Here is a 72,089-nt window from a genome sequence, read left to right as displayed (position 1 = left end):
CCCATTATGGCGATTGTGTAATCTTGGGTGGGCCCCTTAACTAGTTTTTTATGTATGAGCAAGACTGGAGGTTTTCTTTACCTGGTTCTTTCCTATCGGTGCTCTTTGAATCAGGTTGTAAAAAAATTATAAAAAAATAATAATGGTTTGCCACTTTTATCAGAATATATATATATATATATATATATATATAATTAACATTTAATATTAAGTTAATGAATGATCAAAAGACATAAAATGAAAAGGTGTGACTCCCTCAAACATGAGATATAAAAGGGAGCGAGAACCTCATTTGAAAGGGGGATAATTGGGGAATGAGAGGTGTAGATCTTATTTAAATAAGAAGTGCAGATCTAATATTATTACAAGGATCCCTCTTTATGTTATATGCAGTTAATTCTATATATAGTGATTTATATGACCATTCCTTAATGAAATTTGTAGCACCTTCTGAGTTTATTTTTTCAGGTTTTTTACTATAGTAGAGGCTAAGGTATTTTCTCTTAACCCCTACACTAAGAACCGAGATCCATGACTACGATATTTTAAGGTATTTTATTAGGGGACATTACAAAATCATACTTATAATAAAGTAACCTTTTATTTAAAGCATTCATTTTCAAGCAAGCAACTCAAAGTTTTCAGTAATTATTTAATTGAAGTGACAATCTCGGGAATCATTTTCCCTCTAACGCACATAAACCTTGGAAACATTCAATTCCAATCAGGCATACTTGACAACAATGGGATTAATACCCATCAAAAGTCTCTTCTCAATCTTCAAAACACCCTTACAAGACAACAACTTAATAGATGCCAACCATAGTTTGAGGAAGACAAACCTGACAAACGCTACCCTTACCTTGTAATGAAGCCAATCGCTCTACTTGGACTCTTGATATCATTGTTACAAAATTATCCTCCAATTTATAGAAAGATCCAACAGTTCAAATGAAAGTTATGGTAAGTCTTCCAAAACTGCTACATGATACAAGAAAGACAATATTAAGATAAACTATACAAGATACACATTATGAAGAAAAATAGTCAAAATTCTTGATAACATCAAATGAAATATAGTGTTTGATTAGATTTTACTTTCTTTTAAAGTTCTATATAATACCCAGATTTTTATTAACCCATAACAAAATACGCAACTAACAAATAAAATATGTAATTTGTAGCTAGCCTTGGACCTAGAAAAGTTGCTTCCTTACAAAGGGCTATTTTGAGGGTTGGAAGGGTTTACAATCATAGAGAATTGTTGACCCCTCTATAAGCTATCAAGTGACTTGTCTTTATAAATGTTGATGGTTTTGTAAAGGCTAGAGAGACCGGGCAAGAAGCTTTTGGGAACCATGTTATGGATCCATTAGATGATACTAGAATTCATCCAGAGTCATATGAACTAGCCAAGAAAATAGTTGAGGATGTATACTATGAAGATGTAGGATAGGATATAGATGATATGGATGAGGAAACATAAGAAATGGAAATTGAACATGTCAAAAAATATCCCCATGTGTTAAAGGCCCTTGATATTGATGAATATGCTAGAAGTGTGGAACAACGGACATCCAATAAAAAATAGGAAACTCTTGCTGACATAAAGATTGAATTGGTACATGGATTTAAGGATTGGAAAACACCATATAAAGAGCCATCCCAAGATGAGTAATTTTATCTGCTAACTAGAGAAAATAAGAGACCCTTTCAGTAGGGAAAATTGTACAAGCAACTACCCGTGTAGTCCTAAATAATCATATAAAAGTTGCTTCCATACAAAGGGCTATTTTGAGAGATGGAAGGGTTTACAGTCGCACAGAATTGTTGACCCCTCTAGAAGCTATGAATCGACTTGTCTTTATAAATGTTGTTGGTTTTTTAAGGGTTAGAGGGATCAGGCAAGTAGCTTTTGGGAACCATTTTATGGATCCATTGGATGATACTAGAATTCATCCAGAGTCATATGAACTAGCCAAGAAAATGGTTGAGAGGATGTATATTGTGATGATGCAGGACATGATATAGATGATATGGATGAGGTAACACAAGAAATGGTAGTTGAACATGTCAAAAAATATCCCCATGTGTTAAAGGCCCTTGATATTGATGAATATGCTAGAAGTGTGGAACAACGGACATCCAATAAAAAGCGGGAAACTCTTGCTGACATAAAGATTGAATTGGTACATGGATCTAACGATTGGAGAACGCCATATAAAGAGCCATCCCAGGATGAGGAATTTAATCTGATAATTGGAGAAAATGAACAGACCATTTCAGTGGGGAAAATTGTACAAGTAACTTCCTGTAGAATCCTAAATAATCATAGAAAATATGCTTCCATACAAAGGGTTATTTTGAGGGCTGGAAGGGTTTACAGTCGCAGAGAATTGCTAACCCCTCTAGAATCTATGAAGTGACTTGTCTTTATAACTGGAAGCCACATAATGGAGAGGTTAAGGAGGTTGAGGATCCATATTTTTCCAAAGAGGATACCATTAAACAAAATGAACAAGTTGTTAACGCCCTACTATTTGGCAACAGAATTAAAGTTGATTTGAACTAAGAATTTGTTCACAATTTGACTACTAGTTGTTAACGCCTTACTATTTGGCAAGGGAATTCGAGCTAATAATTTGGTCGAAATTTTCTTAACAAAATAACTTAGGACTTATGTAGAGAGGAACTGAGGCCCCAGTAGGGGCAGCTCCAAATCACCTGACTTTTTTGTCCCTACACAAGGAGGAGAAGGCTGGGGAAGAAGCTATGGAGGCTACCCACCTATATGACCTAGCTCCCCACTTATTTGCCCTTTGCCTAGGCTCCCCCCTTCTTATTGTTCTTGTTCTTGCTATAGGAATATAGATGATCTAGACAGTTCACCATCTGGGCAAGGGATATGCCCATCTATTCTTACTATAGGAATACAGATAGAATACAATCTCATGCAATCGGTTCTTTCTATAGGAATAAAGACATAATGCAATCTCATGCCCCTACTATTATAAAGGGAGGCATTAGGAACCTCTTTTTATGGAATTTTTTCAGACAAATGCAAAAACCAAAAGTAAACTTATAAGATCTAGCCAACCCAAAAAGAAAAGGCCATAGAATTATAGGGCCATTTTATTCAAATTGAAATTAAATTCCAATTCATTCAAACTGAAAGAAAAGGCCCTACTATTCTATGGGGCCATTTACCAGGAATTAAAGCTGGTTACAACTGAAAATAAAATGAACAAGAGAATGCAAGAAAAGCAAAGGAACTTGCAAAAAAATCTTGATGGCATGAATGAAAGGACCAACCTCTTGTACAGTTGTTTTCGAGCATCTATCTACAATAATTGTGTCCACTTCCTCCCAATTTTCGCACCCTGAGCCCGCGTATAATGATGGTATGTAATTACTTTTTTTTTAATACCTCATGTTCGTCAGAATTCCGAAGTCAAATATGAAATCTAAAATATCAGCAAAAGTCAACCCGATGGTAACACAAAAGTAGAAGCATGTGATCGGGATGGAATACACTAATAAAGTCAATTAGTAGAATGGACACTAGAAAAAATGGAGAAATATTGTATTGTCAGTAGCCGATGATGCTATCGGTAAGACTTATCCCGCTGGACACTGGCAAAAGTAAAACGCATCGGCAAAGGTTATGGCGATAAAGGGTCAAAGATTATACTGAGGAGACATAATGTATCAGGAGGAGCTACGTCGAGGGAAAAGACATCAAGGAAATTATGCCCATCACTTGAACACATTTTAACATATCTCGATGCCCAATGAGGGTAGCAGGATAACTTGCAGCGATCAGTAGGAAGAGAGGTCATCGGCTAATGTTATCTCCATGAGTAAGAATAAATCAAGAGGCTATGAAAATCATTGGACCAACATATGTTTATCAACAAGTAAAATCCGCGTTCATCGGGATGCCGATGTGAAATTTCAACACATCTGAATTCTGAGGAACACAGGGTATACTTTTTTTTAAAAAAACTAATCCGACAAAGCAAAAGAAATCCCATATCCAGTCGGAGATGTTCATCAGTTTTTCATCTGAATTCTAACGTGAAATTTTAACATGTCAGAATTCCGACGAACATGAGGTAATTTTTTTAAAAAATAAATAAATTAATCCGACAAAACAAAAGAAATCCCATAGCTCATCGGAAAACCGCTCCAAATGTACTAGTGTTTCCTTATGACACCACACAAAATTCCCAAAACAACTCCAAGGCAAGAGTACCAAAGCCAATTTACAAAGGGAGTTCAAAACAACTGAGAAAACACTTGGTCATACAAGTCCTTGCGTATAGGTTTAACCAACTAGCAAAATACAGTCTACTCACGAGACATGAACAAAAAGAAAAGACAACACAAAATGTCTAATTTCCACATATAATAAAAGACTTGCAATATAACTTAAATACAAAGACAATCAGAAATGAAACAACGCCATCGTTTATTACAGAATAAATATTTATTTTCTCTCCTTATAATTCACAATTGACCAAGTTTTCAAAATTTCCAAGTTTATATATATACATATAAAAATCATATATAATATAAATCTAATATTTTTTTCCATCAAACTGAAATTAAAAACAATATCATATTTTTTAAAACACATCCAATGGGAAGGGTGTGTGGGGACCACGCGGTGGTCCACCCCACAACCCGTGGCTCCTCATGGAATGTGGGGGAGGGTCACATTGTGGCTGCCCACGGCATGTAGGGAAGCCACAACCAAGGTTGTGGCTCCCCATTTAACAGCATAACCCCTCAATAAAACTATAAATTAAAATTTTATTTCCCTCTTCTCTATGATGTAAACACAAAGAGGTAAAAAAAATTTACCAGACAAAAACTCAAAAATTAATAAACAGCAAACCACCAAATTTTTTGGCAAATAAGTTCTTCCTAAAGGCTAGTCCCATGGAAATAAAGTTTTTGGAAATTTAACAATTCTCAACCCAAATTTAATCAATAATTCATTTCCTAAGACTCAATAGGAGAAATTTAAAAATAAACCCAACAAGAAATTTCCATTTACACAAACAAAATTTCAAACCCTTTCCTTCTGTTGGAATGGTTTTTTCCTTCCTTGGGTAGCGTGTAAGACCTATGAAAAATCTTAGGGTTTAGGGTTTAAGGGGATGGGTTTCTCCTTGTCCCAAAGATTTTATTTTTTCTTGGGTGCTATTCTAATTTTAACTTGACTGGCTACTGGTGGTTCCCAGTTCTTAAGTTGCTATGTCGAGGGGTCTGTGTCGTTCTTTTATCGACCCTGAGTGTTAGAGCCTTTTGTCGGGCCGGTTTCCCTTGAAAATGATGTGTCTTGGTTATGGCCTTCTATTAATGTCTAAGTATTCACTAGGTCCTAAGGACTAGCCCCATGCCACGTTCTTAAACCCTCAATGTTTCCCCGCAGTCGGTGCTCTGGGATAAAACTTCAAAGAGGCTAGACACAGAAAGTTGTCCCGCGGCATCATGGGGGTCATCAAAAAATTGTCCAGGATAACTGTTACCAAAATTTTGCACATGCCAAATTTGGTGCCCTAATGAAGCCTTGCATTCATTCATATTGAAAAGGCCAAATCATGAGCAAAAAATCAGAAATACATGTTTTTTGTCTAGCTTGTTTTCTTCATGTGTAGATACAGGAAAAGCAATACAGCATGTGGGTTAAAATGGGCTCCTGAAGAGGTTGAGCTCAGCGTGCTGATTTAAGAATGTTGAATTCACTTTCTGCCTGATGAAGAAGTGGCAAAGAAAGGCTCAGAGGTTTTCATGACTAACACTCAGGTGCAGGCCACATACAACAGCAGGGGTTGTGAAAAGCACTTATCCCACATTGGTAGTGCGGAGGAACTCTTCACTGTTTAATTGTAAAGTCGCACACATATCAAGCGTCAAAAGCTTGAAAGCTTTTGGAAAGAGGCAGCTCCTAGCCTGGTGGACCTTGTGCTTGCACACATCTCAAGGTGACCCAAATTTTGCATCAGACCGAAAAGACTAAGGGTAAAGATCAAGCAGATTCATTGCATCCAACGGTCAGCCAAAAAGATATAATGGTTGTCGCCAAGGTGCAAGGAAAAGTTGCTAGCCGGGTTATCACCGCAACTTGGCGACAAGGTGAGCCTAGGTCCATCAAACATCGGGAAGACACATATTGATGTTGTCCCAAAAAGTGCAAGAGAAAGTGTGCAACAATGCGGGAAGCCATCGGACATCGGAGTAGCAGATTTGATGTTATCCCGAAGGCCCGATGGAAGGAGCGATAGAAAGTGTGAAACAATGCAGAAGTCATCGGACATCGAAGTAGCAGGTTTGATGATATCCTAATGACCCGATGGAAAGTGCGAAGCAGTGTAGGGAAACTGTGAATCAATGCAGGAGAAAGTGCGAAAGAGATCAAGGAAGTCATCGGGTATCGGAAGCCCCATGTTGATGTTACGTCGATGACCCGATAGAAAGTGCAACAAGTTGGTGTAGTCATCGAGTATCGATAACCCTGTTTGGATGTTACCCTGATGTTATGATGGAACCTATCAAACAGTTGACTCAAGCGAGGATAACACTCGAGCAGGTTGATCAAATCAAGCAGGTTCCCGACAGATCAAACGGTGGTTGACATACCGTAGTGGAAAATTGCTCGATGGATAATCATACAGATTTGGCGACAAACGGTGAGGCCCACTATAAATTAAACAAAAATTTAATGCAAGCGGCCATGGTTAATACAGGAAATCCAGTGGCTAGCAATAAAAAATTGCATGGTGGCCTCAGAACTGGTTGTTTGAAAGGTGAAAAGCCCGCCAAGCAAGGAGATGATTTCTTCATGAAAAATTAATGCAGATGCTTATTGATTGTCTGAATATGCAAGTGTTACATACCATTGGAAAGCTCGCAAAATAGGGAGATCATTTCCACAACCATTTTAATAGAAATTTTCAACACGGAGAGCAGTTGACAGGAAATGCATAAGATTTTCTCAGTAGGATTTCTTTTTAATATAGTCACAGTTCAGTTCATCATGCAACTTTCACATGGGGATAGCTATTTTTTGCATTTGGACATGCAGATTTTTAAACAGAAGGATCAGTGGCAGTCCTTTTGAGCAGTAAAGATTATTATTTACAGTATTGTGCATGAGTTTTTATGCCATTTTTGGGCAAATTCACCCAAGGCTTTTTCTCATGCAGATCTTGCAGTCATTTTTAGGGTTTTGAAGGGGATTCATCATGATTTCTGTATATTCCTTCTCTCCTTCTTTTTTCCCTCTGGTTCTTTTTTTTTTGCATACACATTTTTGCAAAAAAGCATTATAGCTCAGCAGTATTTGAGGTTTTTGTAACAACAGCATTCCTTTATTTTTAGTAATATAACATCAGATTTCCTTTTTGGTACTTCTTGTATTATTTATTGAATGAATGATTTGATTATTTCCTGTGATTTTTATCCTCTAATTTATCTCATTCAATCAATTTGTGGTGCAAAGAGATACGTGTTAGTTGCAGGTTCTAGTTTGTGTTAGTTGATTTTAATTGCTGGAAGTTGTGAAAACTTGTTGTTTTCCTTCATGCATGCATTAAATTCATCCCTTTCTAGGAAATTTTTATGCATCTACATGTTCAATTGAGTTGTGAAGCAATCAGGGTTATTTGTTGAAGGTTTTGTGAGTTAAGCAGGTTGCAGATCTCAGATAAGATATTTGATGCATCGCCTTCATTAGAATAGATTTTCATTACATGTAAGCTTTCTATCCCTTTCTATCCCTTTTTATTATCAATAGTATTTACAAGAGATTCACCTTCATTTTGAGCAATCCATAGGCTCGAAGGTGTTTCCATGTTTCACAGAATTGCTTGGTTTCGCACTTCGCATCACAGGTGTAATCCTCGGTGACAAAAATTTTGGCACACCTGGTGGGACGCGTTTGAGTTGTTACAGCTCAAACAAACTCCATTTTTGTTGTTATTTTTCTATTCACAACAGTATTTCAGCCTATTGAGGTTATTTTTATAAGTACCTGGCGACTCTATTTTCTAGTTCTATGTGCAGAACAGGTCTTAATAGCATATGAAAAAGTATCAAACCAGATAGAGCGAGGATTTGGTTGAGCATATTGAGATACCACCATCACAGAGAAGGTCAAAGACAATGAAAAAGACAGAAAGAGCAACAAATTCAGCAGTTGAGTTTCCAGAAAGTTCGTCAGTTGAAGTTTTTCTTGAAACTCCAGATCTTAATCTTCTGTCTAATTCTTCTCCTCTACCTAATTATTCTCAACCCAATTTTGCTACCCGCATAAATCCTCTTTTTGTAACTGTTCCAATTTGGCCATCTATTACCCAAAATCCACCAGTAAATCCTCTAGTATTTCCAATGGTCGTACCAAGAGCACATGCTTTTGTACCCTTCAATGGAGGCAGCCCTTTGAATTTGACCCAACATGATCCTATACCAGGAGGAGCTCTAAAAATTCTTCCTAGTTTCACTGGCGAAGACCACGTTACACCCATTGAGCACATAAGAGATATAGCATCTCTAAGTGCAGTTCACCATATAACCCAAGAGAATGTGGCACTCAGGCTACTGGCAGCATCATTCAAAGGAAAAGCACTACAATGGTTCAAGGGTTTGCAAATTAATTCAGTAATTGATTGGGATGATTTGGGTGATAAGCTAACAAAGCAATTTGCAGATAAATCGGATCACCTATCATTGGTTGAGCAGATGACTGATTTCAATTACCATTTTGAGCGAACCTGGAATAGAATTCCTACAATGGTAAAACCCTCTCCTAAACATGAATTTTTATATTATTTGAGAACTTTAAATAGCTATATTGTTGTTATGATTCAATCTATGGGTGGGGTTACATTACCAATAGCTTATGATATATCTATTAAAGCAGAAAATAGCCTTATACAAGCTAGTAAAATTGCCCCCTAGGCCTCCTATGCCTATTTTTCTTGATATACAGCCATTGATGCCTTTACAAGTACCCCCTATAGCTGCAATACCTGTTGTTCCAGCACTAGGTTTTCAAAATTATGTTCGAAATAGTGTTGTAGCAGACTCGTCAAAGCAACTACAGACGTTACAAGAGATGTTTATAAAGAATTTTGAAGCAACTCAACAAATCTAGCAGACTATGCAAAATGTTGGCAATGAATTGGTGAACCTCAAGAAAAAGCAAAACCAAAATCAAAGGAATCAAGCTCCTTATCAACCCAGTAGGCCTAACTACCAAGTTGATGCTCAGAATCAAAGGAGGAACTACAACAATAGGCAAAACAAAATAGTGTTGTAGCAGACTCGTCAAAGCAACTACAACATTACAAGAGATGTTTATAAATAATGTTGAAGCAACTCAACAAATCCAGCAGACTATGCAAAATTTTGGCAATGAATTGGTGAACCTCAAGAAAAATCAGAACCAAAATCAAAGGTATCAAGCCCCATATCAAGCTCCTTATCAACCCAATAGGCCTAACTGTGAGATTTTGCCAAGATCAAGAGGCAATGGAAAGCACAAATAAGAGAGACAAAATAGATGACAGAAATAAACTATATTCTATCTAGATGATACTGATCAACTGGATCATCAATTGTTACATACAATGAATATGAGCCTCCTTGTGTAGGCAAGGCTATATGGATATGTGAGCACACAAACATGACATGTGGCTCAATAAGAAACAAGGGTAGGTAGGAGAAACAATATAATATTCCATATGAGGTGGATCACCCACTGAATGTGGAGTGTAACAACAAGATCACACCATAAAAGGTGGAAATTCTCCTACACACACTATCCCAATGTGGCACAAACACCCAAGTTTCTCATACCCAAACTACTATGAAATGCATTTCCTAAGTAAACTTAAGTAAGGTGTATAATATCCAAGATGAATAATTATTTACACCAACACCCCCCCTTAAGTGCAACTTAGGGGAATGCACTTAAGTCTACAATGCAACTAAGCAATACAAGATGGGTCCCGGCTATGAGGCCATGTTAGGTACCCATGGACAAATGCAAATGCAATGAAATCTCTCATAAAGCAGGGAAAGAGAGAAAAACCCAATGGGAAAAAACCCTCCTCCAAAAGAGAGATGAAAACTAGATACCAAGAACTCTCATAGAAGTATGTGAAGGATAGAACCCCATGTGAGGAAAAAGTCCCCCCCAAATGAGAGAAGAAGAAGAGAGACTAGGAAGCCCCCCCTCAATGTGGAATCTGCACCAATGATAGAAGCTCAAAGATGAATGAAGAAATTGCTCCATGAACGTCGAACAACATTCCTCCCCTTAGGAAGAAACAAAACCAAAGGTGTATCCAAAAAGTCTCCCCAATCATGAAGGGAAGATGAAGCAAAAATACTCATGATGAAAGGAATCTTTAAAAATTGCTCAAGTGTCTCCATGTCGATGCTGAAAGGTACCCCCTCCAAAGGTGGTAAACTGTGCCACACTGCTGAAAAAGGCACTCCAATATCTAGTGGAGATGAGTGTAGAACAATGTCCAAAGATTCATATGTCTCCTCAAAAGATAAAGAGACCTCCTCCAAGTGTTGTACAAGTATCCATAATCATGTCAACCTCTAAAGATTGATCATGTAGATAATGCACAAGAGAGTCAAAGTGATCCCTCGCAACAATCGAAGAAGGATCATCTTCATCAAAGAGAAGATGAATGTCATCAATGGTGTCTCCCAAATCTGTAATGCAGGACTCCACAAACAAACCTGCAATTTATGTCAAGTAGGCATCCCAATCAACTAAAGTTGGAAGACATGAAATATCCTGCTGCACTGAATCATAAGAAGGCAAAATTGTCGCACTAGCTACATCATCAGGTGCAATAGGTCATGTGAGATCAATAGAAGGAGATGAAATGCAAGGCTCAAGAATGGGGTCACTTGTGAGAATCCCCAAGTTCAAATGCCCAAAGTTCTTCTCAAAATTTGAATCATCAACATAGGAAGAATCAACCTCATCAATAGGACCAAAATCTGAAAAAGAGTACAACCGAGATGAATGATCAACTACCCCAATCGCAATGATAGCTCCACTCTCCAAGTCTCTAATGATAACTGAATCAGGTGTAAACTCCACAGTTTTCCTAGTTTCCCCATGTGTGATTTGGTAGATGGAAAGAAGATTATTTGTCAAGTGGGGTACACACAACACATCATTGAAGGAGTTATCCCCAATGGAAATAGATCCTTTCCTAATCAAATCCATGTATGTATGATTGTCCATCAAAATCTGCGGCACGTGGCAAGGCTCAAATGTAGAAAACATAGACTGCGAAGATGCCATATGATGAGAAGCCCCTAAATCTAGAAGCCATCTCCTTGAATCGGGACTTGTAGTAGCACAAAGAGCTTGTCCCTTTCCTTTATCTATCCCAAAAGAGTGATCCTTTCCTTTATCCTTGGAAGAAGAAGCTGATGTAGACATTCTAGAAGGTAGGTTGATTCTATTATTCTCAAGAAGATTCTTCTACTCATCAATATCCTTCTTATAATAATGATGTTCATCATGTCCTAACTTCTTGCAATATCTACAAAAAAAAAAATTCCTTATAAGATTTCCTCTTAGGTGAGAATGGTGTATCACCTTGTTGTGGAGAGGAAGATTGTACTCCATCTTGTTGTGGTTTTGACTTAGGTTGCTTTTGATTCTTGCATTTTCCTTGATTACTTTGATTCCTTTTATTAGCCACCAACGCTTGTGACTTTGAAGATTTGAGAATCCCCATCATGGTCAACTTAGATTGCTCAAGTATCAACATCTCCGTGAATGAATCAAATGAGGGAGAAGTGTATGAGGAACCTTGAGCTAACCTATGGGTGTGAAAGCTAGATACAAAGGCTGCATACTCTGAAGGAAGCTTGTCCAACAAGCTATAAACCAATTGAGCATCATTTTTGTCAATTCCACAATCATTTAGCTTTCCTCTTAACTCAGTTGCTTTTGTGACATAATCTTGGATTGTATCAAAATCCTTGGGATCCAAAGTTGTGAGGTCACTATCAAGCTTGTAGCCCTTAATCTCATCAACTTGACCATACAATTTCTCAAAACTATCCCAAGCCTCTTTAATTGTGGTACACTTATCAATGTGAAAAATGAGGTCATCTGATACATACTTTCTAAGAGTTCCAAGTGCCATAGCATTCTTAGTAAGCCATTCAATTTGAGCATTAGGATCAGCCTTAGGATCAAGTGGTGTTATAATAGTTTCATTTACATAATGAATGAGTCCTTTTTTCCATTAGTTTACTCCATGCCTTAATCTTCCATGATGCATAATTATGAGGAGTTAAAAGTGGAAATTTAGGAGAACCCATAGCACCAAAAATGAAAAAACACAAGATAGAGAGAGGCACAATCACACAAGACACCCCCCCAAAATGGTGATTTTGGCACTTTATACTTAGTGCATATACAATGGGCCACTTGAAAAACAAGGAAAAGTGGACTTCTGATTTCAATTTACGAATTCTCAAAATGAGATCTAAGAGACTTCAACAAATAATGCTAGTGATCTAAACTGAGATCCAAGCAAAATACAAGTACCAAATAGGCCAAAAAGTGACCAAATTCTAAAAGTACAATTTCTACTAACAATCACTGCAAACAAATGGCTGATTTTGAAAGTAGACAAAAAATTATGCACTCTCAAAAAAACGGCACCTGAAAAGGAGTCGATATGAGCCCAAATAAAGCCTCCAAAGTTGTAAAAATTGGGATTTTATGATTTTTGAAAAATTGTATTCAAAAAACAGAAAAATCTTGCACCACTGTACAGATTACAAAATTATAACCCAAAACAAAATAAAATTATCAAAAAAAGGAGTCTGGATGAGTGAGATATCACTATTTGAATATTGTCTGCAAAATTATAATTTCTGGAAAATTTCCGTTGCAACTTCAAACTTCAAATACCTCTAGATTTGTCCTCCGAAGTCTGATTTGGATGAAACAAAAGGCAAAGCTGACTTTCTTGGACCTTTTCAATCCAATGGTGACCGCATATTTGACCTAACAAGATCCAATAAAAACCTTCAATAGAAAGCTCCAAAATGAAAACCCCAAATTTCTCTCAATTGGCAAACTAATGGCACTCTAATGGCTCTGATACCATGTGAGATTTTGCCAAGATCAAGAGGCAATGGAAAGAACAAATAAGAGAGACAAAATAGATGATAGAAATAAACTATATTCTATCAAGATGAAAATACTAATCAACCGGATCATCAATCGTTACATACAATGAATATGAGCCTCCTTATGTAGGCAAGGCTATATGGATATGTGAGCACACAAACATGACATGTGGCTCAATAAGAAACAAGGGTAGGTAGGAGAAATAATACAATATTCCACATGAGGTGGATCACCCACTGAATGTGGAGTGTAACAATAAGATCACACCATAAAAGGTGGAAATTCTCCTACACACACTATCCCAATGTGGCACAAACACCCAAGTTTCTCATACCCAAACTACTATGAAATGCATTTCCTAAGTAAACTTAAGTAAGGTGTAATAATATCCAAGATGAATAATTATTTACACCAACACTAACTACCAAGTTGATGCTCGAAATCAAAGGAGGAACTACAACAATAGGCAAAACCAGCAGTATAATCAGAATACTACTAGCAATTCTAAAGAAATCGTTCCTTCTCAGAACAATTTGGCACAAGAGTGGTGTTTTCCTTGCCAACGACCTCATAATCAAGCATCATGCCAAAATGCAATGAATGCTCAATCACAAGCTTTGATGGTTCAGAATAACATGTCTTATCAGGATGTAGGTACAAATGAAGAACTAGAAGGTCCTGAGGTGGCTATGATAAATTGGCAAGGTGAGGAATTTTGTGGAGTTAATTATCCGCAAGCACAAAATATACCTTTTTCACCTGTTGCAACTAATACAAGATCAAAGAAACGTGCTATTGACATTGGACAGCAAGCTGCAATTCATCAACAAGCAGCTATAAATAGAGGACAGCAACAGAATAAATCCAAACAACATCCAGATAAAGGAAAACAACAAGCTTCTACAAGTCAGCAAGCTGTTAGTATACCTCCACCTGCAGATTTTACCAAGAGGATAGCCTATAGCACCTAAATAATAGCAGAAAGTTCAATCTTAGTTAAAACCAGCCCATCAAGAGCCTGATGTTCCAAAAAGTACAACATAAGGTTAGTGGTATTCCTTTTAATATTGTTGAATCTATGGCAAAAACCACTATTTCCACGACAATGATAGATGCATTGCAAATTCCTAGACAAAAAGAATTGATGAGAGATAAATTGGATAATTTTTCCTTGACTAATGAGCCTTAAAAAGATCAACCTAGAGTTGCACTAGCTAATGATATCCCAGTTAAGAATAATCAGCACCAAAGCCTGCTCCATTTTTTGTAACATTGATAATTGGCAACCATCTAGTCCATAATTGCTTGATAGACTCGGGAGCGAGTAGTTCAATTATGCCCAAAGACCTTGCAGATAAATGGTCTAATTTATGAGTTTGTTGCTACAGGAGTTGTACAATTAGATGGAATAGCAATTAAGTCAGTTGGATTGGTCAAAGATCTTGGTTTGACCTTGCATGCTTGTCCTAATTTTGTAATACCTCAGGACATGTACATGGTTGACTTACCTCCACACTTTGTTATTTGTGTATCTAGAGATTTCACCGCAAAATTAGGAGGATACCTTTCTGCTGATTGGTCACACTTGTTTTTTAGAACCCGATATGATACTAAGGTTCCCATTAAGTCAGAACCCCAAGCCACTTGCCACTGAGAAACATATACCCCAAGTCTTATAAATGCAGATCTTGCCATCGGAGACCATGAGGAGTTGCCACCTATCCAGGATTCAGATACAACTATTTCAAGGCATACCTGATGTGAATTTGGATGAGTGGGCAGCCCAGAATATTGCAGAAGATCCTTTCATCAACATGGATGAAATAGGTCTTGGTGTTTATATGATTCATGAGGAGGATTATATTATTCCTAAGCTTGAAAAAAAGGATATTCCACTTGACCAGCAATCAGAACAACGAAAAAATGAGGTTTGGCGTCTTTATTTTGATGGTTCAAGAGGTAAGAATGGTTCTAGAGGTGGTGTTATGCTAGTTTCACCCGAAGGTATGAGATACTACACTACTTTCAGATTTTATTTTAGTTGTACAAACAATATAGTTGAGTATGAATCATTAGCACATGGCTTAGAATGGGCTAGGCAGAAAAAAGTTAAATGTTTACAAGTTTTTGGTGATAGTGAACTAGTTGTGAACCAAGTAAGGAATATCCATGTCATCAAATATGATGTGTTGAAGATGTACAAGCATAGAATTTGGAATTTAATTGAAGATTTTGATACATTTAATCTGTTGTCCATACCTAGAAGTCAAAATAAAGAAGCAGATAGGCTTGCTGCTTTAAGAGCTCAGTTCAATATTCCAAAAGAACTGGAAAATATTGATAGACAACAATATGTTAAAGTTGCAGTAAGGCCCTTAGTTTCATATAACACTGTTAATTGGCAGGTTTTTGACTCAAATGAGCATATTACTAATTTCCTAATTGAAGAAACTGAGTTTTCTGTTGGAAATCAGCGTAAGTTCAATGATCAATATGAAAATCAGTTTATCCAAGCTGCCCAAGGGTCTGGTAACCCTTGAATCTATTTTAAATATAGATGATCGGGTCAGGAAGGATAAAGGCAGCATGTTTGTGAAGGAAGAATATTATGAACCTGTTGAAATATTCAAGGGCAAGCTACTGAAAATTGGCAAGGTATGTACCCTTCAAGAAAAACATACTTTTGTAAAACTTTGTCAAGAATTCAATGACATATTTGCATGGAGGTATGAATATTTGAAAGGATTTGATACTCATTTAGCTCAGCATACCATAGAGCTAGTAGATAATGCAAAACCAGTAATGTAGAAACAAAGGTCTCTTAATCCAAAATTAGAACATCTTATGAGGACTGAGTTAAATAAGTTGATTGAAGGAAACATCATATTTCCAATCAAGCACACATCATGGGTGTCCATTCTAGTTCTCATTAGGAAAAACAATGGTGAACTTAGACTATGTGTTTATTTTAGAGACCTAAATAGAGCATCCCTGAAAGACCATTACCCGCTGCCCTCAATGGAGAAAATTTTGCAGGTTGTATCAGATTCAAAGAGATTCTCATTACTTGATGGTTATTCAGGATATAACCAAATTCTAGTCAAAGAAGAAGACCAGTACAAAACAGCATTTACCACCAAGTGGGGTACAATGGCTTATAATAAAATGTCATTTGGACTAACCAATGCAGGGGCAACATTTCAGCATGCAATGGATATGGCATTTCAAGGTCTGTTTAGCAAGTTTGTTTTGGTTTACCTAGATGATGTAACTATTTTTTTTAAAAAGGCTAATGAACATCTTGACCATCTCAGACAGATATTTGAGAGATGCAGGGAATATGGAGTCTCATTAAATCCCAAAAAGAGCATATTTTCTATTCATGAAGGCAAGTTGTTGGGATATATTGTTTCAAAGCATGGGATTTCAATAGACCCTGAGAGGATCACAGCCATACTTGCATTGTTATTACCAGCACATAAAAAGGGACTCCAGAGTTTCATAGGTAGGATTAACTTTATCATAAGGTTTGTTCCAAATTTTGTAGCATTAATGTAGCCACTTACAACCATGCTTAAAAAAAATATTCCTTTTCAGTGGACCAAGGAAGGTAAGAATAGTTTTGAAGAAATGAAAGAGGCAATTGCAGCAACCCCTACTCTCATTAATCGTGATTTTAAGAAAGATTTTAATCTATATGCTTTTGGGAGTGAGGATACTATTTCTATAATATTGTGTCAGCAAGATGATAAAGGCTTAGAATAGCCAGTTGCTTTCTTTAGCCAGATTTTGCATGATTATGAGACTAGATACTCATTTGTAGAAAAGCATGTGTTAGCAGTAATAAGAAGCCTTAAGAAATTTAGGCACATGCTCTCTAACAATAAGATTCAACTTATGGTTGCTCATCCTGCAGTGAAAGATTTTTTGCTCAACAAAGACATAAATGACAAAAGGGTTGGTTGGATTACTAAGGCAATGGAATATGACATCTCTATCAAGGTAACCAAGCTAGTTAGAGGCAAGGGTTTATGTGAACAACTTGCTGGAAGTACAGAAAATAGTAAAGAAGAGGAGCAACAAGTTGAAACAATGCTTAATAATGAAGAACAACTTGCTGCCCCAGCTTTGCCAGTCACTTGGAATCAGCAAATTGTCCATTATTTACAAACTGGTGACTGTCTGGAAGGATTAGACATATCAAAATGAAGGTATTTCAAGCTACAAGCCATTCCTTGTGCTTTAATAGATGGTATTTTGTTTAAAAAATATTATAACGATGTTCTATTAAGATGCGTTGAGCCAGATCAAATTGAAAAAGTTCTAAAAGAATTTCATGAAGGACCTGTAGGAGGTCACTTTGCAGCAAGAACAACAGCCCTGAAAATTATGGGAGCTGGTTATTATTGGCCTGAAATGTTTAAAGATGCTCACTCATGGGTGAAGAAATGTGAAAAATGTTCATTGTTTGTAGGAAAACAGAGGCTGGCAGCCTTGCCTTTGCAACCAATTGAAGTAGAGTAGCCTTTTGCAAAGTGGGGGCTTGAATTTATAGGACCTATTAATCCACCTTCAAGTGCAGGTCACAAATGGATTCTTACAGCAATTGATTGTTTCACAAAGTGGATAGAAGCAGTTCCATTGAAAGAAGCTAATGAGTCTTCTATTTCCTAAATTTCTAATCAAGACTTAGTGTCCAGGTTTGGTACCCCAGAATCAATCATTTCTAATAATGCTTTAGCTTTCATTGGTCTTAGAGTTTCAGATTAATATATACTTGAATACTTCATCCAATTATTACCCTCAGGGTAATGGACAAGCTGAATCAACTAACAAGAACTTGATCAACTTCATTAAGAAGACCATTGTTGAGAATCAAAGAACTTGGCATGAAAATCTCAAGTTAGCCCTTTGGGATAATAGAATTACACCAAAGAGATCAACAGGTAACTCTCCTTATGTTTTAAATTATGGCAAAGAAGCCAGGTTACCTATTTCAATTGAATTGCCAACTTTGAATTATGTAAAAGAGTTTGAGTTACTTGAAGAGCAGCCAATGCAGATAAGGCTTGCTCAATTTATGGAGTTAGAAGAAACCCGTAGGGAAGCATACAGAAAATAAGAAATTCACCATGCTCAAATGAAGAGAACCTTTGATAGAAAAGTTGCACCACGCATATTTAATCAGGGTGATCTTGTTTTCAAATGGGATGAATTCAAAAATAGACCTGGTAGACATATCAAGTTTGATGACATGTGGGATGGCTCGTATGTTATCACAGAATGCAAATAGAATAATGCTTTCTAGCTCGCTAAATTGGATGGAGAGGTGTTTCCAATCCCTGTCAATGGGATTCACCTCAAACTATGCTATTGAGTACTAACAGTTTGCAAATGTACATAGTAGAATAGTTGCATTTCTTTCTTTTCAGCAGTTTATCAAGCTTAGCTATAAGAAGAGTTGTAGTAGTTTAAATTGAATAAGTGCTTTCAAGCACATCGCAATTGATTTTTCAGTTCATTTTTTTTTCTATTTTCCTTAAGTGCAGATTGCATGGTGTGCAGGCTCAGTTGTATGCAGAGCCTTTGTAGTTTCCTTTTCAGTTTTGTTTAGAATGCTGAGATGCAGTTCCAGATTTTGAGGAAAGAAAAATTGACTCAATGCCTAATGGATATGCTAGGCTAATGGATTCTATTGTTTAGCAGGCAAACACCCTTGAGAGGTTGCCAGTCGGGTTATCGCCGTGACTTGGCGACAAGGTGAGCCCAGGTCCATCGGACATCGGGAAGACCCATGTTGATGTTGTCCCAAAAAGTGTAGGATAAAGTGCACAACAATGCGGGAAGCCATCGGACATCAGAGTAGCATATTTGATGTTATTTCGAAGGCCCAATGGAAGGAGCGATAGAAAGTGTGAAACAATGCAGAAGCCATCGGACATCAGAGTAGCAAGTTTGATGATATCCGATGACCCGATGGAAAGTGCGAAGCAGTGCAGGGAAAGTGTGAATCAATGCGGGAGAAAGTGAAAAAGAGATCAAGGAAGTCATCGGATATCGGAAGCCCCATGTTGATGTTATGTCGATGACCCAATAGAAAGTGCAACGAGTTGGTGTAGTCATCAGGTATCGGTAACCTTGTTTGGATGTTACCTCAATGTTTTGATAGAACTTGTCAAATAGTTGACTCAAGCGAGGATAGTGCTCGAGCAGGTTGATCAAATCAAGTAGGTTCCCGACAGATCAGACGGTGGTTGCCATACTGCAGTGGAAAAATTCTCAATGGATAATCATGCGGATTTGGTGACAAACGATGGGGCCTGCTAGAAAGTAAACGGAAAGTTAATGCAAGCGGCCATGGTTAATTTAGGCGATCTAGTGGCTGGCAATAAAAAATTGCACGGTGGACTCAAAACTGGTTGTTTGAATGGTGAAAAGTCCGCCAAGCAAGGAGATGATTTCTACATGAAAAATTAATGTAGATGCTTATTGATTGTCTGAATATGCAAGTGTTACATACCGTTGGAAAGCTCGCGAAATAGGGAGATCATTTCCACAACCATTTTTAACAGAAAGTTTCAACATGGAGAGCAGTTGCCAGGGAATGCATAAGATTTTCTCGGTAGGATTTCTTTTTAATATAGTCACAGTTCAGTTCATCATGCAACTTTCACATGGGGATAGCTATTTTTCGCATTTGGACATGCAGATTTTCAAATAGAAGGATCAGTGGCAGTCCTTTTGAGTAGTAAAGTTTATTATTTTACAGTATTGTGCATGAGTTTTTATGCCATTTTTGGGCATATTCGCCCAAGGCTTTTTCTCATGCAGACCTTGCAATCATTTTTAGGGTTTTGAAGGGGATTCATCATGATTTCTATATATTCCTTCTCTCCTTTTTTCCCTCTAGTTCTTTCTTTTTTGCATACACATTTTTGCAAAAAAGCATTGTAGCTCAACAGTATTTGAGTTTTTTGTAATAGCAGCACTCCTTTATTTTCAGTAATATAACATCAGATTTCCTTTTTGGTACTTTTGTATTATTTATTGAATGAATGATTTGATTATTTCCTGTGATTTTTATCCTCTAATTTATCTCATTCAGTCAATTTGTGGTGCAAAGAGATACGTGTTAGTTGCAGGTTCTAGTTTGTGTTAGTTGATTTTAATTGCTGGAAGTTGTGAAAACTTGTTGTTTTCCTTCATGCATTCATTAAATTCATCCCTTTCTAGGAAATGTTTATGCATCTACATGTTCAATTGAGTTGTGAAGCAATCAAGGTTATTTGTTGAAGGCTTTGTGAGTTAAGCAGGTTGCAGATCTCAGATAAGATATTTGGTGCATCACCTTCATTAGAATAGATTTTCATTACATGCAAGCTTTCTATCCCTTTCTATCCCTTTTTATTATCAATAGTATTTACAAGAGATTCACCAAACAGGAAGTCGGCCTGATCTTCGAAGATTCGCCTTCATTTTGAGCAACCCATAGGCTCGAAGGTGTTTCCATGTTTCACAGGATTGCTTGGTTTTGCACTTAGAATCACGGGTGTAATCCTTGGTGACAACAATAATAAAAGGAGCAAAAACAAAGGAGAAAAGTTATCTCGAGGAGCAAAAAGCAGCATCCAAAGAGCGCCCGAGATAACTCCTCGCAAAGAGTTGCAAAGGGATAGAGTGTTATCCCGAGGTAGCTTCTGAAGAGTAAAATCACTATAGAAAGGTTGCCCCGGGGAGTTTTTAGTTAGCGTTGAGATGCTCTGAGATAATTTTACAAAGAAATAAAGAAATTTTCTTTGCCCTAGGCGATTTCTCAGGAACAAAGGTTATGTCCCAGGATAAGGAGCAGAATGACAAAAAGAAAAAGTTGTCTCGGAGGAATAAAGAGCATATGTCGAATGATACTTTAGGTTTCGGTAGGAGTATGCACATGGATACTTGGGCTCCGAGATAAGAGGATCAGTAAATAAGAAATGAAATCTTTATTCCAGAGGCTCGCGAAAGTCAAAGGAAAGAGACTCTAGATAAAAGGCAGAAGGAAATACAATATGTCTTATGTCGAGGGACTGTAAAGTGCATCCTTTGATGCTCTAGGATAAAAATGGCAAAGGAAGATGAAGTGAAAAGCTTATCCTGAGGTAAGCTAATGGTGGGGTCATTGACAGTAGTGAAAAGGTGATTGGCTAGTGGTGAGTTGGAGGTGTCGCGTCAAAGCGTTGACAGGTCCACTTGCCATGGGAGATGGTCAATGTCAGATTGGTCGATTTGAACCGTGCGATATGCTAGCGATGATGAAGATCAATATTTGAGACTCAAACTTTGTTCAAATATTCTTTGTGCGTGAATGATCATGGAGGGTTTGTAGGCTTGTTTGCGAAGAGTTTTCCTTATACTGGGCATTCCCGCGAAGATAAGGACAATAATGCGACATAGGATAGATATTGTTGTAGATGATTTAAGGCCTCTTCTGCAACATCATGGTGATGACATTTTAGAAGGGCTAGCATTAATACAGATTGGACAGAAATGGTTGAAGGGCTCGATGATATCGGAGGGTTTCCTTTCAAAGGGATTTCATCGCCTCGTTTGCGCCAGAGGGTCACCGATTGAGAAAGAAAGGACACAATGCATATAGATTACTAAATATGGAAATCCAGATTCAGAGGTCAGTCAGACTACATTTGAAGATGAATAAATGTGGTTGGTCTCTATGTGTCTTGAGGTAGTTACTTCTTAGTTGTCCTAGGGTTCATGATCCCAGGTCTTGGTGGTTATTCTTGTAGCTATTTGCATTGATGGTGGCATGTAGAAATGGAGGTTGGGCACTTCACTATTTTTTGGGTCCCATGCAATGTATTTGTGACAGGTGTACCTTCTTGGCCCAAGGCATGTTTTTGCTCCCTTGTGTTATAAAAGGGAATTCAGGGCTAGGAAGAGTGGACCCGATTTTTTGATGCATATGTATCAGATAGGATTTGAGAAGCATTTTAATGACAGTTAGTCTTTTGCAGAATTAGTGAAGAGCAGTATCATAAATGTATCATATATCTTCTCAAAATCAATGAGATCATTCTTATTTTGTTCCTATCTCTTGTGTTTTTTTGTATGAATTGCCATGTTAATGACATTCGTAGTTTGTCTTCTCTAAGGGGAAATTTGTATTCTCTGATGGGCTTCATTTCAAGTAAATGAATTAAATTTTGTCTTGAGTACTACAATGTTCTAAGGGAGTGTGGGGAGTTTATGAATGCATTCTCATTCTGAGCAATTCTTGAATGTTTAGTATTGAATCTTAATGTTGATACTATGGTGTTGTTTGTCATTAGGTCTTCTATTTGACTTTGTTAGGAACTGGAAGGGCAACTAAGAGGGGGGGTGAATCAATTGTCAATTAATTTCAACCCAATTATAAATTAATCAAACTTAATACTTAATATCGGTAAACCAAACTTAATGTCAGTTAACAGATTAACAGTTAATATAAATACCGATGAAACTTAATGCATAAAACAGAAAGAGAAACAACATCCACAACACATAACATAGAGATTTTGACGTGGAAACCCTGTAAGGGGAAAAACCACGATGGGAAACCTTACCCACAATTAGATGATACTACTGTAGATAGTATGTGTATACAAATGGGGTATGCACATGCATAAAGGCTAACCGTCTAGAGCACACTGCTCAAATGGGAGTCACAATGACTATAGTAGGATGGTTAAATCCTAGAATAATGTACTACTCAAAATAGCATCTCTAATGTTGGATTCAGTACCAGTTAAGCTCTGATAAACACCTTCAAACCTTCCTTGAACCTTCTCTATGGTCTGCTCATATGATCTTCAATATTCGCACATACCATGTTACAATACCATACCATAACCTTACATACCATGTCATATCTCATCTACTCATTAAGAATATTACAATTAAATCAATTACAAATAAGTATAGATGTGATGCATCATGTCGGCTCAATACATTTACAACAATATCCAATCAATAAATGATCTTCATAACGTGTCGTGCTGATCTGGAATAGATAACACATACCGGTCCATAACCTAGACCAATATGTCAGTAACAGCAAATATGTCAACCCAATTAGACCATTAACCAAAATACCAAAACCAAGTATCCAAACCATGTCTTCGGCATAATCAAGTGATCTCCAGATGATAACAAGTCATCATCAGTTTCAGTGAACAATATACCGGTGACTATGCATAAGTCCTTGCCGGTGAACGCAATGTGTCGGTTCAACATAACAATAGATCTCTAGAAGGATAAGTGTTGACATCAATTGCAAAACTAATGCGACACATCCATAATACCAACAAACTTTGTATCCCATTTTATAGGCACTTGTCATATATCTTTCAAGTTTGTGGATCATCCTTCCATTCTTATTTCATCTTTTATATTTCAGCTTGTATTTCTTCTGTATTAGGAGTAGAAATAAATTAGAGCCATCTTTCAATGCAAGAAAAGTGATAAGAACTAAGGTTCAAGCTAGAATCAATAATATATTATACATTTCCTTGGTATATTTTCATTGAAAGCATCTTCTATATAGTGCATTGTTCGTTAGCATAGAGCCAGATTATTGACAACATTGCAATAGGTAAACCCACCTAGGTTTTGCAGAGCCTAAAGTGTAGAAGATTGCAGCTTATGTTGAATATTGTTTGTTGGCCAAGTCCAATCCCAAAGTTTAATCATGAGTTAGTGGCTATTTCTCTAGGATTTAGGATATGTTGATTTGGGAGCCAACAAATTAGCGACTCTGTTGGGGAAAGCAAGGTCAAGGTTGTGTCAAAATAATATGTTAGCCCCAGTAGTTCTTGTCCAAGGCCCAAAGTTACTAAAGAATCATATATTCTCATCTTGGGTGGCGACTCTGAAAAGAAGGAAGCTATTTTATAGCTTGAAAGACTCTCATGAGTAGCAAGAAGGTTATCAATGCTGCTACAAGGAGTGAACGCATTGCTCGGCATAACACATCAGACACTGAGCATAGTTCAGAAAAGGAGGTCTATTAGAGAAGCAGAAAAGGCAATAGGTCTACAGTTAGAAAAAGGTGGACTATTACAAATAAAGGTATTCCTCAAACCACTTTCTCTCAAGCATCAGTCAATATTAGTCTTAATGCTCATGTGGTTAGAATAGAGGAATAAAATCAGTTGCAAGTTCATTTAAAAGGGAAGGGTGTTTCAGAGGGTTGTCATGGTGATACTTATAGGTCTACATACAAAGTAGAAGATACTATTAGTGATGAATCCTTCTCAAAGGAAAATCTTATTGTAAGTCACACCTTCCCAAACATGGATAAAAACATGCAAAATCCCTACCATAAGGATGCTTCTCAGAATGGGGCTACTTATGATAATTTTTTTGCATATTTTGAAAGGGCTAGGTTGTAGAGAGAGTTTGAGAGTAGGTATGTTGACCAGTAAGCTAATACACAAGGCAATTTTGGCCAAGAGTTCACTATAACTACCCCTATTTCTATGATTTTTTCTACAACAAAAAAATATTTTTCAGACCCAGTTCACCGAGTCCAATATTTGCTCTACTTCAGGAAGTATTCTTGCAATCTCAATAGAAGAGTTATAGAGACAATTAGAGCAAGTGAGATATGAGAGAGATATGATGGCACAATAGATGTTGAATTTGTCTTTTCAGTGGTCCTCATATATTCCTTTTCAAGGAGGGCCAAGCCAAGCACCTAGTATACATGTTACATCTAGTTGTCATCTCATTATTTCTACACCTTAGTCTTCCATTGTTGGTATTACTAAGGTTTAAGCCCCTATTATAAGTGTTGTATCCATAAGGGCAGCAACTACTGCCCAAGCTAATACCTGGGCAAGTGCTTCTATTACTACTACCAGTACTATGCCAGTTACTCATTCATGGACAACAAGAATGCCTAGTTTTTCCTCTATTTCAATAAGTGCAAGTGCTCCCCCTATCAATGTCCAAAGTAAAGGTGTTGGTCAGGCAATCACTAGTCAGCAATATGGAGCACAGCAACACCACTATGGTGCCCAAAATCAATACAACATGTCAGGACATGCTTTTGGTCTGCCACCTCCCCAAGAGCTCCTTGTATCCCATAGTATCCAACTCCACTAGTGTATCAACATGGTAACCCAACTGGGGTAAGTAATGCTTACCATCAGCATTTATAATTCCTGCAATATCAATAGAAAATGGTAGGGCAATATCATAAACAACGTCAAATACCCCTGCAACAACAGTATCATCAACAACAACAAATACACAATCAAGGGAATGTGCATCAGCAACAAATGCATAATCAGTTTGCTAGAATACCAATGCAACTAGATAGATATAGACGGATTGATTTCACTGGAATAATAGGTTTCCCAAATCCAGTAAGTAATGAGTTAAGGGATGCACTACCTAAATTATCGGGGAACAATGCAATCTCAAGAGAAGATCATCTTAGGAATTTCTAAAATGTGATGGATAATTTTGAAGTGAAAAATGAAGATGTCTTTATGAAAATGTTCATGCAGTCTCTAACTAACGATGCTAGAGAGTGGTACAAAAATTTTCCTGGTTTGTTAATCAGATCATTCCATGACTTCAAAGAATGTCCAAAGATCAGTATGGTGATCATTAGAAACCTAAGTTTTTTGTACATGAGTTCACAAGTATCAGAAAGAATCAAAATGAGGATGTTGCATTTTTCAATAATAGGCTCATCAAAATATTGAACAAAATTCCTCTAAGTCTGAAACCAACTGAGAACATGAATTTTGTATTTTACTTTGATGCTTTTGATCCTAAAATTAGGTATGAATTGAAGTCTAATAATCCTCTAACTTTAGTTGTTGCATTCAAAATGGCCCAAACCATAGAGAACAACAGGAAGGCCTCGGGAAAAACATCAAGAAGGGATGATGCTAATATTTTGCAAAATCCCAAAGGACATCACAGTAGGGTACCCAAAGAGGAGGACAAGTTGGACAAGGTTATGAGTGCCTTGAAGGATCTAAGCTACAAAGTGGCTAAAAATGAATAGGGGATGTATCATGACAAACCTAATTTTCAAATGCACGATAGACCAAAATTGCATGACATGCCCTACAACATAAATTGGAAAGATGGACAGCCTGCGGTTAAAAATCAGAGGCTTGCAAACAAAGAAACACCAAACCCACTAAAAAGACCAAGTTCACATCTTGTAGAAGATATCCCATGGTGTATGGCATGTAATTTGCCACATACACAAGCCCATTGTGCAGTGGAAAATGCCATGGAAGAAGGTGAAGTTGTCTATGCTAGCTGCATAGAGGATGGGTTCACTGATCACGATAAATTTGCTATCCTTTCAAGTTGAAAGTGAGTCTGAATACTCAACCTCTGAAGAAAATGAATAAAATGTGGATGTTCAAAGACAATGGAGCAGCAACCATCACCAAGAGGTGTTTTCTGATGAAGAAAAATACAAGATTAATGTCTCCAGTGATAAATCTGAAAATATCAGTTTGAGAAGACCCTCTGAGGAGAACATTAAAATAATTACTATGGTTGTTGTCACCCATGTCAAGAGTGGGCATAACTTGACACCAAGGGGTGCTTTTCCCGATCATGGAACAACTGGTGGACTATTCATAAAGGACAAGCAGCTTGACCCTAAACAACAGGCTCCTCCACCGATCACTGAAGAAAAGAACAAGGGTGAAAAGGTTGTCCCTACTCAAAAATATGTGCCAAAGGGAAGCACAAAATTTAAGAAGACTAAGAAGGATGTTGTAGTTGAGCTTCCCAAAAATCAATTGTAGTAGAGAAGGAGAAGCAACCAAAAGTGACAATCCAAAAGGAGGTCAATCCAGGTACTTTTTCCACACCTTCTTTTGACATGATGCAAACATTATCTCAAATAAAGATCTATGTTCCTTTGCTAGAAATGATGAAAATTCCAGAACAGAGGAATGGTGCTTTAACTTTGATAGATGGAGTTCCAAGTGTACCTCATAGTGCTTTGCACAATAATGTTGTTTTAGAAAATGAAAAAGATTGTATACAAGCGGAACACCTTGAAACCATACAGGCCCCTGAGGTTAATCTAGGAAATGCCATTACCAAGGCCCCTTCCCAAGTAAATCCTTTTTATATGACCTTGTTGATAAATGGAAAGCATGTAAAAAATTGTATGGTTGACTCTGGGGCTGCTATTAATATCATGCTTATAGGGGTCATTGAGGAACTTGGGTTAAATGTTGATTGCAACTATGGGAAGTGTTATGACATAGCTAATAGATCCATTCATGTGATAGGCATCCTTAAAAACTTAAAAGTCAAGATAGAAAATATCCCAGAGGTTGCTTACAAAGTAGATGTGATAGTTGTAGATGTCCCCCCAAATTATGGTATGCTTTTGTCAAGATAGTGGACAGCAGTGGTTGGGGGAAATGTTCAACTTAATTTATCCTATTCTACTATCCATGTTAATGGGAAAAATGTTAGGTTAGAAAGAGAACCTAGATCTGATAACACTATTGAACAATCTGACTTAAACAACATGGTGATGTTTTGTGACTTTGACATGGGAAATTTCAAGGTTGTATCTACTAAGTCAGCATTAGATATTCCTGATCCTGTGGAAATTGAATTTCAGAAAATCTAGGAAGATTTGTGGCAAATGTATTTTGATGGAGCTTTTTGTAAGGAGGGTTTAGGTGTTGGTGTAGTTTTTATTGCCCCTAGTGGGAAAACATTCAATTATTCTTTCCAGTTTCTTTTTGAATGTATAAATAATGTGGCAGAGTATGAGGCATTGTTTTTAGGTTTAAATCTTGCCACTAAGCATGAAATAAAGAAATTATCAGTATGGGGAGACTCAGAATTGACTGTATCTCAGGTTAGATCAGTCTATTCCTCCAAAAATGATATGCTAAAGCAATACAGATCATTTTTATGGGATTCACAAGAGTTTTTTAATGCCTTCAACATCAGATGCGTAGAGAGGTCAAAAAACATCATGGCAGATTTCTTAGCAAATGTTGCCTGGAAAACTGATGATATTACCCTGGCTAGGATTTCAAAAGTAGAGGTAAAAACAAGGCCTGCTATACCTAATGATATCTACAATTGGCAATTTTTTAATGATGATGATGACTTGCTAAAGTTCTTGCATTGCATAGTGATTATGATGGTCAAGAGATTGATTTCAATGCTTTTGTGGAGACCATAGATGGCAAGGATACTGTCTTTGGGAATGAAATAGTGCAGTTGAAGACAAATAAAATCCCAAAAGGATTGGTAGCTCTAGAGAGAGTATTTGACAGTCAAGATAGTCAAAAAATGAGGCAGTCCCCTATGAACAAAGAAGATTTGGGAGGGATTAATTTAGGGACTAGAGCCTCCCCCAGGAAGGTTTACATTGGCAAGAAAATTAGCCCAAATGTCAGGTCTATGTTGATTTCTCTACTCAAAAAATACAAGCATGTCTTTGCATGGTCATATGATGACCTAAAGGCTTATATAGAAGACTTGTTTCAACATGAGATTCCTTTAGATCCAGTTGCTAAACCTTTTAGGCAAAGGAAAAGGCCCATCAACCTAATGCTTAAGCCTAAGATGCAAGAGGAATTGATGAAACTTGGGGATGGTGGTATTATCAAACCCATCAAGCATTCATCATGGGTCTCAAATCTTGTCTCTATCAAAAAGAAAAGTGGTGACATCACACTGTGTGTAGACTTCAAAAATCTGAATGTGTGATCATTGGAGGATAATTACCCTCTGCTTAACATGGAATCAATGCTACAAAAGGCCACATGTTGTGAGTTATTATCCATGATGGATGGATTTTCTAGTTACAACCAAGTGAAGATTAATGAATCTGAACAATACAAGACTACCTTCACTACCCCATGGGGGACTTATGTTTATGTCAGAATGAATTTTGGACTCACTAATGCTGGAGAAACTTTTGAGAAGGCTATGGATGTAGCCTTTCCAGATTTGATAGACATTATTATGGTTGTCTATCAGGATTATCTACAACATTTTCTAAGAAATCATAAGAGCATTGTATGCATCTAGAAAGGATATTCACCAAAGCATTGGAGTATGGGATCTCTTTAAATCCCAAGAAGTGTCACTTTGTTGTAACTGAAGGTAAATTGCTAGGATGCTTTGTGTCTAAAGATAGAGTTAGGATTGATCCTGAGAGGGTGGTTGTTATTGACAGAATACCCATCCCTAAAACTATGAAGGCCATTCAATCTTTCTTTGGCCAATAAAACTTTGTTTGAAGGTTTATTTCAAACTTTGTTGAGATAGTAAAGCCTATCTCTAGAATGTTGAAGAAGGGATTTGTTATTGACTAGACAAATAAAGCTTTAGAAGCTTTTGTGGCTATCAAAAGAGTCATCAAAGAAGCCCCTATTTTCAAGACACGTGATTTCAGCAAGCCTTTCCAAGTCTTTTTTTTTTTTTTTTGCTTCATTCCACACTATAGTTGTTGTTATTTTACAGAAAAGCATTGAGGGGTATGAGCAACCTATAGCTTTTTATAATAAATCCCTCCAGGCAATAGAATTCAAGTATGCCATTGTGGAAAAGCAAGCATATGTTGTGGTCAAGGTTGTCAAAAAATTTAGGCCTTATCTTGTAGGTGCCCATGTTGTTGCTTATGTGCCTAATGCTGCAATGGAAGATATTTTTTCCCAATCAAAGAAAATAGGTAGAAGATGCAGACGGATCAACAAGGTCAAAGAATTCAACATTGATATACAAATCACCAAACTGGTTAGAGGGATGGGCTTAGCAAAGCTCATGGATAAAGAGAACCTAGAGGGTGCCTAAATCAATGTCTTAACAGATGAAACAGATGTAATTTACAACCTGCAAAGAACTCCATGGTATGCTAATATCATTCCTTTTATTATAGACTCTGTATACCCAGAAGGTTTCACAGAAAGCCAAAAGAGAACCTTAAAGTTGAAATCACAGAGGTATGTGTTTACTGCTAGAGACTTATATTGCAGAGATAAGGATGGTTTTCTACTATTTTGTTTAGATAATGATCAAGCTCAGCTTGTGATGTAGCCATAATCAGTGAAAACCCTTAAAAGAGTCAATCGTCTTATGCAGCAAGAGTAACACAATGAAAGAAGGAAGAAAACATAACAAATTCATATAATTAGATCATATCCAAGCCATATAACTTTTGGCAATCATCTGGTAATCATCATATTATCATCAAAGAACATTCAATAGTCAACCGATTACATGCAGGCTTCAAGCCAGAAACAGCCCAACCAAGACTCTAAAGATCAGCTAGATCATAATATGCGAATCTCAATCCTTATTCTAAGTTCTACTTTATATGCCTCTACAAATTATTACATAACAACATATTTATACCCACTGAAACATATCTAGGTCGACCTCAAAAGATTACATACACCAATCCAGGAAAATGAAACGTGTAAATAGGTCAACCCTAAGATCTAAGAAATATTTCCAGAAAATAACAACCAAGTGATGCGGATCAATAGGAAGGTCGGCCACATACCAAGGAACATTGGACAAGACCCAAGATGGATCCACATGCCAAGAATCACACCAGTAATGAAGGAAAACCAACTAGTAAGCACAAGAACTATTTCAAGAACCCAAAAACAGCCAATCGGAAGCGATAACTGACCAGAGAAGAACCCAAATGAAATAAAAATATGAAATCAACCACATGAAACCTCCAGGAAACTACAAACAAGATCTTCCATGAATAACAAGCAACTACTTGTACATGCTGGCAAGAACACAGAAAACTACACAAAGAACAGTAATAACAAAATTGAAAGGAAATATTTTTGGTTGATGCAAGATTGCTCATCGACCGGGGATGCTTCTGCATCAGAAAACCCAGGTAGAAAAAGATGTCCCATGAGAGGCAACTCATGAATATCTAAAAGGATTTGGAATGAAGATACCATGCTCATTTCTAATCCAAACATCTTCTTTATCTACTAATCTCTGCTCTATCTCTTTTGGTGCCTCAACTGGCTTCTCTAACCTTTGACTCCCTTTGGTTTTCTTTCTTTTCTTCAAATCTACACATTCTCCCTGTCTATTTCCTTCTTTCTTCTACAACTCAGGATTTCTTCTGCCACAATACTTCATCCGATTTGTCACCATGAGCTCTATGTCGACCAGTTTCATATGTCCATCAGACTCATCTGTTAGATCCAACTTATGCCAACTCATGTCACCTTCCGGTATAATGTTTGCAGCTGGTTCTATCAAATCTTTCTTCAAACCCTTAACTATAACCTCTACAACCAATTATGTCAAACCTTTTGGTATAACCTCTGCTTTCAGTTCTTTCAAACCTTCTGGTATGACCTCTACCATCGGTTTCCTGCAACTTTTCTCAGGACTCATATTCTTCACCTCCTTCTCTTTCTCCTTCAAAGAAATAAATGTGAACTTATGCCCATCCTTTTTAATGGTAACTAGATTTCTTCTACAGTCATAAATAGCTCCTCTATCATACTACCAAGGTTTTCCCAACAAGACATGACAAACATTCATTGACACAATATCACATAAAACTTCATCTCTGAAAGGCCCAATATTGAAACTTACCCAACACTGCTCCTTTATCTCTACCTTCTGATCATCTTGTAACCAACTTACCTCATAAGAATAAGGATGTTCAAACCTCTTCAACCCAATCTTTTGAACCATCTCCATGGATACTAAATTATCAGTACTTCCACTATCCATAATGACCTTGCAACACTTACCACCTAATTTGCATACAGTCTGGAATAGACTTCTCCTCTGAATAGATCTGATATCCTTTCTTCTAAACATAAGGGATTCTCTTTGCTCTGGTGCACAGTCAGATCTTGTACCATCTGGCTCTTCACTTGCCACACAACCTCTTGACATTCCTTGCTTACATTCATAGGATCTATGTCCAATTTCTCCACACTTGAAACATTTGCCAAGAAATTCTCTACCGGTACTGCCTCTACCCTTCCTTGGTGTCTTCAGTTCCAGTTCTTTACTCCACTTAGGTTTTTCCTTCTCTTCTTCACTCGGTTTCTTCATACTACCATTCATCTTGAATTTATCCTTTCCCTCGTTTGGTTGTCTTCTTCTCACCTTCTCCTCAGCCTTCAAATCATACTGGTAAGCTTCTTCAACTATTGAAACCTTCAACATACTCATCTCATCTTGAATTTTAAAAGCAAGCCCATTGATGTACCTCACCACCTTTTCTTTGTCCATCTCTCTATGTCTGGATCCGATTAACAACTTGTAGGATTCCTCAGTATATTCCTTCATAGTCATGTTTCTCTATTTTGAGTTTTGCAACTTCTTGACCAAGTCCAGTTCATAGTCTCCTAGTATGAACTTAGCCTTCAACCTTGCAACAATCTGTCTCCACCGGGTGATCTTGAATTCACCATTATCAACTGTGTCTTTCTGCAACTCTTTCCACCACAAGATAGCATGCCCTTTCAACTTGGTTTGTTCCAACCGGACTCTATGCGGGTCCTTGATATCCTCAAACTCAAAGTAGTCTTCCAACTCTTTGATCCAATCAATCAAATCCTCTAGTTTTAGTGTTCTGGAAAAGTTAGAAATCTCAACTTTATGCCCTTTACTTGCTTGTGCCACTGCTCTTAGGAATCTTTCCTCTCTCTCATCTTCTGGTCCTTCAACTTCCTCAATCTCTTCACCGGCTTCCTCATACTCATCCTCAAAGTTAAGGTTTCTTCACAAACCAACCAAAGCATTCTTGATTTCATTCCTCACATAAGTCTTCCATCATCTTCTCTACCCTCTAGGGGTTTGTTCTCCTCGACAGCATCTCTCCTTCCACTTCGGTGAACTGCCTCAACTCGGCGATCTGACTACCGGTTTCAAATGCCTCCCCTCGGCGATCTATTGAACACCCACATAGCCTGCCTCCAATCAATGATCTATCCACCTCAAGGAATGCCTTAGACGATTCTTCCACCAGCTGTTCCATAACCAACTTTGATACCAATTGATGTAGCCATAACCGGTGAAAACTCTGAAAAGAGTCAACCGGCTTATGAAGCAAGAGTAACACAACGAAATCAGTAAGAAAACATAATAAATTCATATAAATAGATCATATCCAATCCATATAACTTCTGGAAATCATTCGGTAATCAACATATTATCATCAAAGAACATTCGGTTAAATGCAGGCTTCAAGCCATAAACAACCCAACCAGGACTCTAAAGATCAACCAAATCATAATATGCGAATCTCAATCCTTATTCTAAGTTCTACTTTATATGCCTCTACAAATGATTACATAACATCATATTTATACCCACCGGAACATATCCAAGTTGACCTCAAAAGATTACATTCACCAATGCAGGAAAATGAAATTTGTAAATAGTTCGGCCCTAAGATCTAAGAAACCTTTTCGGAAAATAACAACCAAGTGATGTAGATCAGCAGGAAGGTTGGCCACACGCCAAGGAACATCGAACAAGACCCAAGATGGATCCACACGCCAAGAATCACACCGGTAATAAAGGAAAACTAACCGGTAAGCACAAAAATTATTTCAGTAACCCAGAAATAGCCAACCGAAAGCGATAAATGACTGGAGAAGAACCGAAATGAACTAGAAATCTAGAATCAACCACATGAAACCGTCAGGAAACTGCAAACAAGATCTGTCATGAAGAACAAGCAACTACTGGTACATACCGACAAGAACACAGAAAATTGCACACGAAACTAAGTAATAACAAAACTGAAAGGAAATATTTTTGGTTGATGCAAGATTGCTCATCAACTGGGGATGCTCCTGTATCATCTTATTTTGAGAGAAATGCGTGATGGGGTATGTGGAGGACACTTCACTGCAAACACTATAGCTCACAAATTTTTAAGGGCGGGTTATTTCTGGCCCTCTTTATTTAAAGATACACATACTTATGTCAGGAGGTGTGAACCTTGTCAAACGTTTGTAGGGAGGCTAAAGTATGAAGGTGCATTACCTCTTAGACCAATGCAAGTGGAGGCCCCCTTTCATCAATGGGGGATTTGACTTTGTTGGAGAAATCACAAAAAGGTCCAATGGTGGACATAAATGGATACTGGTTGCTACAAATTACTTCACTAAATGGGTAGAAGTTATCCCCACAAGACAAGCAACCAACAAGGTGGTTATTGATTTCCTGATCAACAATATTGTGACCAGATTTGGAGTGCCAGTGAGACTCATTATGGAAAATGCCATGTGCTTCAGGTCTAAAGAATTCATATATTTTTGCAAGTCATATGAAATAAGTATATCATATTCTTCTCCATACCACCCACATGGAAATGGACAAGCCAAGTCCAGCAATAAGAGTATTATGAAGATCATCAGGAGAACCATGGAGCAGAACAAGAGAGCCTGGGATTCCAAGCTAAAGATGGCACTTTGGGCAAACAATATCACAGTCAAAAGGGCCATAGGAAAATCACCTTTTGAATTGGTATATGGAGCTAAGGCCAGGCTCCCTATGAACAATTTGTTGCCAGTATACAAGTTCATTCATGAGAATGACCTAGAAATGATAAGCCTCTTGCTGGAAAGGTTTGAGTAGCTTGTTGAGCTAGATGAAGTTAGAAGTGATGCTCATAAAAGAAACCTGAAGCTACAACAAAGGAGCAAGTACCTGTTTGATAAAAAAGCATCAAAAAGAAAGTTTGAGGTAAATGATCTAGTGCTTCTTTGGAATGCTATAGATCAAGACAAGGGAAAGCATGGAAAATTTGAGCCCTTGTAGTTAGGCCCATTTGTTATCATAAGGAAAAATGGTCAAGATTTATATTTCCTCACCGATATGAATGGTGAAGTGTGGGAACTGTCAGTGCATGGATAGTTCCTAAAACATTTTTTCTCTTGATGTTTTCCATGCACAATAGGTTTAGGGTTTGTGCATAGGTTAGCTAGGGTTTTGTAAATATCCTGGCATTTTTTGGTTGGTCTGCATTCCCAGAGATCTTAATCCTCGCCTTGATCTAGTTTATCAAGCGTCCCTAGCTAGAGCCACTATTGGAATGGTTTTTTCCTTCATTGGGTAGTGTGTAAGACATTTAAAAAATCTTAGGGTTTAGGGTTTAACGTGATGGGTTTCTCCTTGTCTCAAAGCTTTTGTTTTTTCTTGGGCATTATTCTAATTTTAAGTCGACCGGCTACTGGCGGTTCCCAATTTTTAAGTTGCTATGTCGAGGGGTATGTGTCATTTTTTTACTGGCCCCAAGTGTTAGAGCCTTTTGTCGGGCAGGTTTCCCTTGAAAATGATGTGTCTCGGTTATGGCCTTCTATTAATTTCTAAGTATTCACTAGGTCCTAAGGACAGGCCCCACGTCACGATCTTAAACCCTCAAGGTTTCCCCACGTGCTTGTTTTGGATCTTAAGTGAATTATCTTTGGCAGTTCGTGCTTTGAGATAAAACCTCAAAGAGGCTAGACACAAAAAGGGTTCCCTGCGGCATCATGGGGGTCATCAAAAAATCGCTCGGGATAACAAAAGAAGCGGAAACAAAGGAGAAAAGTTATCCTGAGGGGCAGAAAGAAGCATCCAAAGATCGTTTGGGATAACTCCTAGCAAAGAGTTGCAAAGGGATGAAGTTTAATCTCAAGGTAGCTTTCAAAGAGTAAAATCACTATAGAAAGGTTGCCCCAAGAAGATTTTCAGTTAGCGTTGAGAGGCCCCGGGATAATTTTACAAAGAAACGGAGAAGGTTTTCTTTGCCCCAGGTGATTTATCAAGAATAAAGGTTATTCCTGGGATAAGGAGCAGGATGAAACAAAGTAAAAGTTATCCCGAAGAAATAAAAAGCATATGCGGAGTGATACTTTGGGTTTCAATAGGAGTATGCACATGGATACTTGGGCTCCGAGATAAGAGGATTAGTAAATAAGAAATGAAATCTTTATCTCGGAGGCTCACGAAGGTCAAAGGAAAGAGGACCGAGATAAAAGGAAGAAGGAAATACAACAGATGTCTTATCCCGAGGGACTGGGAAGTGAATCCTTTGATGCTTCGGGATAAAAAGGCAAAGGAAGATGAATTAAAAATCTTATCCCGAGGTAAGCTGATAGTGGGGTCTCTAACAGCAATGAAATGGTGATTGGCTAGTGGTGAGTTGGAGGTGTCGCATCAGAGCTTTGACGGGTCCACTTGCCAAGGGAGATGGTCTTGTCAAATTGAACGATTTAAACCATGTGATACGCTAGCGATGATGAAGATCAATAGTAGAGACTCAAACTTTGTTCAAATATTATTTGTGTGTGAATGATCATGGAGTGTTTGCAAGCTTGTTTGCAAAGAGTTTTTCTTATACTGTACGTTCCCGCGGGGATAAGGACAATAATGTGGGATAGGATGGCGATTATTGCAGAAGATTTGAGGCCTCTCCTGCAACATGATGGTGATGACGTTTTGGCAGGGCTAGCATTAATACAAACTGGATAGAAATGGTTGAAGGGCTCGATGAGATCAGAGGATTTCCTGTCAAAGGGATTTCGTTGCCTTGTGTGTGCTAGAGGGTCACCGATCAGGAAAGAAAGGACACAATGCATATAAATTACTAAATGTGGAAATCCAAATTTAGAGGTCAGTCAGACTACAGTTGAAGATGAATAAATGTGGTTGGTATATGTGTGTCTTGAGGTAGTTACTTCTCAATTGTCCTAGGGTTCGTGATCCCAGGTCTTGGTGGTTGTTCTTGAAGCTATTTGCATTGATGGTGGTGTGCAGAATTGGAGGTTGGGCACTTCACTATTTTTTGGGTCCCATGGAATGAATTTGTGACAGGTGTACTTTCTTGGCCCGAGGCTTGTTTTTTCTCCCTTGTGTTATAAAAGGGAATTCATGGCCAGGAAGAGTGGACTCAATTTTTTGATGCATATGTATCAGATAGGATTTCAGAAGCATTTTAATGGTAGTTAGTCTTTTGTAGATTTAGTGTTGAACAGTTCATAAATGTATCATATATCTTCTAAATTCAATGAGTCATTCTTATTTTTCTCCTATCTCTTGTATTTTGTTGTATGAATTGTCATGTTAATGACATTCGTAATTTGTCTTCTCTAAGGGAAATGTGTATTCTCTGATGGGTTTCATTTCAAGTAAATGAATTAAATTATGTCTTGAGTACTGCAATATTCTGAGAGAGAGTGAGGACTTTATGAATGCATTCTCATTCTGAGCAAGTCTTGAATGTTTAGTATTGAATCTTAATGATGATACTATGGTGTTTTTTGTCATTAGGTCTGCTATTTGACTTTGCATCCCCTTTGATAGGCGTTGGTCATATATCTTTCAAGTTTGTGGATCATCCTTCCATTCTTATTTCAGCTTTTAGTTATTCTATATTAGGAGTAGAAATAAATTAGAGCCATCTTTCAATGCAAGCAAAGTGATAAGAAGTAAGGTTCAAGCCAGAATCAATAGTATATTATGCATTTCCTTGGTATATTTTCATTAAAAGCATCTGCTATATAGTGCATTGTTGGTTAGCATAGAGCCAGATTATTGACAACATTGCAATAGAGAAACCCACCTAGGTTTTGCAGAGCTTGAAGTGTAGAAGATTGCAACTTATGTTGAATCTTGTTCATTGGCCAAGTCCAATCCCAAATTCTAATCATGAGTTAGTGTCTATTTATCAAGGATTTAGGATCTGTTGATTTGGGAACCAACACCACCTTTCTTCAAAATTCTACAATAAATTACCCTTACTAAACATAGCACACAAAAACACAGAGATTTCTTCAATTACACTAACACTGTAAAACAGAGGTGTGAAACTTCAACCTGTAATTGTTTTCCTAGAAGAGAAGTTTGGAGATGAGACCAAGCCTTCTACCAACAGAAACCCCTTCAACACAGGAAACTAGATTTTCCAAAAACAAAACCTCCAGCCAAAACCACTTCAAAAACAAAGAGTCAATTTTTTTTTCAAAATGCCCAGCTCTAGAAGAAAAAATGAGAACTCCCCTTCGAGATAAAAATCCCAAATATAAAAGCATTTTCAAACAAATATCTTTTTAGGTCATATTCATTTTTTTATGAAAATTAAAATTCAATTTCTTTTCTCCAAACAATACATTTGCATTTATATTTTTTTTTTTTTAATTCATTTTTCCTCACATACTAAAAAAACAATTTAGACATTTAAAATAAATAAAGGTAAAAATGACTTTATCCTCTCTTTTTTAAAACAAATGAAAAAGACAATATAAATTTCACTAATAAATCAACAATCAATTATAACTAACCAATTAAAATAACTGATTAATCTATTTAACCATAAAAGTTCCCTTAATCATTTATTTCTATTTTAATTTCATAATGCAATATCCATTAAGGTATTAATAATTAATTTCTCATTAAAAATCATAAGAAGACAATAATTTAAATTCACAAATGTAATATAGCACACAATTCAACAAAACAAAGCAGAGACACGACCCACATACCAACAAAGGGAAGGTTGACAGATGACTAACAATGCTCACTATCAAGCAAGGCTAGGGATGAAATTTAGGGCCTTAAGACTATCTCCTCGACTTCCATCGGATTCATTAGGTACGCTCAGACATAGACATGTGGAACCAGGTGAAGTTAGTACCTTGTACCTATAATTCCTGCATCACCGAACCACGCATACATATATATATTCAAACACGGTAGACACACCGACGAAGGAGAATTGTGACGTTCCATGGCTCACCGAAGTGAGTGAAGGAAAATCGTCTCCTCACACCCCATACACTTTCCACGCATACATAATGACATATACATAATGCATCTCATGCATAAAGTAAATGTGTTAGTCCATGATCAGTACCCCAATAAAATTAACATCTAATCATCAATAAGGAAATAATGCGTAAACAACATTCACTGAATCTCAAATCAAAGCATAAACCAACATAGCATAATATCTAAATAAAACATCACCACATAGTGTATCCACAAATCCACTAAAAGTCAACTATGGTCAAAATAAGTATCGAAAAAGTTTGATTGAGGGAGGTGTACTACACTCATGGCTTCTTTCTTCAAGCCACTGCTTTACCACAATCTTACAACTCTCCAAATATTTTCTTAACTCTGTCATTTCTCTATCAAAATCTGCATCTTTCTTTTTCATATCTTTTTTTTATCTTATCTCTCTTCTTGGGACTCTTTTTCAAAATATTGTTGCATCTTTCAAAAAAATTCTAACTTCTTGATATCTCACCTAAGGCTTCTCTCCTCTTTTTCTTTGCCCAGTCTTTTGGTACCCAAGTTCTTCTCTTTAACATGTTAATATGCAACACACATATCTATAAACAAGAACAAAACTAACTTCCCCTGCCCAAATCTTTTAGGCTTTGATACCATTTGATGGCAACTACCTCACACATCTATACATGAATATCACATGATGGCTCACACCCACACACAAATGCTATGGTTTCAGACAATAACAGGTTTCTACATTACTAGTACAAATTCTCTCACTCAGACTTATTGACAAAATGGTGACAGGAATTCCACAGTTCAACAAACAAATTTCAAATTATTAATACATATTCATACCAATAATTAGGAGACAACATGGACAATCATTATTTTAGACAATAAACACCCAATATTTAATTTATTCATTTCAACATAAACATATATGATTACAACTTAAAATGACAAGCCTCTTTGCTCAACTGTGCATGCCATAACCTGCTCAGCCAACCTTCTCCTTGCCGCTTCTAGCTCACTCCAACTATCTCATTTTCTTCCTACCTAAACCATCATTCCCTCCTTCTCTCATTGACCATCTTTGCAAACTCACTTGTTCTTTTCCCTTGATCTCGCTTCCTCTATCCTTTCCCTTTACATGAACAATCTCTCCCTTTGTCCTATGTCAACCTACTCCATCTATGTTGCAACTAGTCTATGATTGATTTTCCCTCTCATTCCAAAATTGATCGAGCTCTCTACATTCAGTTGGGGCTCTCTCTCCCTTCTCACCACTCAGCTTCTCCCATCTCTCTCATTCGTCCTTTCTTCACACGTCTGCCAATTCCTCTCCTCCATGAATAGATCGGAGGTCCTCCATCATTTCTCCCCCATCCATCTCACCAACTCCTAATCACCCCCCTCTCTCTCTCCTAATCGACCTATATCTTCTTCTTTTCCAGTTCTACCCCAAACCTCTCCCAAAATGGTCACCCTTAACTACCAATGGAATCTTGAATTCTAGATCCTACTTCCCACCAACATACTAACACACCAACAAATAATGGCTAACCAAGAACATAACAAAAAAATTGAACTTCTAAATTAGAATAAAATTTATGGAGCTCAGTGCTCCTACGTCATTAAGCCTTCCTATCAAACTACTCTAAGAAAGGTGTATTTGGGTTCTGGGTTGTTACATAAAATATAGGTTAAAATATAAAGTACTGTAAAATACATTGAAGGTATCATTCTTTATTTTGGTTTGATTTCATCATCAACTTATAAGTTGGACTTCTCCATGTTTTAAATATAGTTTATTATCATCGATGCGTGTTTTGACATATAATTTTTTATATTATCTAGGACAAAGAAAATATATTGTCATTCTATTAACTTTTCTAATGATATGTTCTTGATTTAGGTTGACGGATTATTATGTGGTATTACATGCCCATTCACATTTTCAATATCAAACATCCAAGATGGCCTTTGAGTTTTAACACTTGCAAGATCTTTAAACCTACTTGAATACTATATTCAAGTACATGAACTATGACCAAGGTGCATCCTTATAGCCATACTCCTCCATGAAAGAGAGATTGTAATAGGGACAAGTAAAATAAGTCTAGAAACCACCATATCATGTAGAATGATTTCCTTGGAATAGTCTCGACTTGTTTTGATAAGTGTTGTAGTACCTAAGGACAATCATGAATACCAAATTCACATATTCATTAGTAGATCTTCAATCTAGGACACTTAGACTTAAGCATGGGAAGATTAAAGTAGAGTCACTAGACCCGTGACATTGAATGGTATTAGTCCCCAAATACTCTTTCTATTAGGTGTCAAGGGGAAAATGAGCCATGACCTCTTATTTTGAACTTTTTATAACAACTCTAATAGATCTTTGTGAGGTTTTTGAGACTCACTTTGATTTACAATGTGAGTGCTCAATAGACATTTCACATATTTCTGATACTAATATTTTTGTATAATATAAATTATGCGATTTTAAATGATCCCCCACTCTAACAAGATAGAGGTGGGGTCAGCATCAAACATCCAAGATGGCCTTAGAATTTTGAAAATTGCAAGATCTCTAGACCTACTCGAACACTAGACCGAGGCACATGAATTGTGACCAAGGTGCATCCTCATAGCCATGCTCTTCCACAAAGGGGATATGTTAATAGATGCAAGTATAGTGAGTCTAGAAGATACCATATCATGTAAGATAACTTCCCTGCAATAGTTCCAATTCATTCCAATAAGCAAAGTGTTATAGTATGTAAGGACAATCACCAATGTCAAATTCTCGTATACATTGATAGAATCTTTATTCTAAGAGACTTAGATTGAGCATGGCGATATTAATGTAGATCACCAGACACGTGACATTGGATGGTATTAGTCCCCAAATACTTTTCCCTATGAAAAATAAAACCATAACCTCTCATTTTGAACTTCTTAAAACAACTCTAATTAAGCTTTATGAGGTTTGAGTGTGTAATGCCCCGCCAGGAAACCCCTAAGGGTTTAAGTTAAAAACACTCAAATAGAGTGTAAATTTTTTTTTTTATTAATAATAATTAAGAGCGTTAAAGCAAAGTTACAACATTAAGATAGTTGAAGTTAACTCAATTCATAATTAGACACGACATTAAAATACAATGGAGATAATCTTTCAATTTAGATATCACAGCGGAAGGCTCAAACAATCCTAAGGAGTTTCCTATCGCGATTACACAACCTTACACCTAACTCATCTTGCGTCATCAGATCCATCAATCTGGATATCTTATATTACGGGAAAATGCATAGGTCTTGATTATATATGTGTTTTCAAGATATGACATCTTAAAATTTTAGGAAGCGTTCAATTGCTTTGGTTGATGAGGAGACCCTCGAGAGGTTAATTACTCAAGGCACTTTAATTCATAATTTCATTAGGGGGTCCCCAAATGGGTTCAAGCGTTTAAAATGTAACCAAGTTCATTCATTAGAGTTTTAAAAATAACCATCTACACTTGACATCATCCTTTCATGCTATAAGTATGCCTAACGAGATTCATTCTTTTAGGGTTAAGCTACGATTAGTTAAACGAGGATTCCTTCATTTGATTTTAAAATATTCACCCTCATTCGATATCCTTCTTAAATATTAAAAGCATGGTCGGTAAGAGAAAATCATTCCTTAAAGTTTAACTACAGTTAATAGAATGAGATTCCCTTCATTAGATTTCGTGCATAGCTAACTGATGAGTTGAAGTTCTATTATGAAAGGTATAATGTGAGTAGCCATGGGAATTCATTTGGAGTTTTTATAATAATACTACTAGATGGCTTAATTCATTACGTTGAAAATGTGTTGAGCCACAGAAGAGTTCATCCTTTAACTTTAAGATATAGTTAGGAAGATAATATTTATCATTTCAAGATTAAAGTATAAATTCCAAGAGATGCTCTTCCATTAGGATTGAATTACAATCATCTTGTTGCAAATCACTTTTTTTTTTATTGTTAAATGAATATAAGGTGAGAGAGATTCTTTTATTAGGTTTAATGTATCAACAACTAATTGAATCCCTTCTTTTTCAGTTCATCTTTAACAATCATAAAGAAATTCGTTTGCAGGGGTTATAATTAGGGTGGACTAGTGGAGTTTCGCCAATTATCAAGTTAAATTTCGGTAAGGTTGATTTGTTAAGATTAAACGTAATTGACCAAACAACTATATCCAATATAATGAAACATAATTAACATGACGTTTCCCATTCTAGTTCAATCTTAGCAACATGAGGGATTCCTTTTATAAAGATTAACATATGGGTTTTCTAGTTGGGTTCACCCGGTTATAGGAATGATCTGGTGAGGATTATTGATTCAAAATTACAACATAAATTACTAAGTATATTCGTTCAATATACAACATGAATATTTGATTGAGTCCACACGATTAACAAATTAATCCGGTGAGGATTATTGGTTATGATTAAAACGTGAAATATCTTAACAAATTTTATCCAATGTAATGAAACATAACTGACATGGCGTGATTCATTTACTAAGGTAGAAGGATAGATATTTCTATGATGTTCTTCTTTTAAATTTCAATCTAAGAATTGTGACATAATTTTTTTTTTTAACTTTGTTTCCCCCTTTTTACATTCATTCCAATTAACATACTTTTTAACAATTAATCCAATGAAGTAGTTCTATCTAGATTTCTTCCACTACTACAATTCAAATTAACATTACCGATTTACTTTTTCCACACTTTAATTTCAATATTTAAATACCATGTCATATTCATAATTCACAACGTTTTATGAACTTAAATAACTGCGTTTATCCATATGAAAAATGTTATACATTTAAATTTGAATTCGTTTAATTTACACCATACACTTTGCAAGAGTACAACCATTCAAGATAATTTAAAACATAAAACAAAGTACGCAATAAACATCGCATGACACAGAATATGATCTCGGAGTTCACCCCGGATGGGCTACATCTCTGGGTCTGCTCAACTGCAAGACCCTTTTGGTATTTAATATAGTTAAGGTTACATATTTACATGTCTTTACAATCTTGCCTTTTAGGCGAACACATACACCATTCCACCTCTACCTCGTTAGTTGATTACATAGTGATCCCTTTTAAAAACGGGTCAAATTAAAACATAACAAAGAAGACAAACAAACCAAAATTCTATTGTTTGACGGTACCCTAACTAGGGTTTTGATTGACTTATGACCAAAACTAGCATATCAAGTCTTACTATAAACTAACCAATTTAATTACAGCAATTTAAACTGCAAGGACATCACCCGGAAGATGCATTTGTTTACCCATATCATCTCTATCCACAATTGTCGGTCGAGTTTATGGTTTGGATAATTTAACTATATTTAAAAATGCGTATTAGCGTAAAGATTTACTAAATGTTGCTTTCTCAAATTCCAAATATATTATTTACTAGTTTGAAATTAAATAAGATACTAAATTTAAAAATTACTTAATATCAAAGCAACTAGATCCAAATCCCTTAAACTAATTTTTAACTCACTAAATAAACTGAATTCTTTTTTTTTATATGTGTCATGCATATATATTTTTTTCTTTTAAAACATATTATAGAAGATAATAAACAAATAATAATAATTAATTAAAACAACCCAAATAAACTATTTTTAAATTGCAAAAAAAAAAAGAGGGGAGAGGGGAGAGGGTAGCATCTGCCGTGGGGGATACAAAACCCCTTTTTTTTGTATATTTTTTTTTTATTTGGTTTTATTTTATTTTTAAAAAAACAATCTCTGGTAAAATACAATACCAGATTCAAAATTATTTATCATTCCAAACCCAAATCAAAACTGCCTGAGTGCAGTCCACAAATTGCTAAATGAATATTTATAGTTACATTTTTTTTTTTAAACAAAGAAAACAATGTATGTAAATAATACAAATAGAATGTATGATTTTCTCACCAAAACACAGTCTGAAAACACAAATTTAGAGTATTTTCCAGCAAACCCTCTCTCTTTATTTTGAAAACAACACAGTCACAGCCAGTTCCTCTTTTTTTTGTAACAAAATTTTGGAATAAACCAAAATGATTGACAAAAAAGAATGTAAAAACCCCATGCCCATCTTGTTAACAGCCATAAAATAAATTTCCAGATTGTTTAAACTAAGAATGGGGAAGATTTTCTCTTCCTCAAAATATCCCAAAAAAAAACCTTGGCCAATCTTAGAACCAAGAACAACCAAACTGAAAGCTAAAACTAAAAGAGAACACTCATGCAACAAAAAGGGTAGATTAAAATTTCTTACCTCCAAACGCTTTCCGAGGAGAGATTTTGATGAAGATGAGCTCCCAAATCAGCTGCTCTCTTTCCTCATCCCTCTCCAAAATCCCCAATCTCCCTTGCAAGAACCATCTTTTTCCCAAGAAAGACCAAAAAAGCCAAGAACCCCCAAAATGCTTGCAAAACTAAGTTAAAAAGAAAAAGCCCTAATTTTGCCCTAATTTTTAATTTCGAAATTAGGCATTTATTTTTAAAATAAAATAGATGAAAAATGGAAACCTCTTATTCACTTTTCCCTTAAAATTAAAAAGCTTCCTTTTCCTATTGCGTTCTTTTAAATTTTAATTTCTCACTACAAGTTTTAAGCCTACTTCTTATTTCGAACCTATTGGCCGAGTAAGGCATTTTGATTAAATTTTAATTTTCTAAAAATCAATCTTTTTATACTATGTCAACTATACAAGTAAAAAGGAAATAATTTTCATTTAAATAATAATAATTTATCCCTTTTCTTCCAAAATGCGAAAATGAGTAATTTATTACTATCTCCCAAACGACTTTAAAAATTTTCCTTTCTAAAATGCATAATTTATTAAAATCGTAGTTATTAAAATTAACTATTAAATTAACTCGCTATAACTTAATAAAGCGACATTTTTAAATAAATGACTAATCTAATGCAAGAGTCTTGTTTATTCAAATTTCTCAACTACAAATGCATAAAAGTTACAAATGCGTAAATGAGCACACTAACCTCAGTTAAATACCTTAAGCTTGCTACAATAACAATTTAAAGCAATCTCTTAAATTAGTGATTAATCATATAGAAGAAGCTACCCATTTAATTTTCTAAATTTCTAATGCGCTCGTCTACTCTTAAATTTAAATTTAATACTTAGGATCACAAACCTCACTTACCTCGCGCATGGCATGCAAATCGAGGAAGTCCTCCAAATCACTCGACACGCATCCCATTGAAGAGCAAGCCCACGAATCCACACACGATGCTCACCTAACCATGGCTAAGGCAAGACGAGAGTTATATGACCACTAAATCCGAATTCAAAAGATGAACGAGCATACTCAACCTTGCAAATTCCAAAGGAGATGAACCTTGCCCTAAGCGGTGTTGTACCTGCAATCTCCTGCACCCATGAATTCATACAAGCATGCATATACAAATACATATTCAATGAGGATGTTAGCTCAAGATTTATCACAAGGGTTAGGAACAATTGCATTTACACGAGAATCGATGCAAAAACACAATAATAAGTATGCTCAGTTTATTTATATTATCTAAACTACACATTGCATATCGGTTAATCTACCATTCGAGAATGCCACCTAGGAAGTCAATCAAGGTTAAACGGGTTTTAAAAGTCCGACTAGGGTATGGGCATTACAGAGTGGCTCATATTTTTTGTAATTTACAATGTGAGTGCTTGGTAAACATTTCCACATATTTGTAATAATACTATTTTTTTATATAATATAAATCTTGACCTATTTTTTAGCCTAGAATTTTGTTTTTTATCTTAATAATAAATTTTGTTGGTGATGGCATATATATATCCTATGATTTAAAGAACTACTACCATATTGACACTTTTGTAATGTAATTTATGAGATTATTTGATAGTTATTTCTATTATTAATTACAATGGAGTTGCTTCCATTTCGATATTCCATACTATTATAATGCATACATAAAAAAATCATTTATGATTTTAGATGTACCTTGGGACCTCAAGTGTGTTAGTAGTAGTGATAGTTACATAGTGACTTAGTTTTCATAAGAATAGAGGGCACTTCATAACAAATTCACTTATGTTAACATTGAATACACTCATAAAGACTTATAATTACTTTAAAATGTATGTTTCTCTATAAACTTAACGTTATTAAATGCAGTTGCATTGGATGAAGTAAAATGCATTGTTCTAAAATTCTTTCCAAAAATTATATTTTATTACCTTTGTTGTATACAAACATGTATGCTTATAATTGCATTCCAACATTTTAAAATTGACTTAACAAAAATAGTTAGTTGCATGATTCACAAGTCTTTGAACCTTATGATTTGAATCTGTTATTATAAAAAAATTACATGAAACAGGTATAAAAATTTAAGACACTTCATGTACATTTGATTAAGGATTGTAAACAAACCATAGATGTGGCATATGAAATTTAGTTGCCACTAGTATTTTATTTGATAGGTAAATGGATAATACAAAATTATTCAATTCTTGTTTTATCGAATGGAATTTGATCTTAAGTATCTTTTGCTAGATTTGCCAAATATGAATAAAGTAGTCATTTTGACCATATTATGAATATAATTTTCATTTAGTCTTATGGATGAAATTCTTATAGAACTAATCCTTTGGAGTTCCTAATATTTTAGACCTATCATCACTAAAAATCCTTATCAACTTGCTTTGATTAGCTCTCTTCCAACAACTTCAAACCCCCATCTCATTAGTATATCACGGATGTATGATTACAATTTACTATAAAATGTGATTTTTTTTTGTATACATACAAATATTATGTCTCATAATTACAACATAAGTACAACTACAGTTTTTTACTTACAATAGTTTATTTCTAATTAAAGTCAAACAGATTGACATCAAATCAAATTTAAGAATATTTATGAATTTGCAAATCCATTAGCTATCTCACTAAAAAAAAATGGATGAAAAGGAACATTAAAAATATCTAAACATAAATGAAGCAAGATCTACATGCCATTATATAAGAAAAGAAAAAAATCAACTAATCCAAAAACAAAAAACTATACAAAATGACAAGGTTGATTGGAGCCCTCCTCTCCCATTCCCACTTGATCAAGCATATTTTCATTTACTTTTAAATGTTCATCAACTTTTGCTCTTCCCCATTCTCCACCACCTCCTCCAACTTCTCATCTCAGAGGGATACAGGTTTCCTGAAAACAGTTCAATGAAGCATCCATACTATCATAAAATAGGCCTTTGAAATATACCCAACAGTGTATATAAGCAGTGATTTGCATTGCATTCTATGCATCTAAGTTTGTGAAGCCAACAGCCTAATCTAGATTGTCAAAATACTCAAATAAGAAATTAAAAAACGAACCTTGTCCACTCATTATTAGTGGAGGTCTGACACAGTGCACATCATGTCTATTTTTCATGTCTATTTTTCAGATTGCTACATTTTGAATCACCAATAATCTCCACACGAACATTGCCCCTGTTTAAAATGATGGAAGCGGTTGGCATCTCTTACAATAATTTCTCTTTTAACAATTTTGGAGATAAATTTTGTTGCAGTGTGGCAATCAGCACATACTCGAAGGTTCTTAACAACTCTAATAATTGTTCCAGGGGGATTGTTTAACAAACCAAATGCAATTGCCAACTTTTCACTATGGTGACATAGAAATAATTCTCTTTCCTCCTCTTCCACATCATTAAGTGAATGATTTGAATCCGGAGAATATCCTGCTGCCTTCATATCCAAAGCCAATTTCTCCAACTTAGCATAGATCTCCTGTGTCTGTGGGTGCGATCTGTCTCCTACACAAAAAGCATGTACCATTTTATGGCCTTCAATCCAACTACATCCGGGGATCTTTTTAATTTCTCTATCTTTCATCAGCCTCCTTACCATTTGAACTTCACCCCACCTACCTGCTTCTGCATAGATATTTGAGAGAAGAACATAAGTCACAGCATTTTTAGGATCCAAATCAAAAAGTAACGTCGCTGTAAATACTCCTAAGCCAATATTCATATGTGATCTACAGGCACCAAGAAAACATATCCACACAAGCACCACAGGTTTAACTGGCATTTTAATGATAAAGTTGAGAGTGTCCTCAAGATAGCCAGCACGGGCAAGAAGGTCAACCATGCACACATAATGATCAACTGTAGGTGTAATGCAGTAAGGGTTGTTCATATGATTGAAGTATGTACAGCCTTCATCCACTAAACCTGCATGGCTGCATGCATATAGAACACAAGCAAAGCTTACAATGTTTGGATATATTCCAGAGTGCTTCATTAATTCAAAGATTCTGAGAGCATCCTTGCAAAATCCATTCTGTGCATATCCTGCAATCATCGCATTCCACGAGACCACATTTCTTTGAGGTATTTTGTCAAACAGTTCACGTGCCTTGTCTATGCTTCCACATTTTGCATACATATCTACCAGGGCACTTGCAACTACAACATCTGACAAAAGTCCACCTTCCGTTATGCTTTGATGGATGTCCTTACCCTGTTCCAAAGCTCCCATTTTGGCACAGGCTGGAAGGATGCTGGCAAAGGTTGCGGAATTCGGCTTTACACCTGCTAATTGCATTTGCTTGAAAGTTTCTAATGCCTTTTCAACTAATCCATTTTGTGAATATCCCGCAATCATGGCATTCCATGACACCACATTTCTTTGAGGTATTGTGTCAAATAGATCACATGCCTTAACTACGCTTCCACATTTTGCATACATGTCTACTAGGGCACTTGCAACTACAACATCTGACAAAAAACCCCCTTCCATTATGCTTTGATGGATGTCAATACCCTGTTCCAAACCTCCCGTTTTGGCACAAGCTGGGAGGATGCTGGCAAAGGTTGTAGAGTCTGGCTTTACACCTGCGGACCGCATTTGCTTGAAAGTTTCTAATGCCTTTTCAACAAATCCATTTTGTGCATATCCTACAATCATTGCATTCCATGAGATAACATCTCTTTGAGGCATTCTGTCAAATAATTGACTTGCCTTGTGTAAGCTTTCACATTTTGCATACATGTCTACTAGAGCATTTTCAATTATAATATTTGAAAAAAATCCACTTTCAATTATGCTTTGATGGATAGCTGTACCCTGCTCCAAAGCTCCGATTTGAGCACAGGCGGAGAGGATGCTGGCAAAGGTTGTGGAATCCGGCTTTATACCCGACATTTGCATCTGCTTAAAGGTTTCAAAGGCCTTTTCGCCAAACCCATTTTGTGCATATCCTGCAATCATCGCATTCCATGAGACTGCATCTCTTTGAGGTATTTGGTCAAACAGTTCGCGTGCTTGTTGCATGTTTCCGCATTTTGCATACATGTCTACCAGGGCAGTTGCAACTACAACATCTGACGAAACTCCTATGTCCTTAATGCTTTGATGGATGTTTATACCCTGTTCCAAAGCTCCCATTTTGGTACACGCTGGGAGTACGCTGGCAAATGTGAACTGATCGGGTTGGAGACCTGTTCGTTGCATTTGGTGAAACAGTGTGATTGTCTCTTGAGGATAACCATGTCTTCTGTATGCTGCAATAATTGTATTCCATGAGACGACGTCTCGTTCTCTCATGTAGTCAAACACTTTTCGAGCATCAACCAAAGATCCGCACTTCACATACATGTGAATAAGCTTACTCTGAAAAGTCGTGCGTACAGCAAATGTAAATCGCTCATGAGAGATGAAAGAGTGGACGAATTTCCCTTGTGAAAGCGTGTTCTTGAGAATGCAGGTCTGCAATAATTGAAGATATGTAGAGTGTCCAGGGGGGTTGTGTGTTGTAAGCAGAACGTGCAGCGCCTGCTTCAGCTGGCCTTCTTTACATAATGCTGTAAGATTGAGACGAGTGGTGGATGGCAATGGCATTGTAGGATTGTAATTGGAGTGTGGAAAATCTGCAGTGTTAACATTACTGCGTCTACCACCGTGACATGGCAACAGTGGTTAGCCTGAGCATTTTCATTTCCTCATTTTATAAGCTAATTGTAAATCTAAATCATTCAATCAATTGATAGAAGAATAAACCAGTCCAGCAACGGCTTTCATAAGTAGTTTTTGTTATCTGATATGGGAGGGGTATCCATTTTGCCAAATTTGTACGCGGGGCACAATCTCTTATGGTGTCAGAGCCTTCACCAATAGATCAAGGGTCCATTGACACCAATACTTTTTTTGAAAGGAGCTTGAAAGAGGAAAATAAGAATGGTATCATATCCATTCCCAAATTTGAACATGCAAAACAATTGTATGAGCAAGATTCAAGATTGATGAGCTTCCAAGGATAAACATGACAACAAAACTTTTCACTTTACAAAAGGTTAAGGTATCAAGAAGTTGGATACAAGAAAGGCTAGGGAAGTGGTTGAACTTCAGATTGAATATCTAATACGATTAAATGCAACATTATTCAACATAGGTTCCCAAAGGTTTGGATTGCCAACTTAGCCATACCCTAATTTAAGAGTGGGATGTTAACAATCCCTTCAATTATCGGACCAACATGGTTAATCAATTGTTTGCAAAGTTGTTTGGAAGCATGGTTGAACATAGTGGATCACCAACTTAGCCATATCCCTATGTTAACAATCCCTCCAATTATCGGACCATAATGATCAATCATTTGTTTGCAAAGTTGTTTGGCAACATGATTGAACATAGAATCAACAAATGGGCAGAAGAAAACAATAAGAGAGCGACTCAACAATGATCATGGTATCACTTCGAGGCTTATTATTGAAAAAGTATGGGGTGAGAAAGAAGAAGCTTATTTTTGCAGAGTCGATTTCAAGAAGGCTTTTGACACAATTCTTAGGCACAAGTTATGGTGTAGAATGAAAGATCTTGGTATTCCAAAGTAATTTAAAGCGGTTGTCCATAGGCTTTATGAAAAGCTTTGGGTAAAAATCATATCTTATCCAAGTACTTCAGAAAGCAATAGGAATGACATTGGGGTTAAACAAGGCTTCCCTTTATTTCCTACTCTCTTTGGCCTTTCTATCAAAAAACTTGAGGAGTGGTTCAATATAAGGGGTGGAGAAGGGGTTCCTTTGGGAGAGAATGTTGTCCATCTTCTATTGTACACTAGCAATCTTATTTTAATTGCTAGATATGTCCAAGGGGTACAAGTGCATTTGGTCGCACTTGAACACTTTTACAAATATGTCAGTGTGCATGCTAATATTACAAAGACCAAGATCATTATCTTCTCCAATAAAAATAAAAAGAATCAGTTCAGCTTATATTTTAAAGGTAGTATCCTAGAGGAAGTAATAGAGTATAAATAACTAGAGATTGACTTCAACAACAAGCTCAATTGGGAAACTTTTAGAAAGAAAAGAACTTTGGTAGGTTGGAGAGCACTTTCTTTCTTCAAAATAGATAGAGGTAGAGTTGTAGGATTGGAAAACTATTAAAATTATGTTTGGACTTTTAGTAATTTTGGTGATGCTTAATGGGTGTGAAATCTAAGCTAGTAGTGCTTCTAACACCAAATTGATGTAAATGGATAGAATTCAATAACACTTGATCACAAAAAAAATCAAACTAAAATCATTAGTTCCCTATGAAATTCTTCTTGCTAAAGTAGGTATGATTCTTATTGAGGCTATTGCTATAGTGTGTCTTTTGAAATATCTTTAAAAATTTGAGCAAATGAAAACAAACCATTGGCCCATTGTTGTATTTAAAGATGTCTTAGGTGAAAGAAAGAAGACGTGGATGAAACAAATTTGTAAGTGTATGAACAAGCAAATATTCACTTGAATGTTGGTCCTAATAATAGTTAAGAAATAAGGACTCGTGTGGATGAGAAATTTCGCAAGATTATGTGGATAAAGATGATTGAGAGAAAGAAGTATTACCTAGAATAATTAACCCTAACATAGACCATCAATAAAAGGCCTCTATAGAAGACAATATCCCTGGAGGTTAAATATTCTCATTGCCCAATTGAGGACAAATTCACATCATCTTTGATGTAAGGAAGGTGGAAAAGACCAAAAGAGGTTTGGGAAGAAAGGGTTTATGTCTTGTGTACAACGGGACTGAAAACTGAAAAGAACTTTATTTTAGATTGCAAAACATACAATGACATTTGAGAGAGCTACATAAGTAATTTAGCAATGGCTTCTTTTCAAAATTTATTTAACAAAGAATGGTTAAAGAGAATAGGAGAGCTCATTAGCAAGCTAAATCGTAGAAGGTCGTCACTTCAAATGAAAAAATAATAGGGTATGTTGTCCCATAACATTTCTTTAGCCCCGTGGACATTAAAAATATTCTATTAGATTTTATTCAAAGCAAAATGTACACGATTTAATACAAGTATATAATCATAACTTGCACTAAGCCTATTATAATTGGAGTCTACTTTTTTGTATTATTATGTATTTGATTAAAAGCTAACTATAAACAAATTGCAGCCTAGTGATAATAGTGATAAGGGTTAAATGTGATGGTAAATCAATCTTGTCAAATCATTTTTGTATGTTGTTGCCCTTCAAATTCTATAGATCAACCATCATTTTTAAAAATTGAAGGATATTCAAATATATATTTCAAAACAACATTATAATGGATTCTAAGTACAAGATAAGAAACAATTACAAAGTGACGAATATATTTGATAAATTAGAAATGACAAACAATCTCGAAATATAAATAGGAGAAAATACAATAGCAATCTTAAGTAAGAGTAAATTTGAGTGTTTAAATTTTTTTGTGAAGCTTCTAGCTAGATAATTTTCTCTTTAAGTTGATTGAATTACTTAGTTGATTTATTTTTAACTTTGACTACTCTTTATATACACGAAAAGAAAACAAAGAGGCAATCTATAAAAAATGGTTACAACAAAGTTCTTGAACAAACATTCCCAAATGATCCTTAAAAATGTGAAAATTGTTTCACATCTAGCTTTCTAGCTGTGACTAATAACAATTTGTCATATACATTTATTTTTAATTATATATTGACTAAAAATGTGTTTTTCATATGAGCATCAACATGAGACCAATACAAACTCCTTACAAGAAAAAACACAAGAGATCACCTGTGGAAGACAAAGAGTCACTACTTAGAAATCCACTTTTATTTATAAACCACCTCCAAATTAGAAGCCAACTATGGAAGACCAAGGGTCACAACTTAGAGTTTCACTTTACATGTCCCTATGGGGAATTGAACTTGGGTCGGGCCATATTGAAACCCCAACATTTTAACCAATTAAGCTCAACCCCTTAGACATTTTGCATATAGAATCTAAAATAAAATCCTCATCAATATCAATACCAAGTAAGGTATTTTTCCATTTTAGAGGGATGATGAAGATAGTAGAAATGTGACAATCCACAAAAATCTAATGATGTGTAAGGACATTCCCAAAACACTTTTTTAACATGCTCGTGACTTAACTAGGGATATTGGAATGATTGTGGTTGAAGAAATCTAAGATGGATCTCAATGGATATTTTCAAGTGGAGAAGCTTCTAAACCAATGTTTAAATATTAGCTACCATGATTGAATTTCAAATACAATTATTGAGTTTATACCATAACTTATTGATAAATTTACCTTGCCATCACTTGTTGACTTGAGGGGCAAATGAAAGCTGAATAAGAAAGGATATGTAGATACACTTGAGAGGGAAACGAGAAAATCCCTTTAATGCAAGTCAATGTCAATCTTAATGGTAGGAAAAATGCAACCTAACTAAAAAAAATTGTATACTTTCCAAATTAGATTATTCTTATATTATTTCCCTAGGATTAATTTGTTGTTTTAGTTTAAAGTGTTTTTCTATTATTTTCAAGAGAAAATATTCAGATAGTCCTAGGAACTTTCTTTAAACTTTGAAAATGAAATTCGCTAAGCTAAAGAAAGACAATCAAAATGGAAAAGTGGTGTGTACTCCTAAACATTTAAATAAAAATGTTCAAAACCATTGTTAGAATAGAAAATAGTAAACAAAAAGGGAGATGGAGCCCAATACTAGAGATATATATGTTGGCAATTGACACTCATCTGGTTTAGTTGTGTTGTCATTGATGGTAACACACATCATTTTGGGTTGGACACTTAACTGATACTCACTGGTTTTCATGATTCATCAACCGGCATTCAAGTCATCCGGCAGACAAGGGAAACCGGTAAACTAGGAACCGGTATATGAGGCTGACATAGGAGATTGATCCGGTTGGTTTACACGGCAGCAATCAGCATCATCGGTCATGAAGTTTAATGTATTTATTTTTGTCTAGGCCAACATGTAAATAAATTGTAATATCTTTGTAAGCTGACATAAGGCGTTCATATTTATGATTGAGAAGGGTATTTAAGTCAATCCAGTCAGGTTATTTTTGGATATACATACAGAGAGAAGGAAAATATAGTGGTGTGATATTGTGCGATAAATGTTGATTGACTAAATGCAATTATAATATTCTGTAGTCGGTCTTGGTTATTGGTTTAGAGGTTTGGGATGCAAAGTAAGTTACCGGTAAAGGAGGACACAGTGAAAACCGATACAGACAATGCTTGAACCGGAACTCATCCAGCATAGTAGATGCATTCTCTGAGTTCATAATTTTGTTTGTAAACTAGCATTTGGTGTTTGTAGTTAGTGAGGCTCCTTTTGTGTTAAGCAGTGCACTCTAGGTTGTTGGCCTTCATGCATGTGTAGGCCCCTATTGTAATATTTATTCATTTGGCCAGTGGATAGATATCGTGGGTCACCAATCTCGTCGTGGTTTTTACTCTTTGAAGTTTTCCACGTATAAATCTATGTGTTATGGTGTATGTTCTTGTGGTTGCATCATTTCTACTTACGATTATATTCTTTTGTGGTTACTGGTTACTGAATTACTTTGTTAATAAGGTTAAAATTGATCTCACCAGTAGAACATTGATTCCCCCCCCCCCCCCCCAGTGTTCTTGGATTCCAACAATATAGTCAAGATGCCTATGTGACATGTGGGTTGTGACATAGTTTCATTCATGTGGATTTTACAATCAAGGCACTCAAAAACACACTTAAGTCTTCAAACCTATAATGTCCCCAGTAATATTCTTTCTATTTTTTTCAATACAAAATGTATATCAAATCTAATTCAAAATAATAAATTTCAAAATCCTCAATTCCAATTGTTGGATTTGTGTGAATGTTGTCATTGATGTCAAACCCGGTGATCCAGTTAGGACCAGATATGGTATATTATTGTTAAGTCATTGGAAGTAGTTTTTGTATTGCAAGTTGAGAAACAATGGAAGATAGGTATGTACATGATCTACTAGAGTCATTTTCGAAAGATCCTCTTCTCTAGAATCTTGTGTTTTTCTTATCATGATTTGTATACAGTTCTGGTATTAACTGTGTGATTTTTGGTATCAGTTATATCGGTCATATCAGTTACATCTATAGTATCTATTTCTATTTGAATGATTATATTGTATCATGTTTTGAAATCTATGGTATTTGTATCTTGTAGTTTGGGAGTTGTTGTGCTTGGAGTTTATGCTTATGGGTTCGTCTATGGGTCTGGTAGACCCTTGTTTTGTTTCGGTAATTGTGGCATACGTTTCAGTAAATGAAGTATGTCAAGGAAGTGTGTAGAAGATTGGTGAAGGCCAACTTGTTCATCCTATTTTTTGGTCGAGGCATGTTTTGGATATCATGTTGATCTGAGCAGTGCATTATAAGGTAAATCATTTGTGCTTGGCCGACATAGTATCTTGGTAGATGTGCTTATCGATATATATAAGACGATGTGAGGATGTGGGATTATAATACATAGTGTGTCAATTGAAGAAGAGCAGTGTGTGTGTAATGAGAGAGTGTGTGTGCAACAGAGTAAATTTTAGTGGCGATTTTTTGCCAATTGGCGAATAGTCAGGATCGAGGATTTTGAATATGATGAATATGATGATCGAGGGTCAATCTCCCATTCACTCAATTTTTCTATGTTTTTGGCCATGGGAAAGGTGTCTCACCTTCGTCTTTTGGGGGCCAGTAATACTTTTTTCTTTTTGACTGACAGCTTAGAAAGTTCCAATGTACATGCACCAATTTATTCACCAATACCAGCTAAGCAATTCGATGCAACAATCGTTTAGGAGGACCCATTTCGCCAACTGTTTTGTAAGCTATTGTTTCAGAGGACCTGTTGTGACGTTTTCACACATCGCCCCATTGCAAATGGAGACCCCCTACTTTTTAGGCCTTTCAAGTCTTTTGGCTTTGTTCTTGGGTTTTGTTGCAACGGTGTCGTCAGTCTCTCTGCTTTGCAAGTGTTTGGGGGTTAAATTGATCAAGCCTGCCTTTTTTTCGCCAATAGCTTAGAAAGTTCCAATGTACATGCACCAATTTATCACCAATACCAGCTAAGCAGTTTGATGCAACAATCGTTTAGGAGGACCCATTTCGCCAACCGTTTTGTAAGCTATCTTTTCAGAGGACCTATTGTGACGTTTTCACACATCGCCCCATTGCAAATGGAGACCCCCTACTTTTTAGGCCTTTCAAGTCTTTTGGCATTGTTATTGGGTCTTGTTGTAGCAGTGTCGTCAGTCTCTCTGCTTTGCAAGTGTTTGGGGGTTAAATTGATCAAGCCTCCCTTTCGTTTGAGTGATTTTGATGAAGTCTAGGGCTCGTTTTGTCAATTTTAGGGTTTCTGTCTTTAGTCCTAGATTTTAGGAGTTTTGAAAAACTTAGCACGGAACTGGAATCAGGACCATTCAAGGAACCTCCCAATAAAATTTGAGCGAAATCGGAGCAAGTTTCTATTTTTAGAAAGTTCCTATTTTTTAGGGATTTTATTTACAATGCAAGACAATTGTATGAGCAAGATTCAAGATTGACGAGCTTCCAAGGGTATACATGACAACAAAACTTTTCACTTTGCAAAAGGTTAAGGTATCAAGAAGTTGGATACAAGAAATGCTAGGGAAGTGGTTGAACTTCAGATTGAATATCTAATATGATTAAATTCAACATCACTCAACATAGGTTCCCAAAGGTTTGGATTGTCAACTTAGCCATACCCCTATTTAAGAGTGAGATGTTAACAATCCCTTCAATTATCGGACCAACGTGGTTAATCAATTGTTTGTAAAGTTGTTTTGAAGCATGGTTGAACATAGTGGATCACCAACTTAGCCATATCCCTATGTTAACAATCCCTCCAATTATCGGACCATCGCGATCAATCATTTATTTGCAAAGTTGTTTGGAAACATGATTGATCATAGAATCAACAAATGGGTGGAAAAAAAACATAAGAGAGAAACTCAACAATGATCATGGTATCACTTCGAGGCTTATTATTGAAAAAAAGTATGGGGTGAGAAAGAAGAAGCTTATTTTTGCAGAGTCGATTTCAAGAAGGCTTTTGGCACAATTTTTAGGCGCAAGTAATGGTGTAGAATGAAATATCTTGGTATTCCAAAGTAATTTAAAGCGATTGTCCATAGGCTTTATGAAAAGGTTTGGGTAAAAATCATATCTTATCCAAGTACTTTAGAAAGCTTTAGAAATGACATTGGGGTTAAACAAGGCTTCCCTTTATTTCCTACTTTCTTTGGCCTTTCTATCAACAAACTTGAGGAGTGGTTGAATCTAAGGGGTGGAGAAGGGGTTCCTTTGGGAGAGAATGTTGTCCAGCTTCTATTGTATACTAGCAATCTTATTTTAATCGCTAGATATGTCCAAGGGGTACAAGTACATTTGGTTGCACTTGAACACTTTTACAAATATGTCGGTATACATGCTAATACTACAAAGAATAGAGTATAAATAACTAGAGATTGACTTCAACAACAAGCTCAATTGGGAAACTTGTACAAAGAAAAGAACTTTGGTAGGTTGGAGAGCACTTTTTTTCTTCAAAATAGATAGAGGTAGAGTTGTAGGATTGGAAAACTATTCAAATTATGTTTGGACTTTTAGTAATTTTGGTGATGCTTATTGGGTGTGAAATCTAGGCTAGTAGTGCTTCTAATACCAAATTAATGTAAATGGATAGAATTCAATAAACACTTGATCACAAAAAAATTCAAACTAAAATCATTAGTTCCCTATGAAATTATTCTTGCTAAAGTAGGTGTGATTCTTATTGAGGTTATTTCTATAGTGTGTCTTTTGAAATATCTTTAAAAATTTGAGCAAATGAAAACAAACCATTGGCCCATTGTTGTATTTAAATATGTCTTAGGTGAAAGAAAGAAGACATGGATGAAACAAATTTGTAAGTGTATGAAAAAGCAAATATCCACTTGAATGCTTGTCCTAATAATAGTTAAGAAATAAAGACTCGTGTGGATGATAAATTTCGCAAGATTATGTGGATAAAGATGATTGAGAGATAGAAGTATTACCTAGAATAATTTAACCCTAACATAGACCATCAATAAAAGGCCTCTATAGAAGACAATATCCCTGGAGGTTAAATATTCTCATTGCCCAATTGAGGACAAATTCACATCATCTTTGATGTAAGGAAGGTGGAAAAGACCAAAAGAGGTTTGGGAAGAAAGGGTTTATGTCTTGTGTACAACGGGACTATGAAAACTGAAAAGAACTTTATTTTAGATTGCAAAACATACAATGGCATTCGAGAGAGCTACATAAGTAATTTGGCAATTGCTTCTTTTCAAAATTTATTTAACAAAGAATGGTTAAAGAGAATAGGAGAGCTCATTAGCAAGCTAAATCGTAGAAGGTCATCACTTCAAATGCAAAAATAATAGGGCATATTGTCCCTTAACATTTCTTTAGCCTCGTTGACATTAAAAATATTCTATTATATTTTATTCAAAGCAAAATGTACACGATTTAATACAAGTATATAATCATAACTTGCACTAAGCCTATTATAATTGGAGTCTATTTTTGTATTATTATATATTTGATTAAAAGTTAACTATAAACAAATTGCAGCCTAGTGATAATAGTGATAAGGGTTAAATGTGATGGTAAATCAATCTTGTCAAATCATTTTTGTATGTTGTTGCCCTTCAAATTCTATAGATCAACCATCATTTTTAAATTGAAGGATATTCAAATATATATTTCAAAACAACATTATAATGGATTTTAAGTACAACAAAAGAAACAATTACAAAGTGATGAATATATTTGATAAATTAGAAATGACAAACAATCTCAAAATATAAATGGGAGAAAATACAATAGCAATCTTAAGTAAGAGTGAATTTGACGTGTTTAATTTTTTTTGTGAAGCTTCTAGCTAGATAATTTTCTCTTGAAGTTGATTGAATTACTTAGTTGATTGCTTTTTAACTTTGACTACTCTTTATATACAAGAAAAGAAAACAAAGAGACAATCTATAAAAAATGGTTAGAACAAAGTTCTTGAGCTAAAATTCCCAAATGAACCTTAAAAATGTGAAAATTGTTTCACATCTAGCTTTCTAGATGTGACTAATAACAAGTTGTCATATATATTTATTTTTAATTATATATTGACTAAAAATGTGTTTTTCATATGAGCATCAACATGAGACCAATACAAGCTCCTTACAAGAAAAAACATAGACATCACCTATGGAAGACCAAGAGTCACTACTTAGAAATCCACTTTTATTTATAAACCACCTCCAAATTAGAAGCCAACTATGGAAGACCAAGGGTCACAACTTAGAGTTTCACTTTAGATGTCCCTATGGGGAATTGAACTTGGGTCGAGCCATATTGAAACCCCGACATTTTAAACAATTAAGCTCAACCCCTTAGACATTTTGCATATAGAATCTAAAATAACAATACCAATACCAAGTAAGGTATTTTTCCATTTTAGAGGGATTATGAAGATAGTAGAAATGTGACAATCCACAAAAATCTAATGATGTGCAAGGACATTCCCAAAACACTTTTTTAACATGATCGTGACTTAACTATGGAGATTGGAATGATTGTGGTTGAAAAAATCTAAGATGGATCTCAATGGAGATTTTCAAGTGGAGAAGCTTCTAAACCATTGTTTAAATATTAGCTACCACAATTGAATTCCAAATACAATTATTGAGTTTATACCATAACTTATTGATAAACTTACCTTGCCATCAATTGTTGACTTGAGGGGCAAATGAAAGCTTAATAAGAAAGGATAAGTAGATCCACTTGAGAGGGAAAGGGGAAAAACCCTTTAATGAAAGTCAATGTCAATCTTAATGGTAGGAAAAATGCAACCTAACTTTAAAAAATTGTATACTTTCCAAATTAGATTATTCTTATATTATTTCCCTAGGATTAATTTGTTGTTTTAGTTTAAAGTATTTTTCTATTATTTTCAAGAGAAAATATTCAGATAGTCCTAGGAACTTTCTTTAAACTTGGAATATGAAATTCGCTAAGCTAAAGAAAGACAATCAAAATGGAAAAGTGGTGTGTACTCCTAAACATTTAAATAAAAATGTTCAAAACCATTGTTAGAATAGAAAATAGTAAAAAAAAATGGAGATGGATCCAAATACTAGAGATATATATGTTGGCAAGTGACACTCATCTGGTTTAGTTGTGTTGTCATTAATGGTAACACACATCATTTTGGGTTGGACACTTAACCGGTACTCATCAGTATTCATGATTCGGCAACCGACATTCAAGTCATCCGGCAGACAAGGGAAATTGGCAATATAGGAACCGGTATATGAGGCTGACATAGGAGATTGATCCGACAGGTTTACACGGCAGCAATCAGCAGCATTGGTCATGAAGTTTAATGTATTTATTTTTGTCTAGGCCAACATGTAAATAAATTATAATATATGTGTAAGCCGACATAAGGCATTCGTATTTATGATTGGGAAGGGTATTTAAGTCAATCCGGTTAGGTTATTTTTGGATATACATACAGAGAGAACAAATATATAGTGGTGTGATATTGTGCGAGCAATGTTGATTGACTAAATGTAAATATAATATTTTGTAGTCGATCTTGGTTATTGGTTTAGAGGTTTGGGATGCAAAGTAAGTTACCGGTAAAGGAGGACATAGTGAAAACCGGTACAGACAATGCTTGAACCAGAACTCATCCAGCATAGTAGATGCATTCTTTGAGTTCAGAATTTTATCTATAAACCAGTATTTGGTGTTTGTAGTCAGTGAGGTCCTTTTGTGTTAAGCAGTGTGCTCTAGGTTGTTGGTCTTCCTGCATGTGCAGGCCCCTATTGTAATATTTATTCATTTGGCCAGTGGATAGATATTGTGGGTCACCAATCCCATCGTGGTTTTTCCTCTTTGAGGTTTTCCACATATAATTCTTCGTGTTATGGTGTATATTCTTGTGGTTTCACCATTTCTAGTTACTGTTATAATCTTTTATTGTTACAGGTTACTAAATTACTTTGTTAATAAGGTTAAAATTGATCTCACCAGTAGAACATTGATTCACCCCCCCTCCCCCCTCTCAATGTTCTTGGATTCCAACAATATAGTCAAGATCCCTATGTGACATGTGGGTTTTGACATAGTTTCATTCATGTGGATTTTACAATCAAGGCACTCAAAAACACACTTAAGTCTTCAAACCTATAATGTCCCCAGTAATATTCTTTCTATTTTTTTCAATACAAAATGTATATCAAATCTAATTCAAAATAATAAATTTCAAAATCCTCAATTCCAACTGTTGGATTTGTGTGAATGTTGTCATTGATGTCAAACCTGGTGATCCAGTTAGGACCTGATATGGTATATTGTTTTTAATTCATTGAAAGTAGTTTTTGTATTGCAAGCTGAGAAACGATGGAAGATAGGTATTACATGATCTACTAGAGTCATTTTCGAAAGATCCTCTTCTCTAGAACCTTGTGTTTTTCTTATCATGATTTGTATACAGTTCTGGTATTAACTGTGTGATTTTTGGTATGATTTATATCGGTCATATCAGTTACATCTATTGTATCTATTTCTATTTGAATGATTATATTGTATCATGTTTTGAAATCTCTGGTATCTGTATCATGGAGTTTGGGAGTTGTTGTGCTTGGAGTTTATGCTTATGGGTCCGTCTATGAGTCTGGTAGACCCTTGTTTTGTTTCGTTAATTGTGGCATACACTTCAATAAATGAAGTATGTCAAGGAAGTGTGTAGAAGATTGGTGAAGGCCAACTTGTTCATCCTATTTTTGGGTCGAGGCATGTTTTGGATATCATGTTGATCCGAGCAGTGCATTATTAGGTAAATCATTTGTGCTTGGCCAACATAGTATCTTGGTATATGTTCTTACCGATATATATAAGAAGATGTGAGGATGTGGGAATATAATACATAGTGTGTCAATTGAAGAAGAGCAGTGCGTGTGTAATGAGAGAGTGTGTGTGCAACAAAGTAAATTTTAGTGGCGATTTTTTGCCAATTGGCGAATAGTCAAGATCAAGGATTTTGAAATTGATGAATATGATGATCGGGGGTCTATCTCCCATTCACTCAATTTTTCTATGTTTTTGGCCATAGGCAAGGTGTCTCACCTCCGTCTTTTGGGGGCCAGTAATACTTTTTGCTTTTTTTCGCCAATAGCTTAGAAAGTTCCAATGTGCATGCACCCATTTATTCACCAATACCAGCTAAGCAATTCGATGCAACAATCGTTTAGGAGGACCCATTTCGCCAACCGTTTTGTAAGTTATCATTTCAAAGGAACCATTTTTGCCAGTCGTGTTGTAAGTAAACGGTAATTATAGGTCATGATCACCTTGGAAATTGAAATGTATCATTTCTTTAGCTAGGCAGATTCGCTCATTTTCACTCAAGGATGCCAATAGCCCGCTTAAATTCACCGAAATTTAAGATTAAATTTAAAATGCCCCGCAAAATTCACCAAATCTGGATTGGTATAAATTTAGTCAAAATTTGGTACTTTATTGTCACAATTTGTTATGTTTTGAGCTCTCTATAGTCGATTCAGATCATAGACAATTTTCTACTACAGACATTGTTGTATAATGGACTTCGACAAAACCAATCTGTAAGTGTGAGTAAAAATTTCTTTTTCAGTATTATAAGATTATTTATCTACAGAGTTTGTGAATTTTAGCTAATTTTTTAAAATTATTTAGTAGGGTTTCATTCATTGCTTGAGTAATTAGGATACATGGGTCTATCTTCTTAGTTCTTAAATTCTATTTCTTTCAGTTTGCATTTCTTGAGGGATGTCAAGCAGCCAAAGTCTTGAAAGTGTTGAAGGGAGGCCAGCAAAGCGTAGAAATAGAAGCATAAGGTCACACTTCAGTAATGTTAATATTGGCGGTCCATCAAACGGAGGTACATCTGTACTTGTAGATGCACCAAAAAATATTGTTGAAGGAGAAACCTCCAAGAAAGATCAAAATGAGATAATTGAGATAGATCCCAATGTCGCATCTGATATTCCAATGGAATTGGATTCCCAGAATAGTCAAAATAAGTCAATTGAGGTTGATGTCAATGTCGCAAGCAATGTTGATGTGAATGATCCAAATGATGTTGAGAAAGGCGTAGATGATGTTTCTGAGAAAGGTGCAAATGATGTTGTTGGAAGTACACAAAAAGGAAAAAGAAAAGCAAAATCAAAATCAAGCCGTGAGTGGGAAATGACAAGGAATTTTTAGTTGGATTGGGTTTCAAGGTACCCTTCATTGAAGAAGTGTCAAATCCAAACAAAGATGAGCCTTCAATAGAATGCAAGTGTACGATTTGTAGTTGGAAACTATAAAGGAACAAGAAGTTGCAACTAAAACTAGACACCATAGAGAAGCATATCGGTAAAGTGTATGAAAAACAAATCATAGATGGAAAACAAAGGAAGAATGTAAACATGTTAAGTATGAAGAAGAGTATAAAGAGCATATGCAAAGAAAGGAGAAGAATGTCAAACGTCGAGGTTCGATTGAGGCTCTATTCAAACATATGATGTCAAAAACATTCAAGTTGAAAACTGTTCAGTTGAGTATTGATTTTCATCTTTTGAAAAATGGTCGTCCTATGTCAGACTACCCTAACTTTGCTAGTTTATTAAGATTTTTGAATGTTCTTATATTTTCTTAGAAGAATTGGTCAAAAACTAGTGGATGGGAATGGGCAAGTTGTCTTACTGATGTGGAAAAAGATGATGTAAAGGAAAATATTAAATAGTAAAAATTTATTGCATTATCTTTAGATGAAGTTACAGCAGTAGATAATACTTTTTGGTATGCATGTGTATACCATAAGGAAACATGTCCGCCAATCTCATTTACTCTGTGTTGTTAAAATGAAGGAGAATTCCACAACGCAAAATATATTTGAGTTAGTTAAGAAATCTTTAAAACAGTTTGGCAGTATGCATGACTTATTAATTACCAAAAATTTGTTATGTGCGGGAGTTGATGGATCTGCAGTGTTTCAAGGTCATGGGAATGGTCTTTGCACAAAGCTACAAACTTCTATTTCACCATACGTGATTGGCATTCACTGCAAGGCCCACGGACTAAATTTAGCTTTTAGAATTGTGAGCAAATTTGATTCAATTGTGTAGTCACATAAATCTGTCCATTTTAATTAAATGAATATTTTCTATTTATTTGATTAAAAACCCACTAGCCATCAATTAATTAAATTAATATTTAATTAATTCATCTTCAAACATTCTCCTATTAATTAAATAAATTATTCAATTTATTTTAATTCATTCATTAAACCAAAATCACAATCAATTAAATGAATAAATGTTATTTATTTAATGTAATCCCCTTTCTTCAATAATTAAAAAATATTTATTTAAATCATTTATTCCCCCCCACTTGTATTTTCCTACAAATGCAAGTTGCAACCACAAATTGAAATAAATTAATTTTATTTTAATTAAAATCCTATTTTCCCTCACCCACCAAACCCACTTGCAATCCTAACCCCCTTCTAGATTCTTCTCAACCCTTCCTAATTAACCCAATCCATCCCCTAATTATTGTCACATTCCTAAGCAACTTGGAGTCGCTTCTCAAAGACTTCAAAGTCTTTGAAAAGCATTAAATGCTTTGTGTGATCAACAAATTAACCTCTAAAGTCTTCCAAACCACTTATGGCTCTTACATGACCATTTATGGTTAACCCCTAACTCAACCCTCATGTGACTCATGTGTCTCCTCAAGCATTTATTGCTTTGACCATGGTTATCCCTTTAACCTTTGCACAAGAGTTTATCCATTGGATAAAAGCTTTATTCTTTGAATAAAGAATTTATTCACTCAACCCAACCTTGACCTTAACTCCCAAGTTAACTCTCAGGTCATGTCAAGCATTTAATGTGTATTCCCTCTCCTCTCAACCTATCTCATATTGACACTTGTCATCCTGGGATTGGGTTGAAAGTCCTCACATGGATTGAATATGATTCAATCCTGACCTTTGTTGAGATTGCTCAATCTCAACCATCCATTGCTCCATTTTTCCTATAAATAGAGCCCATTTCTTCATAATCCAGATCCTGAAAACTTGTATGCATCTAAGTTATAGAGAATTTTAGAGAGCATTTTAGCATAATTAGTCATATTCACTCTTTTGGTTAAAATTAACAAATAGCATTTAGATAACTCATCTTTCTTTGGTTATTAAGCTTGCATTTGAATACTTTTCATAATCATCTACAATCTTGAACCTCCATAAGGCATCCATAGTGCAAAAAAGTTGTTGAGAGCTACACTAATTTGGAACTTGGAGAGGAGAGGAACAAGGGAGAAGGAGCTAAGAGCATGGGAGAAGGCATTTGGAGATTTCTTGTTGTATTTACTTCCATAGTCAAATATTTTATCATGTTTTTAGTGTCTCTTTTGGTATGCCTGCTTAGACTAGTTTTTGGTTGATTAACACTAACGTTTGTCTTTGTTTCTTGTGTTTTTGTGTGTTATACCACCACAGGCTTTTGTCTAACGTTGTCCATTTTGCAGAGCATCAAATTGCTAGAGTTGAAAATCCGGTTTGCGAGCTATACTTATTCTTCTATCAAAGTCCCAAACGATTTGCAAAATATCAAAAATTTGTCGAGGGAATAACCGATGGAAACAAGCTTCTTAATGATGTTGATACCAAATGGATCTCCTTGTGGGGACCAGCAGAAAGATTTTTCTCTGAATATAAATCCCTGATTGATCTAATGTATGAACAACAAGGGTCGATAGACAAAGCTTCTGAGCATTTACATAGGTTAAGTGACGTAGAGACACTCTTAACATTGAATGGTATTCTCCCCCTTTTGAATGAAATGAGAAAGCTTGTGAACGTATCTCAAGGAAGAACTCTGTATATTCAAGAATATACTAGTCTATGTAGAAGGTTAGTAATGACCCTTGATAATATGTATCTATCACGAGAGCCTTTTATAAAGGAAGAATTTGCTAGCTAGCATCTGATGACAAATCTAGAAAATCCTGATATTTTTTAAAATTTTAACACTAGCAGAGAGTTATGTATACACATACGTGTATATGAGATACCAATGCACCAGTATGGCATATCTACTAGTGGTTGCAGGTGCTCAAGTAGAATGAGAGATGTACATGTTACCAAGGAAGCTTTTAACAAAATCGTCAATTCTGTAAAAGATACTTTAAATAATATTGTGAAAGAGGTTTCAGATGAGATTGTAAGTTGATTCCATCAAGATGAACTATTAGAAGCCATGTCTATTGTGTATCCTAATTATTGGCTCAGTTGTAGTAAAAAGGATTATTTTAACAAGTTATAGTGCTTGATTGATCATTTTTGTAAGAAATCCATATGCAATGTCGATGGAAAGGAAATAGAAATAGAAGGAATTTTAGATAAACATAAGCTCTCACACCAATCATCTGAATATTCAACAGCAATGATGGAGCAGGCTAAGGCATTGTAAATTCCCCACCGATCGAGATCAATAACAATGGTTTGGCGGAAAATAACTCAAAGCATAGTATTGTCTGATGCACTGTCAGAATTCATCAAACTTGTTGATTTATGTCAAACCATGATATTGGGATCTATTGAGGATGAGATAGCTTTCAATGCTTTGGGGTAATTGAAATCAAAGACGAGAAACAAACTAGACAAGAATTTGGAAAATAGTTTGAGGGTGTATACAAGTATGATGTTGAGAGTTTTCCTTATGAAAGGGCACTAACAATCTAGAATTCCATTACTGGGAGGAGAGGATTTTGCAACACTTCAAAGGCTAGTAGTGTTTCTAGTGGATAAATTGATGGTGGTGGAACGAATGACAGTGATGGTTTTATTTTAAGCGGAGGTACGCAGACACAACAAGATGTTTCAGAGGATGTAGAAGAAATTGTAGAACAGGAGGAGTCAGATTCTGATTGGCATTTTGAATTGGATGGCATTGACAATTGACAAAACAACATTTTATAGGTATTTATAGTTTTTACTTCAATTCATATTGAATCCCATGGGCTATTGCAAAATGCAAACTGTAATTGTCTAATTGGTGATATTTTATACTTTTTAACTGTATAAATGAATATTGATGTTATTTTATACTTTTTTAGAGGTGTGTATGAGTTTGATGGGAGGAAGCTTCATCACAATAGAATTAATTAATCTAATAATTATACTATGCAAAATTCAAAAAGAGGAGTATAATTATGATGTATGATAAAGGGGCCACACCTGGAATTGTGTTTGCCACTTGTGTATCAATGTGATTGGAAGAATTATGGTTGATCTTGATAAATTGGTTTATTTTTTTAATGTTTGAAATGATTGTTGTTGAGTACCATCATTCTAATCAATCGTAGCCATTGTTGAAGAAGATTCAAATTGACTCACTTGAAGCTAATAATTATGAAGCATTGTGCATAAATGTGTGAAAGATTGAAAATTAGAAAATAGAAGCTTAACTCTAATTTATTTTTGCAAATTATTAATAAAAATTCTTTGAACATCACCATCAGACATAGGATAAGAAATTTGTCCATGCAAATGTTTATATCTACCAATGAAATCAGTCACTTTTTCTTTAACTCCTTATTTACAATGCATCAAATCAATTAAAGTATTTTAAGGACCAATATTGTTTTGAAAATGATGGACAAATGCATTAGCTAATTGTTAAAAAGAATGAATTGATCGAGGAGGAAAGGAACAATAAAATTGCAAAGCCTTATCTCTAAAGGTATGAGTGAATAGTTTTGTGACAAGTCTATGATAATGAGAGAAGTCACTACACAATGTTTAGAATATTTTCACATGAGTTTGGACATCACATTTTCCATTGTATAACTCCAAATGGGGAATATCTATGTATTGAAGAGTAATAATGCGGACAATGTCATCCAAGAGTGGGCTAGCTATATCACATGAGGGAACATTAAGTTTGGATTGGGTTAAATAAGCCAATTGTTGTTGTAAGGATGAGACACTTTGATCTAGATTGTTTATAGTGGCTTTGGTGGATGAATTGGAATTGGCCATGTTGGATTGTGATGGAGGTGTAATGGTAGGGTATATAGGTGGAGCTTGAGAATAGGGAGGTGTGACATTATGGTAGGTAGGTATTGGAGATGATTGTGACACAAATGGAAGGCTAGTGGAAGGAATTATGTAAGAGTATTCATCAATAGTGTAATGGTGGAAAAACTAGGGTTCCACCAATTAAGATAGTAAGACCACTATTTTTTCCTTGTGAACCTCTACACTGAAAGAGGGTTGAACCTAATGGATCTAGGCATAATCCAAATATGGAAAGGACTAAAATTATGATTAGATTTATTTTTTATGTGTTTGCCCCCTCTTTCTAGTTGAAGATTGGATTATAATTGTGAAATTAGGGTAAAACAAAGAATGATTGAAGTAAACTATCGGAAACAGACTACTAAAGATATCCCATGGAGCCACAAACTAAGATCTGGGCAAATTAAGATATTTAGAACTTGTTCCCAGAAGTTCAGTCTGATTTTTTAGGACCAGGTAGTATAGATTCACTCTGGTCCTCCGAATTTTCCTCCATCAAAAATTGAACCTATTTGTCATCGTCAACTCTGTCGAAATCCCGGAGTATAGCTCTTGACCCTATTCTCTACACATAGAAAGAAAGTAAATAGGGTTGTGGATGGGGGTTTGCCTTAGGTCAAACCCTGGTTTGGGAATTAACCTTGAATGAAATAATGTAAATACTAAAGTAAATGCTAAGGAGATATACCTCAGATTTGCAAATATTTACGATGATGCAATTCTCTTTGAATGTAATGACATGACAAACACATGAACATGAAAAACCCTAACCACACACACATGCTTGCATGAAGATTGATGCAACTTTGTTCCACAATGCTTGAAGGATGAAATGCAACCTTGAATCTCTAGAAATGCTTGATGATGAATGCTTCACAAATGCACGAATGATGGGGTATATGAGTGATGTCAAAATGAATTGATAGGATGCCTTTATAGAGGGTTCCCTAGGTAAATTACCGATTAGGCCGACCTCCAATGGTCAAGTGTAGCCACAAGGACCAAATGCTATCAAGGAGAGAAAGGGCCTACCCCATTTCAAATTGGGGCATGTTTAAGGGGGGCCAAGGCATTTTGGGGTGCCCTGGTCTAGGACCAAGGCGCTCCACCCCCTGGTCCTCCAAAAACAAGACCAACAAAAAGGAAATGGGATAAGACATTCTTCGAGATGGGGCCCACACAATGGTGTCAAGAAGTGACATCAAGGTTGGAGTAAAATGAACCAAAATGGACCTAGGGGGAATGAAAACAACACACACTAAAGTAGGAGCACAAACATGAGGTGTAAACTATACTAGTTATAATCTACAAATAGAATTGCCCCCATTACTAACATGTGTAGGGTTAAAATTGTGTTGATGTAGTCATGATGGAAGATGTATAAGTAGGCACATTAGGCAAATATGTAGGCATAATAACGGAATGCTCAACTCAAGTTGTAGGATTGGAAAAACCTGCAAGATCTTTGACACAACTTTTTATTAGTATAACATTAGAGTCAACAATATGAGCAATGTCACGTAACACTTCTACACCATTTTCATCACTTTGAATCATTCTCCTCAAGCCTTCAATCAAGGGGATTGCCTCACTATTCGAGTGTTCTTGACCCATCCATTGTTGAAGCTTATCCAACTCATTGTCAAGCTTCCCCAATTTGTCAATAGTTACTCGATTTAGGGATTCATCCTCATCATGAGGAGTGCGAGGGGAATGGTTATCCATAATGTTAGGTATGTCTTGTGTAGGGATTGAGGATTCCCTCAAGTTCCCATGGAATAGGTTATTCAATCCTAGCTCACACCCCTTAGTATTTAAAATTTGGTAAGCCATAAGTCTATAACTTCTTCTCACCAGGATATTGGATGTAGGTGAAAGGGTAGTGAAACCCATGCACAAAGAGGGAAAGGCTAAGTGAATGGGTTTATACTCATAATACTTCTTATGTAATTGAAAATGAAAGCTAAATAAATGATTAAATAATGCATTTTTTACTAAAATGGTTGATTAACCAATGAAATGCACTAGAAAAATGATAGATGTGATAAATAAATGCTTCTAAATTTTAAAATTTCATGCGATAACAATTAGATCTTAGCATATGAATCGGAAATTATATGCAACCCACAAATCAATTTTATCAAAAAAATTAGGGTTTTTGTGAACCAGACCTTGAAAATCATGCAATTTAAATGCATAAATGATGTAATTAAAAAATGATTAAAAATGTAATTAAAATAGATGCATATAAATCAAATCTAAAATGAAAAATCAAAATTAATGCAAGCACTATGTCAAGTTCACCAAAATGTGATGTAGGAAAAGTAGGTGTTTATCTATTTAGGCATGCAAACTAGACCTATTTCCACAACATTACATTGGAGAGTAGATGAAATCAATAGATTCAACCTAATTTATATGAAAACAGTTGAATGTTGATTAGATTTCACTCCTCTTTAGTTGGGGGTTCAATGGATACCAAAGATTTGAAGATGAATGCTAGATCTAGGGCTAAAGATGGAAAATTGACCTA

The 72,089-nt window shown here is 35.8% G+C and overlaps 1 protein-coding gene across 1 annotated transcript; it reads right to left on the bottom strand.

Moving 5' to 3' along the window:
• Positions 1-48,032: 48,032 nt before the first annotated feature.
• LOC131029803 (pentatricopeptide repeat-containing protein At3g12770-like) lies at positions 48,033-51,314 on the bottom strand. The gene is made up of 2 exons (XM_057960455.2): positions 48,421-51,314; positions 48,033-48,250 (listed from the first exon to the last, which is right to left on the bottom strand). Exon 1 carries the CDS (start codon positions 50,950-50,952, stop codon positions 48,508-48,510), a length of 2,445 nt encoding a protein of 814 aa, XP_057816438.2. The 5' UTR covers positions 50,953-51,314; the 3' UTR covers positions 48,033-48,250; positions 48,421-48,507.
• Positions 51,315-72,089: the final 20,775 nt, after the last annotated feature.

Source organism: Cryptomeria japonica, chromosome 9 (assembly GCF_030272615.1).
Source record: "Cryptomeria japonica chromosome 9, Sugi_1.0, whole genome shotgun sequence".
NCBI classification, from domain to species: domain Eukaryota; kingdom Viridiplantae; phylum Streptophyta; class Pinopsida; order Cupressales; family Cupressaceae; genus Cryptomeria; species Cryptomeria japonica.
The sequence above is the reverse complement of the archived record's forward strand: the minus strand, read 5'-3'. Positions and strand labels throughout refer to the sequence as shown.

Coding starts and splice junctions, on each gene's coding strand:
- LOC131029803 (XM_057960455.2), bottom strand. CDS start 50,952: ATGCCATTGCCATCCACCACTCGTCTCAATCTTACAGCATTATGTAAA.